We start from the raw sequence: 72,089 nt of genomic DNA on the forward strand, positions 1-72,089 counted from the left end.
ATGCACTCGGTTCCCTTAAACCAATTTACCTTTCCTTTTTATGCTTTTACCGAGTAGCTAGACTTCCTATGTTTACCGACTAGACAAGTCCTCCAAAACAGTTGATAAAGTTTCAAATTTCCTAATGCATCTTTAGCTATGCAGATTTTTTTTGAATTAAGTACATGATAGAATAGGAACTGTTAAGATTTAACCTTTGAAAGAATGCAGTCCCTTCATACCTTTACCGATTAATTTGGAATAAGTGCACCTAACTCGGTAGGTAAGGTGTTTTCTTCATTTGACACAATTTCCTTCTTTCTTCAAATCATCTGTAATTTGTCTTTTATTTCCTCAATGACTCCTCTAGGTTGATCTTTGCAATCTCTAGCCAAGTGTCCAACTTTGTGACAATGAAAACATGCCATACCAGGATTTCTCCATGATCTTCGGTTGTTCATTCCAAACCTTATAAAGTAGTTGGCCCTTATATGTCCATATCTTCCACAACATTCACACCATATCCTTATATTGTAATCCCATGGTACTATAGAATACTATCAGTAAGGATTCGTGTGAGTTCGGTAGCCTCTAGTATTTTCTCGGTGTGCAAACCACATATAGTTCTTTTGCTTAAACCAACACTTCTCAGTGCTATGTCCATATCTATTGTAGTTTTTACAAAATCCTTTGAATTTTGCCTTCTAATAATTGCTAATAGGCTTTGTCCTACATTTTGTTAGATGTGTGACCATACTTATTGCAATTGTTACAATAATCATTAGACTTAGTGACATTCGGTTGCTTTCCTTTTCTGATTTGGCACATATTAGTAGTATGTCCTTGTTTTCCATAGTAGTTGCAAATAGGCTTCTTTCCTTTGATGTTCTTCTTGTTTCCAGCTTGCTTTGATGATTCTCCTCTCTCAGTAGTGTGGATTCCCTTCTCAGTAGAGTTTTTTCCTTTGTAACCGAGTCCTACTTCTTTGTTGGGTTTTCTTGTATTTAGTTGCTCATGCAACATCTTTGATGCTTCATAACTCTTCTTCATTGTTTCTTTGGATTTCTTCTCTATTTCAAGTTCATTGTTCAATCTTGATACTTCAAGTTTCAATGCTTGATTCTCATTATCCTTCAGATTTGCTTCATGATGTGCATTACCCAATTGATTTGACAAATTACTTTGAATTCTAGTTAACCTTGTGATTTCATCATTCTTTGCAGATACTAAAGCTTCAAACTATTGTTTTTCTCTTTCTAGATCTCTTAGTTTCTCCTCGGTTGTCCTTAATGCATCAAGATTCTCAGTCATCTGTGTGCTAAAATGTTCATGTCCTCTTTTCATTGCTTTTAGCTGATCAGTCAGTGCTTTGTTCTTCTCTTTCAGTTCTCCAATCATATCTTCAGTCTCTTAAGATATACTGTTCTCAGATGATGTTTCAACTTGTTCCACTAGTTGTTGAGAGTCTTATAAATCATCAGATAATCTTCTTCTAACTTTCAATGATTTTTGTATTTGTCTTTGCATGTCTACAATCACTTGATTAGCATGATCCAACTCTTCTTGAAAATACACAATTCTCCGAGATTGTTTATAGCCTTCCATTGATAAGATCTTTTTCTTTAGGTTGCTACACCCTTTTCCAAGATTCAAGCTCTGATACCAATTGTTAGGCCCAATGTGGAAAGCTAATGTACTGAGAGGGGAGGGGTGAATCAGTACTTCAAAACTTTTCTTCAATAATATCTTTACTATTATGCATAAACCACAAACTATTGTAACATAACATAAAGCTAAAACAAATAGATAACAATCATACATCATTCACTCCATAACACATATATTTTGGTTAAGCAGAAACTCTTGGTTAGAGATAAAAAATACGGTGGGGATGGCACCCACAACTTCACTACTACAATAATAAAGAGTGCTCGGTTAGAGCTACATGTTCAGCTATTTCTAATAGCTTACTCTGTTAGGAGTATCAAGATCGTTAGATCTACCTTGCTAAAGGATTTTACAACACTTATTCTAAATGATGCACCTAGTTGAAGGCTTTACAATTTATAGACTTTGTTAGAGTCTTTTACCCTATTAAAGGTTTCTCTTACAACTTCAAAATATTACAATAAAATCTTTACAAATATCTACAAGTTTACATCTGAAATGTTATAGCAGATTCTATGTGGTCAAAATGAGATTACCTTGCTTATAGCATACCTTGGTAACCCATAAAGTAACTTGGTAAACCCTTCTATTTACTCTGTTCTTTGACTGTTCTCTGAAATCCTTCTCGGTGACCTTTGTGTCTGTAATAGTCATAACACCCAGTTCTTTCTTATCTATCACACATGTCTTGCTTCATACACCTCTGTATCTATATATCTGATCTCAATCCATGCTGTATAAATAGATCTCTTATGTCGATGATCTGGTTCATTGCTTCGATCTTACAAACATGATTTATCGAATGAATAACCATACAAAATATTTCATTGGTTAGATGACCTCGAAATCATACACAATCCTTAAGTGCAATTTCCAATGTGATAGCGGTTCTTTTGCTCCTCGATCTTGTAACACGTTTCCACACAAGTGTCTAGGTTCAATGAATCTGGTAAAATGTTTCACTCATTGTATATCAACTTGGTGTATCATTATTGCTGCTCGGTAGACATACAGTGTTACTCGGTAGACAGGTCGGTGTATACTAGGCTCTGTGACTGCTCTGTGCATACTGACTGAATGTTTTGGTAGTAGTAACCGACTAGAGTATATAGAATGAATTTGGATATAAAACTAATGGCAACTATAATAAGTAGTAACAAAAATACCTATCTCCCTGCACACTCCTATTTTTCATAGGAACACACAAATCAGTATGCACAAGATCAAGTAAATTGTCTGCAGTGAAAGGTTTACCTTTGAAGGTTGAGGAAGACATTTTCCATAATTGACACTCTCTGCACAAAGGATTTTCCGGTTTGCTCAGCATAAGTAATCCTCTAACTGCCTTGATCTTACTAGCCTTCACAATATTGTCAAAGTTTACATGACAAAGTCTCTTATGCCATATCTAGCTACCCTCAAACTTAGCCATAAGACATGTACTGACATTAGCATTTAGCTGAAATAGGTTACCTTTGGTCTGCATACCGGTAGCCATCAGTTCACCATTCTTTCCCTTGATTTTTCACACTCCATTTCTGAATTCCAGAGTGAGTCCATTATCATTCAGTTGAGCAAAACTCAAAAGTTTGTGCCTGATACCATCTACCCAATACACATTGTCAGCACTGCTTCTTCCATTTAGAGAGATGGACCCTCTACCTTTTACCATACATGGTGCATCATTACCAAAATGAACCACACCACCATCATATTCTTCTAGAGATAGAAACTTACTCCAGTCACCAATCATATGGTGAGAATAGCCACTGTCAATAATCCACTCATTGGAATTATCAAAGAGGGAGACAAGAGCCTTCTTGTCTAACACATCTTCCTTGACCTCTACAAACACAATATCTTCATTTTCTTCATTATCTGATTCCTCATCAGTGACACCTTCATCAACTGCTACAAAATAGTTTCTCTGGTTTTCTCCTTTGAACTTCTTGAACTTCTCTGGTTTATCCTTGTTGTCACCATTAGGGAAATTTACATCAATGTGTCCTATCTAGTTACAAGAAAAGCATTTCAAAGGAAGCTTACCTCTATATTTACCGGTTCCCTTGAGAATTCTCTTGGCAAGAAGAGCTTCAAATTCCATCAGGATCTCCTCATCATCCATTTCTCTACTTTGTCTTGGTTCACCACTAGTACTAGCTTCTTTGCCTTTTCTAGATGGTGCAGTAGATGCTTTGAAGGCTGATTCAATCTTCTGAATACTGCCATCATAATTATTTAGCTCACAAGCTGTTAACTTTGCAATGATGAAGTTTAGGGATACCTTTGTCTTGTCTATAGACCTCAACTCCTGAATTGCAGCAACCCTTATTGCATAGACCAGAAATAAGGATCTCAAAACTTTGCTAACAACAGTGGAATCTTCCATTTTACCACCTGCACTCTTGATATCTCCAACAATAGTTTTGATTCTTATTCCATATTGTTGAATGGTCTCTCCTTCAACTATCTGCATGTCTTCAAACTTTCCCCTAAGGCTTTCTTCCTCAGCTTGTTTCACATGCTCATCACCACCATAGATATTCTCAAGGGCATCCCATAATTCTTTGGGATTCTCTTTGTCCTGAACATCAATAAACTCAATGTCAGATAAACTACTAATTAGGGCTTCCATGACTTGCCCATTCTCCTAAATCTCTCTCTTTTGATCATCGGTGAGAGTAATAGTAGGGATAATATAAGCATTCTCAACATAGCTCCAATGTTGAGCACCCATGCTTATGATGTATATCTTCATTTTGTCCTTCCATATTTTAAAGTTGTCTCTGTTGAACTTTGGACCTTCCCTCTTCATCATTAGAGTAGGAACTTTACCTCAAGCGGTTAAGCTTACAACATAGAGGACATGGAGGATGCTCTGATACCAATTGATGAATTAATGATGAACAGTTAGTACCAAACTGGTACTGAGAGTGGGGGGGGGGGGGGGGGAGGGGGTGAATCAATACCGATAAAAACACTTTTCCTTGAACCGGTTTGACTGAGAACCCTGCAGTTTGACTGGCAAGCAATAACACTGGTCTAAACCAGATTACTACAGGTTAAGAACAATGAAAGACATAAACCGGTAACTCAGCTTTCCACACAATCTAACATCTTATTTCCACTTCACCCATATGCATACACTAGTAATACTACAACATAAATGTAAAGACTTACTGGTTCAACATACTTTACCGCTTAACAGAGAATAACAAAGCATCACATGAAAAGCATCACACATAACACACATATTTTTCATGTGGAAACCCAACTGGGAAAAATCATGGTGGGGATGAATACCCACAAGCTTTTCTTTGAACCCTTTTGAAGTTTGTTCTGTTAGGAGCTTGGTCTGGTTAAAGACTTTACAATAGGTTCTGTTAGGAACCGGTCCTGTTAGAGATCACCCGGTTAAGGGTTAAGCACTGTTAAAGGTTACCTTGTTAAAGGATTTTTAGAACTCAATGATTTTGAGTCACCTTGTTAAAGGATTTACATCAAGCTAGTTAAAGCTACCCTGTTAAGGGATTTTCCAACTGTTGAAGTGGTTAGAGATCAAGAGGTATTACAATGATCTAGTAACTGCACTCAATGCCAATGCAGATCCGTTTTAGTTCTTTCCTTCTGCACTCACACTCTGCATGTATCTATTCTCTTATCTGGTCTAGCAAGAATCATGTATCTTTGCACTTAGATATACACACAACATTTTCCAACAACCTCAACATGAAAAACAACATCGACCTTATAGGAATTATATAGGTCGGTAGCATAAACCCTAAACATTTAGGTTAAGCAATTTAGTTGGTTCAATCCTAACCATTGATCATATTACATTGATTACAATGGTCTTGAACATATCTCAAGATGTTCTCCATCATTCGTTCTTCACCGCTTCTTTGAGGCTGATAACCCATCACATGTTCTGCACCGTTTACAGAGACTTCACACATTCCCTAGGTAGATAGGATCAATTTGCTTCATGCAAGATCCTTCACGCACACAAGGCTAACATGGCAACACAATCTATTATTAATTACAATGCTAACACATCACTCAATGTCATCAGTTGAATCACATAGGTGTAGAACACTTCAACCAAAAACCCTGAAGCTAATACTACCAACCGTTAGTCATACCATATGAAACCTTGATACAAAACATTCCATATACTGGTTCACTTGGACGAACATACCACTTCACTTTTTCACATATATCGGTTCACATTTCAAAATACCGGTTCACTTGGACAACCATACCTAATGTAGAGGTTAAGGGGTTTTAGGTGACTTTAATAAAATATGTTTTCAAGTGCTTCACACTCCTTGCATTTGCCTAGTGTTTCCAAGGCACCTTAAGTCTTCAAAGGGGCAAATCAATACTCAACTCTCCACTATGACTCCTAGTGTCTTCAACAACTTATTCCAACCCAATTAAATAAGTTTCAATTAGTTTTAAGGTTTCAAGACTTCTCCATGCTCTTAAACCCCACTATGCTTGCTACTAGCCCTAGAGCACCAATTAGCCCACTTGAGGCTGAATTAATTCAGTTTCTCCAATTTTTCCCAAATAACTTCCAAAAAAAAAAGCTTTTCGGATACCCTTTTCGGCTTACTACAACATATATCAAAATTAGGTATGGTTGTTTTGGACCATGCCTTTTCTATCCTAAGATTGAGACTATTTTTGATGCAAAAACCCACACTTTTACAAAGCAAGTATATAAAATATTTATCCCCCAATCTTTAAACTCTCTAAAGTAGTTTTTTATGACTCAAAACCAAGGAAAATCCAATTTTTTAGGTTCTATGATCTTGTTTAATGTGCAAACCCCAAAGCCCTCACCAATGGGCTCCCAAAACCAAGGGTTTCTTGATTAATCACTCTCCCAGCACTGCTGCGACTTAATCAAGGTTAATACACCTTCTCCTAGATCATATTAGACATATCCAATCATTAAACTACCCCTTTGTTAAGGTAGATCTTCTGCTGCTATAGGCTTGCTATGCTTCCTTCTCACTTCTCCTTTATCCAACTCACGGTGATCACCTGTCAAACCACACTTCCTACAAGTTATTTGGTTAAGATCATATTATACATGTTATATAGAGCCTCCTCTATGAGAAACAGGACCTTACATCCATAGAAGGGCTCCAAATTGCATTTTGGGCCTTCAATGCCAATGATACAACTTAGAAAATTATAGAATAGTCAGCAAAAATGACAAATCTGAGAAAAACCTGCTACAAAATCATTCCAAATCACTTATTACAATGTTTAATGACTGACCAAGGCTTATACCATGAAAGATCAGTCACTTTCAAGCAACAAAACACAAGAAATTGCATGAAAATGAAGGTTTTATTCACTTTTTCTATTAAATCCATACAACATCCATAATATAGCATCCAACCCCACCAAAATGGAGTTCCAAGGTTTTATAAGACCTTCCCCTAACTTCCCAAACTGAAATCAATTAGTTATTTTTCATTATAGACTTGTTTAGACTCTAAAATCCATTTTCCCACCTAAAAACAACTAACCGTTAGAATTCAAAAATTTGAATTTCTAACTTACAATTTATTGAATAGTTTAAAGTCTAACCTATCAAACTTAATGTTTTATTACTCCTAGGATCCAAACAAACTTTTCTAACCATCCAAATCCTATTTAGGCACTATTGGCCTCCCTTACATAATTTTGGTCCTAAAGCCCTTATTAAGACCTTCAAGACATTTAACTTTAAAATCATATTGATCATTACAAATTTCCATTATTGGCTTCAAAACACTCCAATTCACTTGTTTTGATTCATAACTCTTCATGGTCTTGATAGCTTGCTTGGGTGCACCTGCACCAATACCGCTTCAGTTTTTCACATATACCGGTTCTCTTGCAAGTGTTTACTTCAATATACTGGTTCACTCTTCATCATATTGACATCAATGACAACATACAATATCATCATGTCAACATATATACCGGTTCACTCTTCATCATATCGACATCAATGACAACATACAATATCATCATGTCAACATAATCTGCACATATGCCAACACTTCATGAAATAGTTAGTAGACATTGGATCTCCTCAAGCTGTTAAACTTCTACAAAAAGAGGACTATGCTCTGATACCAATTGTTAGGTCCCGAAGACAGTTGAGAGGGGGGGGGGTGAATCAGTTGTCAAATAAATTTAAACCAAAACAACTTAACCAACCTTAATGCTTAATACCGGTAAACCAAACTTTATGTCGGTAGACAGTTTATCAGTTAATTGTAGTACCGGTAAAGATTAATGCATGAAACAGAAAGACAATGACATCTACAACACATAACACCAATATTTGTACATGGAAACCCTATAAGGGGAAAAACCATGGTGGGAAACCTTACCCACAATCAGATGATACTACTATAGATAGTATGTGTATACAAATGGGGTCTGCACATGCAAAAAGGCCAAGCGCCTAGAGCTCACTGCTCGAACATAGGTAGGAGTCACATTGACTACAATTGGATGGTTAAATCTAATAAGAATGTACTGCTCAAAATAGCATCTTCATATGCTAGATTCAGTACCAGTGTAGTTCGGATATGCCTTCACAAAAACCTTCCTTCAACCTTCAAATGATGTCTACGTGTATAGCTCTACTTATTCTCACATATACCTTGTTATGATTTCTTTTCACAATCTCATTTTAATCTTAGAAATAATATCTTACATATATACCATAACGTAAGACCAATTTTAGTAGGTCGGCTCTAAAAGATATTACAATAAAACATTTTACAAATAAATCAATAACCAATGCAATATGTGATATAACATGTTAGATTAATGCATTTACAACAATAATAAAGCATCTCCAAAGCATGTCATGCTAATCTAGAATAGATAATCCTGTCGGTGCTTATTCTGGACCTATTTGCCGGTAACAACAAATATGCAAATACGAATGTACCTGTAGCGTCCTAAAATTGCGACACTTGCAATTTCGACTGCATTTGGGTCTTCATGATGGCGATGCAACACGAAACCTGAATGGAGACCCCGAAACTTGTTCATGACATCAAAAACTGCATTTTTCAGCACCCTGGCCTGATCCTCCTAGCACCCTGTTGTCCCTGGAGGTGGGACCATGGCGCCCAGTGCCCTGGTCCCTGGCCCTATTTTGGGCTTGGTCTCTTTTGGGCATCGGGTCTTTAAGTTTGCAATTCGGGAAATAATGTTTTCTGGTCGGCCTAAGGTCGGAAAAATTAGTCTATCAGCCCTAATTGACAAGTCTATAAACTACATTTCCTCTCCCATTTTGGTAGAGGGAAAGGAGGCGAAAGCGATATTCAAGCATTCAAGCATTCAAGCATTCCTTCAAGCAATTGAGCATCCTAAGTCTCCATTCAAGGCTAAGTGTTGCATTCAAGACAAGGATTCAACCATTGAAGATGAGATCACATACAACATACAACATACTACATACATTACACCTTCGCATGTAAGAATACAAACATTCTTACAACAAGGTATCAGTACTTGTTTACATTACAAACATTTACATTTACAGCATTCTCATTTCTTGGTTAATTCCAAAACTGGGGTTTGACCTAAAGGCAAACCCCTCATCCCTAACCCCCCAATCGTCCTCTCTTTTCTATGTGTAGGTTGCAGGTATGCGGCTGTAATTGAAGATCTGGAATCCTTGTGCAGAGACGAACAGATCCCCCTTCGTTTTGCGGATTTTTCGGAGGACCGTGTGCACGCCGGGCGCCATCATCCCATCAACTTTCTCTCAAATTTGCAGAACAACACTATCTCGACATTTTACTGCTAATTCCAGGTCCGTAGCTTCATCCTATATCCCTATCTCTGTTTATAAGCAAATCTTTCCTACTTTACATGCATTCCTAGTTCAATCTTTCTATCTACATTTCTTTACAAAAGAGGGTATCCTTGATGTCTTAACCCTTGAAACTCATTTAGAATCCAATCTTGCATTGCGTGGGATTGGATCTTGTGGGTTTCAACCCCTCTTTTGAATGTAAAGTCTCCCCTAAGTGAAAACCATCAACCCTAGTGACTCTCCCTTCTCTCTCCTTGGAGTTGGGGAGGGGAGAACGACTAGGGTTCGATTTTTCTGCTTTACATTTTGGTGAACCCAACGTGAACATCCTCATTCTAATTATTCATGGTTAGATCTGAAAATTTTGCTTTCCTAATTACATTTCCATGTTTGATCTTTTGCAAATTTTAGAGGCTAATTGCATAAAAAAACCCTAAAATTTTCTTTTTAGTAATTAAACTTGTGTAATGTTTAATTGTTAATGCTTGTTTCAGATCTACCCTTCTATTGCAAATTCTCAATTCATATTTGTGCTTTAATTCTGAAAATTAAGTGGTTAAATGTCAAAACCCTAATTTTTAAGACCTTCTTGATTCAACCTTTGACTGATAATTTCACTAATCAAAACACCTCCAAATCAGCTGTAACTTTGGATTCCGCAATAAAATCACAATATCTTTCATCCCTAAAAATTTGGAAAAAAGTTGCGAGGACTGTGTGCACCCTGAGCGCCATCGTCCCCGACATTTTTTTCGAAATTTCGAGAGCTAGATCTTACTGTATTTTTCTGCTAAAATCCAGAATTTTGGCTGATTTTATCAATTTTAGCACCTTCAAAATTAAAGTCAAAGTTGGTCTAGCGATTGCTTGGATTGAGGCTTCTAATCATTCAAAAATTGTTGAAATTGAAATTCATGTCAAAATTGTGTTTCTTACAGTCCTAAATCTGAAAAGTGTGTTGGTATTCATCTGAAATTTCAGTGCTTTATTCAAATTTTTGCAATTTGTGACTTTTGAAATTAAGTGTTTAATTGCAACAACCTTGATTTCCACTTTCAAATTCAAATTTTGCATAAAATCGAGTCAACTTTTAAATTTCAAAGCCTGCATTGCTTTCAGCATTTCCTCTAAAATCATAAAATTCAAAATTTCAGTTTCCCTCTCTTTTTCAAAATTCAAATTTTACATTTTTCAACAATCTTGGTAGGGTTCAATTTTGAGATTGCAACTTTAATTTGGCCTATCTATAGATCGTAAAATCACTCAATTTTTTCAGGTTAGCTTTAAAATCATCATAACTTTCATCCCTGAAAATTTCGAAAAAAGTTGCGAGGACCATTTGGACTCCGTTCGCCACGGTCCCGGACATTTTTTCCGAAATTTTGGGAGATTGTACTGATTGTATTTAACAGCTTAAATCTAGGAGATTGGCTGGTTTTATTGAAATTTGCTACCTCTAAAATTCAAAATCTTCTCTCTCTCTTTAGTGCATGAGTTTTACAACAATAAGCCCTACCTACACTATTCCTATTAGACGGAGCCTTAGAATTAAGTCTTTCCAAGGTTTAATTACTGAGGAGATGGAACCTAATTTGAATGGCCTTTTTAACGAGGACATGGGTAATTCCTCTAATCCTCTTAATGATGAAGAAGCTCTCCATGAGGTTTCTGTAGAACAACTTTCAAAATTGGATAACCAATTTGATGATTTTCAACAATGGATGTCTCAAGAATACCCTGATAGCGAAGATCTTTCATTAATTGAGGGTCTAAAATGTACGGTTCAAAGTGATAAGAATGGAATTGATATTTTGCGTGGTTTTGCACACATTGTGGATTCAAATGTGATGCCTATGAAGAGTTGTGCCAAAACCTTAGGTTATACACAACCTCCTACTCAAGTCAATCATTCTATTCCTTTGATGACTCCTATTGCTAGTATACCTACTTTTACATCAAACATAATGACAACTTCAATACAAGACATTCCTCCTATGATCACTAGTCATGGGGGCAATCCCTCTTCTTCAATCAACCCTCTTCCTTCATTCAATCCGACTTCTTCATTCATTCCTTCAATGAGTGTCCCTATTACATCTCCACAAATGAACATGACGCAAGGGGGAAATTCATTTAACCCTTCCATTCCTCCTTGTAGTGTTCCTCCTTTCCAATCATCTCCTATGACTAACTATCATAGTGTCCCACCACCCTACTCTTTACCTTCTTTCAATAACATAACACCTCCATCACAATCTAACACGTCTAATATGAACTCTTCGACTGAAGCGACCATTAACAATCTTGCACAAACTGTCTCTTCTTTACAGCAACAAATTGCCTCTATGAATCAATCTAAGTTTAGTGTGCCCACATTTGATGTTGCGAGCCCACTTTCTCTTGACATTGTTCGAGCTATCCCCCCTAAACATGTTGAAATTCCGCATTTGGAGCTTTATAATGGTAAGGGTGATCCTTTAACACATGTTAAGACCTTTCAAACAATATGTACTGATTTTGCTTATGACCAAAGGTTGCTTGCAAAACTGTTTACTAGAACATTAAGAGATAAAGCCCTACAATGGTATTGCTCGTTGCCTTCCTATTCTATTACTTCTTTCGAACAACTTGCAAATGCTTTCATTCAACAATTTCAAAACAATATAAGTCCTAAAGTTACTTTGATTGATTTAATGCATTGTAAACAAGGTGTTAAAGAAAAAGTGATTGATTTCATTGGTAGATATAAGCATTTGTATGCTCAAATTTCTTTTCCAGTGCCTGACAATGATATTCAAAGAATCTTTATTTCTAATTTACAAAAAGATATTAGAGAAAAACTCCTATTTTCTGAGTTTACTTCTTTCCAATAGTTGTGCGCAACTCTTCACCATTATCAATTGACTGTGAGTCAAATGGAACAAGCAAATCCTATGGCTCTGAGTGATAAGGGTGATAGTAGTCAACAACCATTTGGGAAGTTTAAACCGAACAGAGAGTCCATTAAATTCAATGAAAACATCATCAACAACAATGTGAATGCAGCATCAGGTGTGCCTCCTATTTCTAAGTTTTTCAAGAAAGAAAGAAAGTTCACTCCTTTGAATGAATCATTGCATAGTATTATGAATAAGTTATTGGAACAAAATGTGCTTACTCTTCCTCCTATAAGGCAACTAGATCCTGCAAAGATTAATTCACCCTATTTTGATAACAAATCTTTTTGTCAATTCCATCGTCATCCTGGGCATGATACTGAAAAATGTTTTGCTTTAAAGGGTAAAATTCAAGATTTGATTGATAATAATACTATCTCTATTTCTGGTGTGAATGATAAAGGCAACACATCTGTAGCTCCTCCTAACCAAAATCTTCAGATTTTTACTGATCCATTGCCTTCTCATACCTCTAATGCGATTGATACTACTGATTCCTCTGTCTCACCTGATGATCTTATGTCTATGACTCCGAATGTGATTAACTTTGTGGAGCAGCAGAAAATCCCTAAAGAACCTTCCATCACATTTGATTCCAGTGAAACTATCAGGGCACCTGATGGTCCTTTATATATAGTTGCAAAAGTCAAGAACACACCTTGCCATGGGGTGCTTATTGATCCTTCTTGTATGGTTAATGTCATTACTGAAGAATTTCTTTTTACTTTGCAATTGAATCAAGTGATCTATGACGAAACAAATGTGGTTGTGAAATTATTTGATGCATTTTCTTCTCCTGCAATTGGTTCTATTACATTACCTATTGAGGTTCATAACAAATCCCTTGATGTGGACTTTGCTATTATTCCATCATCTGAACAATTTCGTGTGAAGCTAGGCTATCCTTGGCTATCTTCCATGAAAGCTATTGCTTCTCCTATTCACAAGTGTTTGAAATTTCCCCATAATGGTGAAGTTGTTACTGTCAATCATAGTTTCTTTAAACCAGCTGAAAGAACTTCTAGCGTTCCTATTGATTACTTTTGGCCTAAACAATTCCAATCTCTTCCTCCACGAAGTGATCATCTTTTCAAATCTTATCAAAAGTGGAAAAAAGATATGATCCTATCTCTAAGTGAACCTAGAACACCCAAACTTGACATTCCTATCATTCTTGAGAAGGAGGTTCTTCCTTTGAAAGATAAAACTAATGTCTTTCCTCAAGAAGATTCCCAACCCATTCCTATGAATGTGACTATGCCTATGACTAATAAACTTCCTAAAAGTAGACCTATCCCTCCTCATCATGATGGACTTGGTCTCCTTCCTAAACCAAATATTCCTCCCTTATATGGAGCAGTTCCTCCTCCTTCCTCTTATGGAGAGAAGAGACCTTCCTCTTCTCCTATTGTTCAACCTAAGAGACCACAACCTAAACACCCAAGTGATAAGGATGAGAACATTTCTCCTCCTTAATCTTCTCAACTTCCTACTAAGACTAGACAAAATCGTTCTGCACGTGAACACCGACGAAAGTGTTGTCTCAGAGCTCAGGCAACTGCTTCTCAAACTTTGCAATCCCCAAAAACACCTTCAGCCAGTATTATTCCATTTTCTCCTCAACCGAAAATTGAGCCAAAACCTCCTAAACATAAGATGCATGATGGTCTTGATCCTGTGTGAGTTAAAGATCCTATTTTTATAAATCTTGATGATGATATGGATGAAAATGTTATTCATGATGAAAATGTTACTCCTGTTCATCCTGATAGTGAATATGAATATGTTGATGTTGATAACCATTTATCTAATGCATTTTCTAAAGCACTTATCCTAGCTCCTAGACAAGAACAACGTGGCTCGGAACATGAACATAGCCCTTGTTTGGATCTTGTGATAGCTCCATCTGCTATGTTGGATGTTCCTCCTCTAACGTGTTTCCTACCTTCCCAAAATATTGATCAGCAAGATCGGGGGGTAGATGACATGCTAGACTAGTTTCATTAGCATAGCAGACTCTCTCCTCCTCTCTTTTGTTACTTCTTCTATGTGTTATTCTCATTCTTCTATTTGTTGTCCTTAGTGTGGTCTACTTGAGGACGATGCACAACATTGAGATCTCTTTTGGTCTCTCTCATGTTGACTCAAAAGACACATGTGTTCCCTTCTTCTAGGTGATCTTCCTTGATTGGGGAATGAAGAACAATTATGCATACATACATATGATATACATGAATTATCACACAGCATACTGACCCCGAGGAAAGGAAATTCACCTTGTGCTTTATGTTTTGTGTCTATTATCCTTAGGCTTATCTCACACTTGGGGGCTAAATCCTTGTGATAATGTGCTCCTTTCCCTTCTCATTCTTATATGTATCACTACCTTAAAGCAATCACCCCCGGTAAGGCATGTGCAATCGCTTTAACGTAGGGGGGCATACATCCCGTCCATATCTTTTCAAGATACTTGAAAATTTCTTGACAAATTTAGCTTTGCCTTGAAAATTTTTGATATCTTTCTTGCATGACTCATAGTGAGGGAACCTTACTACTGACAGTCATGGTTCTCCCTCATGATCTTCCCTTTTACTTTGTCAATCGAAGTTGTAAGATCCTTAGTCCACTGGGGGCTTGGTGTATCTTGCCTCCTTGACGTGGTGAAAGTTTTTCAATGTTGTTTCCTTGTACTTTACCAGAAGTATGAGCATACGCTTATACTCCCGCTAAAGTGGGGGCTAAATGTAGCATCCTAAAATTGTGACACTTGCAATTTTGACTGCATTTGGGTCTTCACAATGGCGATGCAACACGGAACCTGAATGGAGACCCCGAAACTTGTTCATGACATCAAAAACTGCATTTTTCAGCACCCTGGCCTGATCCTCCTTGCACCCTGCTGTCCCTGGAGGTGGGACCATGGTGCCCAATGCCCTGGTCCTTTAGGACTAAGGTGCCCAGTGCCCTGGTCCCCCAGGACCATGGCGCCCAGCGCCCTAGTCCCTGGCCCTATTTTGGGCCCGGTCTCTTTTGGGCACGGGGTCTTTAAGTTTGCAATTTGGGAAATAATCTTTCCTGGTCGGCCTAAGGTCAGAAAAATTAGTCTATCAGCCCTAATTGACAAGTATATAAACTACATTTCCTCTCCCATTTTGGTAGAGGGAAAGGAGGCGAAAGCGATATTCAAGCATTCAAGCATTCAAGCATTTCTTCAAGCAATTGAGCATCCTAAGTCTCCATTCAAGGCTAAGTGTTGCGTTCAAGACAAGGATTCAACCATTGAAGAGGAGATCACATACAACATACAATATACTACATACATTACACCTTCGCATGTAAGAATACAAACATTCTTACAACAAGGTATCAGTACTTGTTTACATTACAAACATTTACATTTACAGCATTCTTATTTCTTGGTTAATTCCAAAACCGAGGTTTGACCTAAAGGCAAACCCCTCATCCCTAACCCCCCAATCGTCCTCTCTTTTCTGTGTGTAGGTTGCAGGTACATGGCTATAATTGAAGATCTGGAATCCTTGTGCAGAGACGAACAGATCCCCCTTCGTCTCAACATTTTACTACTAATTCCAGGTCCACAACTTCATCCTATATCCCTATCTCTATTTATAAGTGAATCTTTCCTACTTTACATGCATTCCTAGTTCAATCTTTCTATCTACATTTCTTTACAAAAGAGGGTATCCTTGATGTCTTAACCCTTGAAACTCATTTAGTATCCAATCTTGCATTGCGTGGGATTGGATCTTGTGGGTTTCAACCCCTCTTTTGAATGTAAAGTCTCCACTAAGTGAAAACCATCAACCCTAGTGACTCTCCCTTCTCTCTCCTTGGAGTTGGGGAGGGGAGAACGACTAGGGTTTGATTTTTCCGCTTTACAGTACCAATGAACAAATCTCCAAGACAAAGTGTCCAAATTATGTCTTCGACATAACCAGGTGTTTTCCATGTCATTTGAAGTTTCGGTGTTCAATATATCTTGTCGGTGAACTAGATACCGATGATTGTACATAAAGTCACTTGCTTGCCCGTGAACATTGTCGATTCTCCAAAGTGCCAAAGTTGATAAGTGTTAATAGGTGTTGACATCAATGACAAAACCATATCAACATAACCAAACTACCAACACCTTCTCCCTCAAGAAATGATACTTAATTGCTATATGTTTTGTCCTTGAGGGCATGACAGGGTTCTTGGAGATGTTTATTGTACTTGAGTTGTCACATTTGATGGAGATTGGATCTACATACTCTACCTATATATCCTTGAGTTTTTTCTTCATCTAGAGAACCTGTGAACAACATGTAGCAACAACTATGTACTCTACTTCAATGGTAGATAAAGAGATGGATTCTTGTTTCTTGTTGTGCCATGAAACTAACCTGTCACCAAGGAAGAAGGTACCACCACTACTGCTCTTTCTTTCATCAATACATCCTTCCCAATAAACATCTGTGTATGCTTCTAAGATGAAATCACCACTCTTTGGATACCATAGATCATAATCAAGTGTTCCCTACATATACTTGAATATTCTTCTATCTGCATTCACATGTGATTGCTTTGGAGAATCTTGGAATATAGCTACCATGCATACTACTTGTACAATATCAGTCCTTGAGGCTGTAAGATACAATAGGCTACTAATCATGGATCTATACAGGGTTTGATCTACACTAGGTGACTCATCACCTTTGCTTAATTTGCATCCTGTTACCATGGGAGTACTAACAGGTTTGTTGTCATCCATTTGAAATCTCTTCAACATATCTTTAGCATACTTGGTTTGTGATATAAATATACCCCTTTCAAATAGAGAAATATATGCAAACCAAGAGAATATGACAACTCTCCAAGCATAGACATCTCAAACTCTAACTGCATTTGATCAACAAACTCCTTGTATAAGGCATCCTTATTGCTTCCAAAGATGATGTCATATACATATACCACAACAATGATCATGTGATTACCTTCTGTCTTAAAGTATAAGTTGCTATCAGCATTCCATTTTCTAAATCCTTGTTGTTGAATATATTTGTCTAACCTGGAATACCATGCCCTTGGTGCTTGTTTTAAACCATATAAAGCCCTTTTCAACCTAGAAAAAAATTCTCATCTTCATGTATCCGAAATCATTCATCTTTCTCTATGTAGACTTGTTCCTCAAGATTTTCATTCAAGAAGGTAGATTTGACATCCATCTGATATACCTTATATCCCTTATATGTTGAGAATGCCAAGAACATTCTAATTGCTTCAAGTCTTGAAACAAGAGAAAAAGTTTCTTCAAAATCTATGCCCTCTACTTGAGCATACCCCTTGCAGACTAGTCTTTCTTTATTCCTTATCACCTTACCTTCTTCATTCATTTTTTTCCTGTAAACCTATTTGGTCTCAATGACATTCTTATCAACGGCTCTCAGAACCAATTCCCATGTTTTGTTATTTTCAATCTGCTGCATCTCTTCTTCCATTGCCTTCATCCACTTCTCACTCTTGCTAGCCTCATCGTGTCCTGGGTTCCATCTCAGTCATAAGGCAAAAATTTGCTTGTTCATTATTTCTTGCACAACTTCTTCTTGTTCACACACCTTCATTTTTGTCTCCTATAATTTGATCATTAGATGTTTTTTCCGAACATACTTATTTGGTGTCTCTTCTTGTGCACTCATAGATTGTCCTTCATATTGAACATGAGGTTCTTCAACCTAATTTACTGTATTTTCCCTTCCTTTGTACAAATTCTCTTCTATTCTAACTTTCACACTCTCTACCACTCTCTTTAGTCTTTTGTTGAAACACTTGTAAGCTTTGTTGTGAGTAGAGTAGCCCAATAAGATGCCCTCATCACATCTTGATTCAAAACTACCTAAACCATCTTCATCTCTTTTGAAAAAGCATTTGCTTCCAAACACCTTGAAAACCTTCACTGAGGGTTTTCTATCATGCCATAGCTTGTAGGGTGTCATTCTGCTCTTCATTATTAGTTGCACTTTGTTTAGTGTATCTACATCAGTAAGGATTGCCTCCTTCCAGTATATATCAAGCAAATTTGCTTTATTTAACATAGTTCTTGCCATCTCCTTGACTGTTCTATTTTTCCTTTCTACAAGACCATTTTTTTGTGGCATTCTAAGGGCTGAATATTGTCTTTTGATTCCATGTCTTTCACAATAGTCCTCAAATCCATTTGATATGAATTCACCTCCATGATCTGATCTGAGACATTTTAGTTTATAACCACATTCTTTTTCAACTAACCTTCTAAAAATTTTGAATCTTTCAAATGCCTATGACTTGTTCTGCAAGAAAGTGACCCATGTCATTCTTGAAAAGTCATCTATGATCAACATGCAATACCTTTCTCCAGTTAGTTCTCTTTTCCTAGTAGGACCACATAGATTAGTATGCACAAGCTCTAAAGGACTTGTGGTTGAGTACTCCTTTGCATTGAAGCTTACTTTAGTCTGCTTTCCTCTTTGACATTCATCACAAAAAAGTGCTTGCTGGCTTGATGATCTATGGTATATGCCTTAGATATCCTTTCTTGCTGACCTTAACAAGATTGTCAAAATTTATGTGACCCAATCTTCTATGCCATAACCAACTCTCATCAACTTGTTCCATCATGCATTGGGACTCATAACACTCCTTCAGGTTATATACATTTCCACTAGTCCTTTTTAGTCCTGCAATCAGATTACCATTGCTCTCTTTTTTTATTTCACATCCTTTTGAATCGAAAGTAAACTTGTATCCTTTGTCATACATTTGAATAACACTCAACAAATTGTGTTTTAAACCTTCCACATAGTACACATTATGATATTTTAATTTCCCATCTATGTTGAGAGTACCTTTTCCTCTAATTTTGATTGATGAATTATCTCCAAAACTCACTAAGCCTCCATTCCAATCTTCAAGCTTGATAAATTTATTCTTATCACCGGTCATTTGATTTGAACAACCATTGTCTACTACCCATAAGTTCTTTATTTCAATATGTAGGGTAGTTTGAACAATCAGACTTGACTCAACTTTTTTCTTTTCTTTTTCAACCCAAACTTGTTTGGTTTCTTTCTTCTTGTTTGTTGCTATTTTCTTATCTGGATTGGCTTCAAGTTCTATGGTTGACATTTTCTTCTTTTGCTTAGCTATTATAATTTTATAATGCTTTTCTAAATGTCCAAGATTTTGACAATAATAACATTTGACATTTCTATTGAATGATGAACTTAAGGGACTGTCATAGGACTAAAAACTATATCTTCTACATTTATAAGTAAGAGGACTAACATAGGACTGAAAAATAATATTTGCATCTCTAAGAGAAACAAAAGGATTTATTTCAACTTTCAAATCTAGGAGGAGACCTATTCAGTAATCTACAATCAACAAGTCTATGACCAAATGTATTACATTTGTAACAATAGCCATGGAATTGGGGTGTATACCAATCATTGCTAAAGTTATTTCTCCTTGGAGTAGCATAGTTTTGCCTTCTTGAGTTCTTCCTTATGTCTTTGACTTTTATGAAACCATTATTATACATCCCGGTCTTTCTTTTAGGATCAACAAGTTTTTTTTTTTGTAGCATCAACATATGTTTTCTTCTTGTCTTCAACAGTTGTAGTCAGATCTATTTTCTTCCTTGGTGCATCCCTGACTATGAAGGTTTGCCTATTATCATTATTACTTGCAGTAACAAAGTGTATCTCCTTGCTTGATAAGTCTTTACTTGTAGAACATCGACCAACATCAAATCCAACACCCTTTGTGTCTTTGGAATGATTTTGTTTGTTGTACATTTTAGCTAGTGCATCTGTGCTGCCCTCATATTTGATTCTCATCTTAAGTTTATCTTTACACTTTTCTAGATCCTTTATGAGATTCACAATTTCTTCCTCCAATTTTTGGTATTCCTTCTCCTTATTCTCTAACTTTGTTTTAGTTACCTCATACATTCTCTTAGATTCATCCAATTGTGTTCTCAGATCTGAAATGTTTTGCTCGGATTCCTCAAGACATTTGTTCAATCTATCTTATTCTTCAATAGTAGCATACTTAATATTTTTGTATTCCCTCCTTACCTTTTTGAGTTCAAGTGCACTCACAAGTACACCTTCAAGGTCTACCTTAGCTTCAATTTCCTCATCAATAATACATTCATCAGTTGGCATAGCTATTCCGATGCAATGATGTTAGATTAGTTTTCTTTGTCATCATAACACAAAATCCTTATGTTGCCTTTGTCAGTTATCTCAATGTGTAGTGCAAACTCTTTGATCCGTATTTCTATCTCGATATGACAAAAAGCAAAGGAGTCAACCTGACATCAACCTGACTTATGTTGATAGCAATTTCCTCCACACAACATGGCATCGACATAGTTAATTTGAGTTATCCCAATTTGTCTTTCTACAGTATAACTTGCATGTTATGCTAACTGCAAGATGTGTTTCTCTATATGATCTTGGCATCCCTACAACCCTTGTTGACATCAATCAAAATAATGCCAATAGGTTTAGGTCTGCATATGGATTTATGGACAGATTGAGCCAACTTGGTGATACACATTTCATATTGCATGTTATGCAGTTTTTGTGAAGCCGACATGTTTGAGATCTTCTTAGGGTGAGCAGATATATAATATCGATCTAGATGATTATTTTACATATGTTTTTATGAAAATGTGGTTGTGTGGTATGCAAATGAGCATCTAATTGCAATATTGGTGCTTCAGTAGATGACTATGCAACAAAGAAGGGCAGAAAGGTAGAGCAGCATTTGATAGTCATACTGTACTTAACCAAAACTATTCTTTGGAATTTGTAGATGTTATATTCTAGTTCAGAACTTGTAATTACTCTTGTATCTCATTTTTAGGATAGTGAGTCCTTCAGGCTTGTTGCCCTCTTTTGTGATTGAGCAGTGAACTCTAGGCAATGTGCCTAAATGCAAATTCATTCCCTCTATGTATTATTATCATACTTCTGGCCATAGTATAATAATTTTGTGGGTTCGAATCCCATCGTGGTTTTTCCCTTTTGGGTTTCCTCATAAAAATATTGGTGTTATGGTTGTGTGGTTGATTGCTTTATGTTTCTGCACTTTTCTTTCTTTCTTATGCATCTGGTGGTTTAAGATTCAGATTAATAAGTTTAAAAATTGTAAAACATTGATTCACCCTCCTTCTTAGTGGTCATTGATTCCAACAATTGGTATCAAAGATTAGTTCCTTGGAAGAAGCCTAATAGATTGAGGAAGATCCAGAAGATTGAATCAACAGACTCTGATTTGCAAAATTATCTTGTTGTGGCACAAGACAAGATAGATGAATGTGAGAAGCTTGCTGGAGAGAATGCAATCTTGAAGAATGAGATACAATCCATTATGAGGAAGCTAACCAAGGAGATTGTAGACCGGAAGAAGAATGAAGAAAATTTGACTCAGTAATTGAAGGATAGATCTGATGAATATTGTAGGTTGAACTTTGAGAATGATCAATTGAAGCTTGAATTGGTTCTAAGCAATAATGATGGACAAGAACTTGAAAGGTGGATCATAATCTTGAGAGATGAGCTTTCTACTACTAATGAGTATAAATAAAAATTCAAAGCTAGCTCAGCTTGGTTGGATGAGATGCTGGAAAGTCAGAGACATGGGAAAGACATGCGAGGACTTGGATATGACAAAGGAGAATCCTCCAATTTTGGACAAATAAATCATTAGCAAAAGAACAAGAAAGATGTAGTAAGATAGTCTAATGCCTATAAATTCAATGGCAAATATTTTTTTTTGGAAAATTTAGTCTTAAGGCAAGTCAATGCAGAAATAAGATGAATAATGGGATGATGAACAATGTGATGAATAATGGTTCTACCTTTACTAGTCAATGTTTCATATGCAACAACTTTGGTCATAAGTCAAACATGTGCAGAACAATGATGAATAATTTTCAAAATAAGAGATGTTATGCTTGTGGAATGTTTGGACACATTACTAACCAATGTAGGATGAGACCAAATCAGATGAATTTTAGGCATATGCAAAGAAATGTTGTTTGCTATGCATGCAAAAAGTCTGGTCACATTGCAAAATATTGTAGAAGCAAGAATGTAAGCAAGAATGGTCCAATGAACAATAACAAGTCAGATGAAAAAGGAAAAGCAAAGGTTGAATAAGTCAGAGAGCAACATAAGAAGATGTGGGTTAAGAAGGAAGATTCAAGTGTTCAAAATGGCTTCACACCTAATTCTGGTGTTGGAAACTCATCCAATAACTAAGGCGTACTGTCTTACGGGGAAGCTTTTCATGAAGATCTTTAGAATCCCCTTTTCAGAGATCTATAACTGGTTGATGATGGTTGTAGATGATGGAGACTAGCTGTGCAGATGGCTAGAGAGAAGAACATAATGAAGGAGGAGGACATGGCCAAGCCCAAGAAATCAAAACCTATCTCCACTCCTCCCAAGCAAGAAAATCTTAAATAGTCTCAGTCTACACCTACCTCTGGTGTTCAGAAGCCTACTCCTCCACTCAATCCACAAGCCAAGTCAACTAGTGGAGTAGAAAAAAGGAAGAAGGAGAAGTCACAAAGGGAATATGTTGCAACCACTACTGAGTGTTGGGAAAATAGGTGTTGTACATCTTGCATAATAATGTTTCATCTTTGTATTATTTTATTATTGTGTGAAGTGGCCATGTAATTATATTGTAATATCATATTGTATTGTTGCACCTAGGAGTACCTAGATTGATGTGCAACATGTATAGATTCCCTTGGAATATTCTTGTAACCACATGATGAGTTGTATTGACACATTGGTATTATTATATTGTATTTATTTAATATTGGGGAATGCAATTGTTATGAAGCAGACAATACTAAATGTGGGTCAAGGGCAGGTAGGATTAATATTATATTTTATTGTCATAGGGTTTTGGGCACATGGTTTTGATGTAATATCACTTGGTGGTTTTGTGAGAGCTTATGTTTATAAAAGGAACCACAAGGGTAGTCATTTGGGTTGGTCAGTTAGCCAGGTTAGCATTTGTGAACAAGGAAACATGACATGGGATGTGTGGATTCATGCTTGGTCACATGGAGTGATTGGTTATGGATGGGTTTCCAAAGGCTTTCCATAGTTGTATTAAAATGGATGCATTGCTGATAATACTATTAGAGAGTTCAAATAGTAGGAAGACAACTAAGAGGGGGGGGGGTGATTAGTTGTCACAAATTACCAGAATATTCAACAATTAAAACTTTAATACCAAAACCCAAAACATTAATGTCAAAATGCTTAAACCAAATACCGGAATAGCAGTTAAACCAATTAAGCATAAACAAAAATAAGAGAATAAATACCATCCACATGACACCAAGATTTATACGTGAAAAACTCAGTAAAGGGAAAAACCATGGTGGGAATCCTACCCATAGTCAGATAATACTTCTGTAGTAAGTATGTGAATTATAATTGAGGGGCCTACACTTGCAGGAAGGCCCACAACCTAGAGCGCACTGCTCATCACAAAAGGAGTCTCACTGACTACATAGAAATCGAAATTTTAATCTGAAAGAATGAATGAATTGCAAAGATAGCATCTCGTATGCCTAAGTACAGTTCCAGTTAAGCTCAATACCGGAGGAATAAATCCTCTTACATAAAACTAACTCGATATCCAATGATCAACCAAATCTTTTGCCTGAATGATAATACATCATTTGCACATTGAATTTCATATCCCATTCCTATATCCTTATTCTTGATCATGATTATCTACAATAAGATCTTACATCATATATATACAAACCCTCGACCATAAACAATTAGGTCGGCCACCAAACAATAACCCAATTACATAATTATAAAACATGTTAGCCTTATACAAAACAAATAATATCCAACACATAAGACATCTTGGAAATACATCGAGAAGTCCAATCCTCATGTTACATTAAGTCGGTCCATAACCTAGATAACACCGGGACCCAATATAGCTCTGTTGTCTTCAGAATCTAATTCTCTTTAACATCCTTAAAATAATATGATTGAACTCAGTGCAGAAGAAACATCAAAGATAAGGAAATTCTCAAAACAACATATGAAAAGGTTTGATTGAACCTTCTATACTTCGGACTTACTCAGAGCCCAGGTAGGTATACCTTTGTGAATTGAATTCACACTTTCAAACATAAACCCATAGCAAACCATCCAGAAAACCAATGGATCTATTCACCTTGAAAATAACTGAAAACAAAAGAATGGAAATTATACTTAAATTCAGCATTTCGATCAACAAAACATGCAATAAACAACTTTAACCAATACCAGTGCCTTATCCAAGGTCATAGAGTCATCTAAACTCAGATAATATTCCTCAAACAAAATATCTTTACGCATCCCATTGGCTTGGTTTCTATTAATCCTTGTATATGCCTGACACCTATAAGAATTTATGCATTCCAAATTAAACTATGATCATCAAGATTCAAAGTCTCTTCCAAAGAGTTTACTGGTATGAGTGATCCCCGCATCTTTAATTTTCCTCCTAAAAAGAAAAGCTAGCGAATACTTCTACTAAAAATTGCCTTACAATCCCATTCAAACAAAATAACCCTGGATTATTCAGAATGAAAATAGTTGTGTAGGGGAAAAAGCGAGACTAGGTTAACATGTCCTAATCCTACCTTTTGACACACATTACGAAATACGAAAGAGCCTAGAGGTATCACACAATTGGCTACTTCTTTTTGTGAAAGAGAGAGCCACGGGCTACCTATTAGGGTTTCTATTCCTTTGTTGTAATTGAAAGATAAAATGATACAAGTTCAATTCCTAACCTCAAAGCGCAAGTATGAACTAATAACAAAATTGCAGAATTGAAGTTAAACAATGAAAAGCTGCAAACACAAGGACAAAACAAGAATGCATATGTGTACCTGGAGTTAAAATCTGAGTGAAAATTTTTGGGATGAGGGCGTGGGTGCCACTGTCCTGATTCCACTCCCGAAACTGCACCTGAAACTGCTGTTTTGCAACCTGGAAAACTGTCGGAAATGCTGTCTGGCAGAAGGACCAGGGCGCCCAGTGCCCCTATCCCAGGGACCAGGGCACCTAGTGCCCCTGTCCTGGTAGGACCAGGGCACCCACGCCCCAGTCCTGGTCTTTTGCTCTAAAATCTGGTGTATGGTTTGGTCTCCGTCTGCTTCTTCCAGATCTGCAACTTGCGGCGTCGTCTGAATCCCAAAATCTGCACTTATATCTGAAAAGGTGTTTTGGGCGGCTATATAGGGTTTTGCCTTAGTCAAACCCCCGCTTTGGTGATTTCCACCTCCACGAATAGCCAAGTTGTATTGTAAAAGTAATGTGTGTGCAGACCTTGTGTGTGTGCAAGATCCTAAAATGCAAGTAAGCAAACTAGAGCAACCTAGAAAGTAAACCCTAATTGCTTGTAAATGATAATGTAAATGCTCCAAATCAAGATGTAAAGAGATCTAAAGCATGAATACAAGTGATATAATGAGGCTTATGCAAAGACATGAAAACAACATGAAATCATACCCAACCCCAAGGGAGGGGTACAAGCCAATCTTCAGTCGATGATCCCTTATTACTCTTCAATGCCTTCAAAGCCCTAAATAGATGAATGAAATTAATGAATGCTTGATAGATGGATGTTGAATGTTGTTCAAGTCTTCAAAGATCTGCTCTTTCGCTACATAGAAGGTCCCTGAAACCAAAATCCAGATCCTTTCAAATGAAGAAAGAGAGCTCTTATATATGAAACCCTAGGTCTTAATTTCAACTCTAGGCTGACTTAGAGATTGAATCTCTCACCAATTTCTTGGGGTTAAGCTTTATTTTATGATTGGATCGCGCTCCTAAAATTTCAGGAAAAATGTCCAAGACCATGTGCACTCTGAGCGCCATTGTCCCGGCAACTTTTCACCAAATTTTCAGGGCCATCGGATATGATGATTTTAGAGAGAATCCCAAAGTTACAGGTGATTTCGAGATGTTTTGACCCCCGAAATCAAGCCCCCAAGTTCAAAATAGGACCTAATTAGGGTTTTTGATTAAATGATGTATTGGAGGAATAAAATGAAAGGGGCACACTTTAATGAAAGGGCCCAACTTTATGATGTGGAAGATGATAAAATAGAACCTTAGACTTCATTAATTTGATTAATTAAGTGCTAAAGGAGAAATGCAATGCAAAATGCCAAATGCGGCAAGGTGGGTGCTAAACTAGATGTGAAATTGTACTGCTTTAGCAAGTGCGTACAATTTATGATGCTACATTTAGCCCCCACTTTAGTGGTCATATGAGTACTATGTGCATATGCAAGCTAAAGTACAGGAAAGTAAACATTATTTGAAAAAAGGATATATCCATAAGTCCATCGAACGAAGCCCCCAGCGGTATCTGCAGTACATAGTTAGGAACCGCACCCTACAAAACACACGTTAGATCACAAAATCACCTAATGCTTACTAAGGAAAGTGATGAAATTTGCGAGTAGCTATATGACCCCCCTGTTTCGGCTTGCTTATTAGGGAGGTGAAACAGGGTCGCATGTTTACTTACGACAAATTGTGTGAGCGATTATTGATAAGAGATGTTCACTAAAAGGGCTTCATCAGAGTACATTTTGTAACATCAAGGGAGTAAGGGAATGAAAATACGATTCCTACGCAACAAACGGTTCAAAAATCGCATCTCCCAAACTCAAGTTATGATGAAATGAGTGATTAGGGAAAATTAGTGTTTTAAAAGTAAAGGTAAAGGAATGAAAGTATATACTTTGAAAGTGACTATTGTATTTGTCACTTTGTTGATTTTTGAGTATTGTTCATTGCAATGGAGCCCACATAGCCATCATCATGCCTTCACGATGACTGGAGCGTCCCACGAGGATTGAGATCATGCGACAGGCCGTGATTGACGATGAGCCACTGGATGAGGTGAGTTGACTGAACTTTGACTTTGACTTTCTGCATTTCTGTTGACTCTGATTTTCTATGATCGAATGCAGGCCCTGGAATCTGACCTTGGGTCCCACCCAGGGTGCCATGGTCCCATCAGGGTGCCATGGTCCCTGAAGGGCACCATGGTCCTTTCAGGATGCCATGGTCCTTGTGGGGCGCCATGGTCCCTGAAGGGCGCCATGGTCCTCTCAGGGCGCCATGGTCCCCTCAAGGTGCCATGGTCCTCTCAGGGCGCCATGGTCCTAATTAGGACTTGGCAAGGGTTAGCTTTCGATGTTCGATAGTTTTTGCTTTTGGCATAGATGATTGTGATGATTGATTACTGATTATACTGATGTTTTTGTATTGCAGGGTCTGCCATACATGAGAGAGCACACGGCAGGGCAGATTCTTCACAGTTTGCGAGATCAAATTCCCTGGCTGACTCAGGCAGAGAGAGATACATTATCTATGGTAGGTTTGTGGTATATGATTCTTATGCCGGCCATTCAATTTCATCCTGCGATGCTGATGGCACTTATGGAGCGACGGGATCCTGATGCATGTACATTCCAGCTTCCAGTAGGGGAGATGACAGTGACACTTGAGGATGTGTACCGCATACTTCGCCTACCAATCAGAGGAGTTACCATGACATACGCGATCGATCGGTCAGCGGAGGACCATCAAAGGGAGCAAGTATACTGTATAGGGAGAGTCATGCCGAGCGAGACGAGAGGTCGCATCATGGTCAGCTGGCTCTTACATCCTACAGGAGAGGTGCCCCTCATGAGACGTCTTATGATTGCCATCATTGCACTAGCTGTCTGCCCTAATAGGCAAGGTATGCACATGCATGGGGGTCTCACAGGGTGCATTAGGGCTATGGAGAGACATAGGAGAGTATATGCCTGGGGTCGGAGTATGCTTGCACATCTCTATCATGACCTCGAGGAGTATGTTTTTCGACAGGGTTGTAGTTTGATGACATGCACACTTCTGTAGGTGTGGATATTTGAGCACTTTACATGCACCAGGCCTGTCGGCTATCCGATGAGTGTGGCTAGCGAACGACCTAGGGTATTTGTTTATCCACTTACCAGTGAGTGGAGATTTGGGGATCTATTGTATTGGAGAGTGACATTTGATAGATTGACAGCTGAGGTGACTGTATGGAGACCATATTTGTGGATGCACAGATGGGATGGAATGGAGAGACAGCTAGCATGCTTACAGAGGAACCGCCTACTGAGAGGATGATATCCACATATCATAGTTCCATTCTACTTTGACTGAGTACGGAGGCAGTTTGGGCTAGAGCAGTGTGTTCTAGCTGATGTACCCATCTACACTCGACACTCATGAGTCCTTCCCAGACCCAGAGCAGTAGCGAGACCTACGATAGATGATATCAAGATCACAGATATAGAGGGATCTGATCAGGATGTGGTCACTGATTATGCCGCAAATCCTGGAGCATAGCGCAGGTATCTCTCATGGTTTGTGAGGACATACCCGGGGCCTATCTTTCCACCAGATCACCCGACAGGCCATCCAGGTCCATGGAGACATGGAGACCGAGATGAGGATCAGGGATCTAGATCACAGGAGCCAGAGGAGGGAGAGGGTCATGAGGAGGTAGGAGGTCCTGATCCACCCATAGGAGATCAGCCTAGTGCCAAGGAGGAGGAGGAAGGAGAGGAGGATGACACAAATAGAGATAATGATGAGGAGAATGAGGATGCGGATGAGGATGAGGATGACGAGGAGGAGGAGGATAGAGATGATGAGGAGGAGTCAGATGCAATTCCTCACCATTCAGGAGATGATACCATAGCCTTAGATCCTCCTCTCATTCCCAAAAAGGGGGAACAGGAGGCGATACAGAGACCTGTACCCATCGTGCATAGATCATTCAAGCATGGGGAGCCTAGTAGTTCCTAGTCACAGATGCTACCATATCACTATCCCTACTGGCGTGAGGGAGATCCAGGTATAGTAGGTTTATATTGATTGATTAATGTTTTGATGATATAAAATAGAACTAATACAAAATCTATTCTACTGCTATAGCTAGTGTGCAGGAGTGGCGTTCCCTGATCTAGCAAGTAGTGATAGATATTTCCATGACAGCGCAGATCCCTAGTTCCTCATAGGTTGCTTATAGACCTCAAGGGAATGCGGGTCGACATGATGACTTGTTTTCCCCATTTCGAGTACAAGTGGAAATATGGAGGGAGAGAGAGTGAGCTCTATAAGAGGACCTTCAGCGGGCACAGCATGATCTAGCAGCAGCTCAGGCCGAGGCTACCTCATATCGCACGATCCTTATGGATAGGGATCATAGGAGTTCCTCTCAGAGTCATTCACGATCTATATCACGCTATACACCCATGGGTCCACCTTCACGGCCAGAGTAGGAGGGAGCGTCTAGTCGTCACTCTCTAGCCACTAGCCCTAGGGATAGGAGATGATCTCATGTTGTAGGGTAGGTCACATTTTGGATGTATAGTGACCTACTTTTGTATATTGATCCACATATATATATATATATACATGCTTCTTTGTCTCAAATGTGTTATCTTTAATGTCTAAAACAATGTGTATTTTGATTAAAGTTAATACATTTGGTAGATGTACATGTATGTTCTGAATTTAATTTCCATGTGATTGATTTCTCAATGCTCCATGATTAAATTGATACATGTGTGACTTAATTAAAATAAAATATTTAATCAAGTACTACATTGATGATAGAGAAGAAATATGTGCTAAGCCTAAGAATCATATAAGTAATGCGATTTAACATGATACAATTCTACTTAACACATAAAGACATTGTATAATATGCTAGCATAATGAAAATGTAAATCTTTTGCAATTTACATAGATGAATTCAAGACAAACCATAGAGTAAAGAAACACGCTTGTCAGGAATGAAGCAATATAGATTAAACAAAACATCATTTAATTCTATTTCCTCTAACAAAGATATACTAACATATTATCCAATTGAAGAAGTGCAAAGAAGATACATGAAATAAAAGATAAGAAAGGAGGAATTAAGCATAGTATCTACACAAGTGCATAGCATTTATAGGTTCTTTAAGAGGCATACCATCTACACCCGCTATTTTATAAGCACCTGATCCATAATCTTCAATAACGATATATGGTCCAAGCCAATTAGGACTAAATTTTCCCTTTTCTTCAGGTAAGGCATTCACATTGCGCTGATTCTCATAGAGAACTAAGTCACCTACCGAGAAAGAACGTTGAATAACCTTATCATTATAGCTTTGTTGTAGAGTTTTGTGATATGCTTGAATATGCTCAAGAGCATTTATACGCTGTTCATCAAGCATCTCAAGCTGTTGAAGTCTTTGTTCTCTATAAGAGTCATCATCTACTATACCTTTAAGAGAAACTCTAAGTGATGGAATCTCTAACTCTAAAGGCATAATAGCATCATCACCATAAACAAGATTATAAGGGGTGGTTCCTGTAGCAATTCATACACTCGTTCAGTAGGCCCAAAGAGCGTAAATCAGCTGAGTACTCCAATCCTTACCATGCTTATTCAAGGTTTTGCGAAGAATTTGTTCAATTATCTTATTAGATGATTCGGCTTGACCATTTGATTGAGGATAGTATGGTGTAGAAAATTGATGTTTGATATGATATTTCTCGAGGAATTTCTTCACTTCCTTATTCTTAAATGATGTCCCATTATCAGAGATTATAGTGGAAGGTATCCCGAATCGAGAAATAATGTTTTCTAGAAGAAATCGACAAATCACTTCAGCAGTAGTAGAGCGAAGGGGAACAACTTCTACCCACTTTGTAAAGTAATCTGTTGTGGTTATAATGAAGGTATGTCCTTGAGATAAAGGAGGAGAGATTTTGCCGATAAGATCTAGCCCCCATGTAGAGAAAGGCCAAGAAGCTACATGAGAACGAAGTTCTTGGGTAGGAGCATGAATTAGGTTATTATGTTGTTGACATTGATGACATTTCTTAACAAATGAAAAAGAATCCTACTGCATAGTTTGCCAATAATATCCCATACGAAGCAACCTTTGAACCAAGGATTTGCCTCCAAAATGCCCCCCACAGGCACCTAAATGTGCCTCTTCAAGAGCAATAGGGATTTTGGATTTGTTAAGACAGCAAAGGAGAAGACCGTTATAACCCCTTCGATAAAGAACATTAGAAAGGATGATATATCTAGCGGACAGCTTGTGAATTCTAGCCCTGGTGTTCCTATTAGCGGAATCAGGAAAGGTACCATCGGTCAAGTATCTTACGATATGCGAATACCATTCATCTGAGTCTATAAAGTTGCAACATGTCACTAAGCTAGAATCATCTACAATAGCTGGAGAAATAAGGTTGTGAATAATAAATTTAAGATCAACCACAGGGTCCTCTAAAGATACCAGAGAAGCCACACATGCCATTGCGTCCGCATGTCAATTATCTTTTCGAGGAACAGGTTCCATGGTATAAGAATCAGATTTTTGTAACAAGGAGATAGCAAGGTCTTTATATTGTGATAATTTGTCTTGTTTTGCTTGATACAGTCCTGTTACTTGTCTTATAATCAATTGAGAATCTCCATAAATATGTATGTGCTTTAAATTCAAAGCCAAGGCTGCCTTTATTCCTGCTATAAGAGCCTCATACTCAGCAATGTTATTGGTACATAGGAAATTGAGACGATAAGATAAGGGAATGGACTTCTTTGTAGGAGAAATCAGAACAACACCTGCCCCCGATCCCGTACGACACTTAGAGCCATCAAAGTATAACTCCCAAGTTTCATCTTTCTCTGTACAAAGAATGAAGTCGTTAGGAAAAGACTCAGTGTTAGGGAAGGAGAAAGGTGAAGGGACCTCAACCAGGTGATCGGTCAATGCTTGCCCTTTAATTGCTCTTTGTGACACAAATTTAAGGTCAAATTCAGTTAACATCATAACCCACTTAGCTAGGCGCCCTGATAAATCAATTTTAGAGAAAAGATGCTTCAAAGGATCAAACTTTACCATGACGTGGACTTCTGAATTTAAAAGATAATGTCTCAATTTCTGAGTCGCAAACACCAAGGCCAAGCATTGTCTTTCTATCGCAGAATATCGGGTCTCATAATCGAGTCAGGTATGACTTATATAATAAACCGGACACTCCTTACCATCTTTATCGTGTTGTGCCAATAATGCTGCGAGAGCATGAGAGGAAGTAGCTATATAAAGAAGAAAGGGTTTAGAAGGTTCAGTAGGTTGAAGGATAGGAGGATTAGCCAAATATACTTTTAAATCTTCAAATGCTTGTCGACAATCTTCGTTCCATTGAAAGGTGATATTCTTTTTGAGAAGTTGAGTAAAAGGAAAAGTACGATCCGCAAGTTGAGATACAAACCTACGAATAGCTTGAATCTTTCCTTGTAAGCTTTTGAGTTGAGACACATTTTTAGGAGGTGGCATGTTGACAATAGCATCTATTTTCTTAGTGTCCACCTCAATCCCACAATGTGAAACTATGAATCCTAATAGTTTTCCACTATCCACACCAAAAACACATTTTTGGGGATTCAAGCGCATGTGATATTTACGAATTCTTTCAAAGATTTGGCGAAGGATCTTAATATGATCTATATGAAGAATGGATTTGGCTAAAATATCATCAACATAATCTTCTAAAATCTTATGCATGTAATCATGAAAGATAAGGGTCATCGCTCGTTGATAAGTTGCGCTGACGTTTTTAAGTCCGAAAGGCATCATTACCCAACAAAACATACCCCAAGGAGTGGTAAAAGCAGTTTTGAATTGATCTTGAGGATTAATGAAAATTTGATTGTATCCTGAAAAACCATCCATGAAGGATAACAAAGCATGTCCTGCTGTAGAATCAACTATCATGTCAATGTTTGGGAGGGGAAAATCATCTTTCAAAGAAGCTTTATTTAAATCTCGAAAGTCAGTACACATTCTTATTTTATTATCTGATTTAGCCACAGCGACAATATTTGAAATCCACAGGGAATAATCAATAGGGCGGATAAATCCAGCCTCTAATAATTTTTCAATCTCAGCCTTAACAAGCAAAGCTACCTTAGGATTCATTTTTTGAATCTTTTGTTTCATAGGCTTAGCATCAGGAACTATGACAATATTATGAGTAATGATCTTAGGGTCTATGCCAGGCATGTCAGAATATGTCCAAGCAAAGATCTCAGGGAATTCATGCAATAAATCTGCATATTGTTTTTGTTCTTCTTCATCCAAACACTTTCCAATTTTAATAACTTTTTCTTCATTGCAAGGATCCATCTTAACATCAATGGTGTCACTCATAAGAAGATTAATTTGTTGAGGAGTATCCTTTAACTAAGGGAATTCTTTCACAATCTCATCATTATCAATCTCTTTTCCAAAATAAGCTTCAGTGTTCAAACAATAAGGAAATCCCCTATTGTGATGATAATGAGGAAGAGTATCCTATGCTCCTAAAAATTTAGCTAAAGCATCATCGATAGGAAAGACATCCAAAGCATAGGCACACGAAGGATCCCCATCAATATACTTAGGGTGTCTCATTGGTAGAGATGTAGAAGTAACATTAACACTAATACATGGTCTCTTAGAAGCTTTAGTGTGCTTGCAAGGATTATAACCAAGTCCAAAGGCCATATCATAAAGATTATTCTCGAGAGGAACCTTTATTCTTTGTTCGTGAGCACCACAACCATTTCCATGATACCCATGCTTAGCTAGAATATGAAAACCCTGACCATAACGATCAGCCATTTCAGAAAGAGGTGGTGGTTTTTCATAAGACAAAGAGTCAAACTCTTTAGAATTAGAAGTGTGAGGAGAAGAAGTTTGAGAAGCGGCCACGAAATTATTGCTCATAGGTTCAGGTAAGATTGATTGATTTTTAGCTTCTTCCTTCTTTTCAACTTTAAGCTCTCTAGAAGGAACCTTATATTCACCTACAAAGGTGGGATTAAAATCAAGAGATCCCCAATCGTCTTCTACGAGAACCTTCTCAGGATCAAAATCCTTCTCATGTGTAGATTCAAGTTGAGAAGAATCTTCTTTAGGAGCTCCAGACACATCCAAAGAATTTTGATCATCAGAGAGCGAGGACTCATCGATAGGTATCTTGTTTAAAGAGTCATCACCAGATGAGGAAGGCTTAGAAGAACTCCCTTTGGAAGTAGATGTTTGCAAACAAGCTTGGAAATTAGTATCACCTATCAAGGTATATGTCTTATTGTTATAAATAAATTTAACTTGTCTATGCAATGTAGAGGGGACAGCTTGCATACTGTGAATCCAAGGTCTCCCTAATAGCAAGTTGTATGTTAGATTTCTCGCCATAACATGGATAGGAGTAGGCAAAGTAACAGGCCCCACTATGAGGGGTAAGGTGATAATACCCAATGAAGACTTAGCCACATTGTCAAAGCCTCGAATGGGACGAGAGTCAGGCTCAATAAGGGATGTATCCACATTCATCTTATGCAATAGATTAATGCTACACACATTAAGGCCAGAGCCATTATCTACTAGTGTTCGTCTTATAGCAGTATCATTTATGATAATCACAATCATCAAGGAATCATATTGATGTTGAATTTCACTAGTAGGCAACTCATCTTGAGTAAACACAATTTGAGCTTTAGGATTCATCACAGAGTTAACCAAAGACACTATATTACTAGATGTATTTGGTGGAGGAACATTCAAATCTTTCAAGGCATCTTGTAACATCCCGTGATGAGCTGAAGAAGTTTGAATCAAATCCCAAAGAGATATCTTAGTAGGGGTAGCTTTAAGTTGTTCTATGAGATCATATTCCTTACCAAGAACTTGTGAAATACGTGGAGCTTGCGGAAGAATTGGTTGAGGATTAGGAAGAGAAACTGGAGTAATAGGAGGAGGATTAGGTTGCCTATTATTTCTAGTATGATAAGTATGGGCAACCGCATGATAACTCTCTTTAGTTAATTGCTTGGCATAACTATAAGGACTTATAGGTTTTCTTCCTTGCACAGTAATGATAGGTTTATTCGGAGTAAGAAAGGAATCATGACCATACCCTCCTTGGACAGTAAGGGGAGGTGATTTAGGAACTTGAAAAGTGGGAGAAGGACAAGCACCTTAGACTTCAAAGAGAGGCTTATTATGTTCTTTTAGGTTTATCATGTTAACTAATTTAGAAGTTTTGTTCTTGTTTAAAGATTTCGACAAAGCCACAAAGTCATCAAGAGCATCATCCAACAAAGCATGATCATATCGATTAAAAGGTTTATCTTTTGATTCAAAAGGAGACATCTCCTCATAGAGGGGATTATTGAAAACAACCATGTTACTAGATTCAATGGAAGAGTTGATAGGAATGTACCCTTGAGAGGAACCATTCGACTTATCTTTCTCATCACAATGAAATGGCATAGTAACAAGGTTTATGAGTCTTTGGTAAAATGAAGGTTTGGCATCTTTAGGATTCAAAAACTCATCTAAAGCTTCATCTAATTCATCTTGGGTATACTCATAATTGGCATAATTGCATACATCATCATAAACATGAACATCTTGTAAATAAAAATCTGACATTTTAAGATAAAAGTTGCATAAAGTTTAAACACACAATGCACACTCCTTTTTTTTTTTTTTTGAAAATGGAATTAAATAAAACACACTAAATCTAGATCTAGATCTAACAAATGCAATGCAAGAGACGACAATAATAAGTTTCACGTCGGGTTCACCAAAATGTGTAGGGGAAAAAGCGAGACTACATTAACATGTCCTAATCCTACCTTTTGACACACATTACGGAATACGAAAGAGCCTAGAGGTATCACACAATTGGCTACTTCTTTTTGTGAAAGAGAGAGCCATGGGCTACCTATTAGGGTTTCTATTCCTTTTTTTGTAATTGAAAGATAAAATGATGCAAGTTCAATTCCTAACCTCAAAGTGCAAGTATGAACTAATAACAAAATTGCAGAATTGAAGTTAAACAATGAAAAGATGCAAACACAAGGACAAGAAAAGAATGCAGATGCATACCCGGAGTTAAAATCTGAGTGAAAATATTTGGGATGAGGGCACGGGTGCCATTGTCCTGATTCTTCTCCCGAAACTGCACCTGAAACTACTATTTTGCAACCTGGAAAACTGTCGGAAATGTTGTCTGGCAGAAGGACCAGGGTGCCCAGCGCCCCTGTCCCAGGGACCAGGGTGCCTAGCGCCCCTGTCTTGGTAGACCAGGGCGTCCCACACCCCTGTCCTAGTCTTTTGCTCTGAAATCTAGTGTATGGTTCGGTCTCCATCTGCTTCTTCCGGATCTACAACTTGCGGTGTCGTCTGAATCCCAAAATCTGCACTTATATCTGAAAAGGTGTTTTGGGTGGCTATATAGGGTTTTGCCTTAGTCAAACCCCCACTTTGGTGATTTCCACCTCCACGAATAGCCAAGTTTTATTGTAAAAGTAATGTGTGTGCAGACCTTGTGTGTGTGCAAGATCCTAAAATGCAAGTAAGCAAACTAGAGCAACCTAGAAAGTAAACCCTAATTGCTTGCAAATGATAATGTAAATGCTCCAAATCAAGATGTAAAGAGATCTAAAGCATGAATACAAGTGATATAATGAGGCTTATGCAAAGACATGAAAACAACATGAAATCATACCCAACCCCAAGGGAGGGGTACAAGCCAATCTTCAGTTAGTGATCCCTTATTGCTCTTCAATGCCTTCAAAGCCCTAAATGGATGAATGAAATTAATGAATGCTTGATAGATGGATGTTGAATTTTGTTGAAGTCTTCAAAGATCTGCTCTTTCGCTGCATAGAAGGTCCCAGAAACCAAAATCCGGATCCTTTCAAATGAAGATAGAGAGCTCTTATATATGAAACCCTAGGTCTTAATTTCAACTCTAGGCTGACTTAGAGATTGAATCTCGCCCCAATTTCTTGGGGTCAAGCTTTATTTTATGAATGGATCGCGCTCCTAAAATTTCGGGAAAAATGTCAAGGACTGTGTGCACTCCGGGCGCCATGGTCATGGCAACTTTTCACCAAATTTTTAGGGCCGTCGGATATGATGATTTTAGAGAGAATCCCAAAGTTACAGGTGATTTTGAGATGTTTTGACCCCCGAAATCAAGACCCCAAGTTCAAAAAAGGACTTAATTAGGGTTTTTGATTAAATGATGTATTGGAGGAATAAAATGAAAGGGGCACACTTTAATGAAAGGGCCCAACTTTATGATGTGGAAGATGATGAAATAGAACCTTAGACCTAATTAATTTGATTAATTAAGTGCTAAAGGAGAAATGCAATGCAAAATGCCAAATGTGCCAAGGCAGGTGCTAAACTAGATGTGAAATTGTACTGCTTTAGCAAGTGCGTACAATTTACGATGCTACAATAGTAAACAAATTGTAAACACACTTGAAGATGACAAAAAGTTTCACTCAAAACCGATGGTCTGTATAATGATATTTAGTTCAGAAAAATATTACAAGAAGTTTTTGAATATTCTCCATTAGACTTAGAAAAGCCCAGATAAATTTTTGGAACATTTTCTTACAATTCTTTGTGATGCCCTTTCCTCTAGTCCTGGTATCCATTTATAACAACATGGATGCACAAAGCTTCGGACTTCTCGAGGAGAGTTTGTTACAATCATTTCTTTCAAAACAAAGACGTTACAAACTTTTCACAAAAATAGTTACAAGCTCTTTTTGGCCTCTGTAGTTTCTTCAACAGGCTATTCGGTTGCAAGCTCTTCTACCTTTTCAGAGGTGCTCTCCAACTGTTCTGGATCATGGGTGGCATATTTTGTGGTCCACTCATCATACACATCTTCTATCGCCCATGAAAAATTAATCACTTTAGCCTTGGCTTTGGTCAACCTTTTCCAGGAGTTTCTCAATTTGTTGACTTTTGAATTGAGAAAACTATAATGTGCCTTAATTTTCTCTATCTCCTGTATTGTTCTAACAAAGAAAGAAGCATCATCTAGATCAATAATTCCTTTAATTCTTGCTGACAATTTGGCTTCTATCTCCTTAACCCACATTTGTTTGTCCTTTAATTGATCTGAGCTAGCAAAAACTCCATGGAGCAACTCAAAAACTTGATCAGTATACTCCTTTTTTCACAAATTAACTTTCTATCAACATTATCCACCCCTACTACTAATTGTACTAAATCTTTAGTGATGTCAAAAGTGGATCTAATGATAGGATTGGCGTTTGCTTCATCACAAGATAGACACATAAACTCTAAATCTTTCTCCCTGGGCGTCCACTTGTCAAAAATAGGTGTCAGTATGGCCTTGTCTCCCCTAAGCTCATTCCATATAACCAAAAATTTACTTACATTATTGTATAGCAAGGAGGCATTCACGATGTCTGCAAAACTAGTAATAGTGGCCTTCACTCTATCCTCATATTTCTTTGCATATATGGCTTGGGCGTATTTTAGATTCTCTAACTCTTGAGGAGTAATCTCAATCATTTGAGAGCTAGAAGGTGCTGGAGATGGTGGGAACTCAATGATAGGGTTGGTAGGTGGAGGTCTAGCAGGAGAAGAGGAAATCATCAGTGTTGAGGATTCACCATGATGATGTTGTCCTGCTAGTTGCTTCTGCAATTTAGTAATGATGCTATCTCTATTCCTTACCTCTTCTTGAGCATTAGTGTAGGCTTTCAAAATTGTCTCCAATTTAGCCTGGAGATTTGCCTTTTCCTTAGCTTCCTTTTCTGCCACTGCAACACTAAATTTTGTAGTTTCTAATATAGTGCTAGCAGCTTCCACTACCCTAGTAGTCTGCACCCTCTTCACCAGCATCCCCCCAAGGTAACTTGACATTGAGGTGTCCCTTTTCTTCTTGTTTTCATCTCTTTTTAGAGACCACATAACTAATGCAGCATTGTCTTTATTGAAAGTGACTCCCTCCATAGGTTTAGTCTCCTTTCTTACTGCTTCCAGGACTAGACCATCTGCTATATCCCATTCAGGGAGGATAAGTACCCCATCCTTCGACACCATGTCTCTTCCTTGTTGAGGAGTGATGGTCTTAAATTCTTCAACCATTTCTTTCTTTATTTCTTCCTCAACTATAGCTGGGTCTTTATGAGGCTACTCACCCTTCCTTTTCTCGCACCTTTCATTATATCTATCAATGCTTTGCTTCCACACAAATTGCATGAATGCTTCTAATGTGATGAACTTGTCATCAACCAAGAAATATTCACTGGCTCGCTTGATCTTAGGGTCCCATTCTTGGCCTTTGAATTCATTAGTGGTGATATTCATTTCAGCAGCTAAGGGCTCTTCTGGCATTCCTTCATCTACTTCATCATAGGTGTAGGAAATCTCCCATAGACTGCCTAATTGCAATAATTTCTCTATTGTTTCCTATAGATCTCCTATATGGATAGGTGATTGTGATGGGGAATACATAGGTTCTTCAGGTTGTATCTCTTTTCCCACTCTTTGTCTCTTTGGGCTACTAGGGTTATCAATGACATCGTGTATCTTCCTTTTACCTTTAGAGGCAGAGGGCTCGCCTAAAGCAGGCATAAGTACACTATAATTAGACTTCTTATGCAGCATATAATTACCCAGAGGGATCAGCCTAGTAGATATAGACCTATTCAAGATAAACCTTTCTTTCTTAGGGTTATTCATGATTACAACCTCCCTTTTTTCTTTTAGTGTTTGCATCACCTCCTCAAAACTAAGAATTAAAAACTTCGTCTTCTCTGCAAAGGGGTGAAAGCTTGACAAAGGGTCATAACTTATGTCAAGTTGATGCACCAAGTCTAAGGCCTTCTTATAGGCTATCCACTTTTCCTTTCTCAGCTCTTGTTCATCCAAATCAAATTCATCCTTGATAAGGTCCTCAGGGAACTGAAATTGATGGGGTTTGGCCTTGCATACAACAATCTTCCTAAATATACCATTGAAGAAATCTTCGGGGTCAGCACACTGAGAGACTACAGTTGATAAATGATATGGCAGGAGGAAATCTCCAAAACATTTCCAACCTCCTTTGGTTATTACAACTTGGTGTGTCACGGTAATTGTAGGGAAAATTGTCCCTTTGCCTCTACCTGTCAACTTTGCCTCTTGTATAGCACCAATCTCGCTAAGTATCTCTGCAATTCCCACTTTAAGAGGGACCTGATAAGGTAACAAAAATGGGGTACCTGTGAAACCATATATTCTAAAAACTATTGAAATAGGGTATAGGTAGATATCACCCCAATTGTGGACAATTTTTATGTCCTCTGCAAACTCTTGTGGCCTAATGAATTCCAAAAGTACCTTAGGGACTCTTGGGTTTTCCAAACAAATAAGGGTCCTAATTTTTGATGCAAAATATTTATCAAACCTTAGGAAGCTTGTATCCTCTCTGTCCCATGATAGAACAGTGCTCCATAATTGCACTGGCATCTTTTCCCCATCCTTTTCTTTTACAAGGTCCATCCCACTTGCAAAATAGTCAACACCCTTGAATAAAAACAAATGCATAAGAAGGGAGTACCACCTGAGGGGCCTATCTACTTTCCCATTCCTAATCCCTATTAATCCATTATGGATAGCATTAGTTATAAATGAAACGTAATCAAAAGTTATTGCCACAGAAGGATTCAAAATCTGAGCAACCATCAACATGTAGTGAGCAGGCATACTCGCTTCAGAATCCTCCCCTAGGATTTGGCAGAGTGACCAGTATAATCCTTTAGCCCTAAGGGTAAACAAATTTAGAGAGAAGGGCTCTTCAGTATTAGGTCCCACAACAGTTAACCTACCTATCTTCAAAAAGAATTCTTTGAGAGGCCCATTTCTTAGGTGATTTCTTTGCACATTATACACTTGAGCTAATGATTTAAAATCAATAGGCTCCAGAAGATTAGTGTATTCACTCAACCTGAAGGCATTCCTAAATTCTTCATTGTTAATTTCAATGAGGGTCTTCCCGTTGATATCCTTTACACTTCTTGAAATTGGGACGTAGATATGTGCAATCTGAGTCAAAAGGTCTACGTCAAAGAAAACCCCTGGAACCACCAACTTTCCAACATCTAATTCCCAAATACTGTTCTGAGGGGCTAGAGAATTTCTCATACTAAACCCAACCTTGAATAATCCTAACCCAGACATCCCTACTTGAGGGTCTCTTAACCAATTCCCTTTATCATATAAACCCTCTCCTATTTTCAGGCGAGAAGCTTTTGGCACCAACTCTTTCATTTTGGAATCCACATTAGTTGACAATGTTAATTGTTCAAGGAAATCATCACAAATTGCCCTCTCGTAAAAATTGAATTTTCGTGAGAATTCCCTTTTATGTGTCATCTCTTTTAGAAACTTAAGCAAGTGATTCAACAATTTGTTTCAATTGTTCTATGACAAATTAAAATCTCAGTAAAACATACACAATTAAAAGAAAGATGGCTGAACAAGAATATAGAGAAACCTACTTGTACTCGAAGGAATTAGCTCTGCAATTGAAGAAGTCTATTCTGCAACTGTTTCTTTGCAAGTTCTCTTCAGAATGATATCTTATTTCAATTGATATGAGATCATATATGGTGGCTAGGCTCTTAATTCCAACATTGATTCCACATGCTTGGCCGTCCTTTCAGAATTGAATTCATGAAAGAATTCAAAATTTTCACTCCAACGGGTGACAACGCCCATGCATTTTTTCCTTTTCGCTATTTTGTAGAAATTAATTTCTTGACAAGTCTACTTCGCGAAACAATGCGGGCCGTCTGATCAGATGAGAATTGATCAGTCTTTACACTAGCTTAATACTTCCACCCTTTTCACTGGGCCTTATTTCATTTTGCCATTTCACGAGTGTTATTTAGTGAGCACTTTACCTTCACAAAACTATGCCAAGCATTGAATGGGACCTGAACTACATGGCCTTTAACCTTTACCTAGATAGTTGACCTTTTCACTAACTGCACCTTCACCTAATAGCTAATGGGTTTTCGCTATTTCGCATAGCTTAAATTGCATTCAACTTTAGCCTGCGAAACAACGGTAACCGTCAGATCAAATCACACTTGATTGTCCTTTAAGTGAAGACTCTTATGCTGACTTGCTTACTCTACTCCTCCTTTGGTTACCAGATACCACCTGGCACGCAACCATTGGCCCCAGGGAACTTACTAAGTTTAAAATCTGAGTCAACCACATATTGTATCCCCCTTTAAAACTACTGGTTCCACCTAGCACCTTCAATCTCTGTGGAAGACATGTTCTCATGTACACGTCACCGTTTAGCCTGACATCGAAATAAATCTCCTTTACTTTCACCATTTCACTGAGCATATCCTTCAAGCATCTTACAAGCGTGAAATAGCACCAGTTGTTAGATCAAACCATACTTGATCGCCCTTTACACTTCATGCTCACTTTGCCTTTAAGAATGAAAAACCTTTTCGCCATTTTGCGGGGGTTAACACGTGAGCACTTCACCTTCACGAAACAACGCAGGCAGTCTAGTCAAATGAGAATTTATCAGTCTTTACACTCTAAATGTTTACCTGCAAATGTGGGCCCTCTGACTCAACTTTGCACACCCGGCATCCAGTCATCTTTCAAACTGATATGTTAATCTTTGATTTGTCGAGAGGAAATATCGAGCTCCTCTCTATTTTCACCACCTGTATCTGTCAAGATGCCTTTATCTTGTGGTATCTATTTTCTCTGGGACCCACCTTCTTTGAAACTATCGGACCCACTTTGTTGACTATTGCACTTTCTGCCACATGCCATCAGCTTACTCACCCTCAGGACTAGCCAGACCATCCAATTGGAATGCCACATCATTTCGTCGTTTCGCTGGTCTTAAACCATGAACCATTTTGTCTTGCGAAATAGTGCAAACCGTTCACTCAAATCAGAATTGATCGGCCATTAAACTAACAGCCTTGGCTCCGCACTGGGTCCCACCTCTTTGTTGACTACGTGCTATCACATGGCACTTGACCACTGGCTTTGCAAGGGTTTTTGCATTTAACTCAACGCCGGCCACATGTCTTTCTTTTATACCACCGGTTCCACCTTGGCGGGCCCACGACTTCCTTTTAAGGCCACGTGTTCATGGACACGTTACCATCTATCCTGACACATGGACGGTCCTCATTTACTTTCGCTATTTCGTAGGGTATAAAGCATGAGCATCTTATCCTTGCGAAATAGTGCAAGTCGTCAGATCATTTTCTAGTTGCTCGGTACTCAATCATCTGAATAGACTCCGTGAGGTGTGGGCCCTCTGACTCAACTTTGAACACCTAGAGTCCAATCACCTCTAGAGCTAATATGTTGTTTTTTCATTTGCTGAGAGAAAGCACTGGGCTTCGATCAATTCTTGACACCTATATTTGCCAGGTCACATCCCCTCCAGTGATCTGACTCACCTCTGGGACCTGCCTTTTAACCTTTACTCTCGACTTGCTGATTTGTTGTAAGTAGCGCCGCATGCTACCATTTTACTTGCTCTCATCAACTAGCTAGGCCACCTAGGTCACATGCCATGTCATTTTCGCAACTTTGCTGGTTTTAAACTACGCACAATTTCGCCTAGTGCAATAGTGAAAGCCATAGATCCATCTACGAGATGCACACTAGTTACTAGGCCCGACAACTTTAGGAGGAATACACATAAGGCATAAATTTTTTGCGATTAATTAACATGACCACCTAGGCAAAAACAAAGGGGGGACACTTCCTACGATCCCATGACCCATTACTTAAGAGGATAAAGTAACGAAAGAATAGAAACCAGAGGGTTTTAAACAATCATTAGGTGATCTAAAATCAAAAAACCCTAAACCCTTAAGGCCTAAAATAGAACTGAGGCTCCTTCATACTTCACCTAATGATTTAGGCTCCTTCATACTTCAGCTTGGATGAGAATTTCTGACATGGGTCACATTTCTGAACATATGCATGAGTATCTTTAAATAAAGTGGGCCAATAGTATCCAGCCCAGATTATCTTACTAGCAGTAGTCTTAGCAAAGTAGTGACCTCCACATACTCCATCATGCATTTTAGTCAACACCTATTTAGCTTGAAATTCATCCAAACACATTAGTAGCTCTCCATCTCTTTTCCTCCAGAAAAGATCACCCTGAATGAGCACATACTTTTGGGACTTGAGTTTCAGAGTTCTTTTCTGATTGTGTGTCATCTCTTCTAGAAATGTGGCACCTTTTAAAAATTGGACTATCTCTGAGTACCAAGGTTGCCTCTCAATACTAGTGACTAAAGCATCTCCAACTTCAACATTATGTATTTCTACACTCATGAGATTAGATTCAGTCATGAGCTTAGCCAAACCTAAACCTCTCACCAATTTGGTGATCTTTATTTCCAACTTGAATTCTTGAATTTTGTTGATCCATCTGCATCTCTTCCTAGTAAGCTCAGACTGAGACAAAATATCCTTAACTACAGCATGTGGGACATAGGCAATGATATTTGCATTCACTAAGTATGGCCTAAAAGCTTTAACAACTTTAACTAGAGCATAATCTTGTTTCTCCATGGTCCCATATTTTAGTTCTGCCGCTTGCAAAGACTTACTGTAGAAGGCTATGGGATGTTCATATCCTTCATTGTCCTTTTGTAGTAATACTGCAACCACAGTATGATATGAGGCAAAAGAAAATAGAGAAAAAGGCTTACTATAATCAGGAGATTTCAACATAGGTGCCTCCTGAATTGCCTTCTTAATCTTAGCAAAAGCTTGTGAGGCTTCTTGATCCCAATAAAACTTGGTATCCTTCTTGAGGAGCTTGACAATAGGCTTCACTATCTCTGTGAAGTTTGCAATGAATCTCCTAACAAAATTTACTTTGCCTAAAAAAGATTGAATATCTTTCACATTTTTAGGTTCAAACACCTTATTGATTGCTTCAATTCTTTCAAGTTCTATCCTTACCCCCTCCTTGGAAACTATGTGTCCTAGTAGCTTTCCCTCAGTGACTCCAAAATGACATTTCTTGGGATTTAGTGATACACCAAATTCCAAGGCTTTATTGAACACTTTCTCCAGATGTCCACAATGATCATCAGCCTTCTTAGAGAAACAAGTTAGGTCATCTTGATAAACCATCATGTTAATGAATTCTTTAAAAGCTACATCCATAGCTCTCTGAAATGTAGCTCTAGCATTTTTTAATCTGAATGGCATTCTCACATATACATAAGTTCCCCATGGAGTAGTGAAGGCTGTTTTAAACTAACAGCCTTGGCTCCGCACTAGGTCCCACCTCTTTGTTGACTACATGCTACCACATGGCACTTGACCACTGGCTTTGCAAGGGTTTTTGCATTTAACTCAATGCCGGCTGCATGTCTTTCTTTTATACCACCGGTTCCACCTTGGCGGGCCCACGACTTCCTTTTAAGACCACGTGTTCATGGACACATTACCATCTATCTTGACACATGGACAGTCCTCATTTACTTTCACTATTTCGTAGGGTATAAAGCATGAGCATCTTATCCTTGCAAAATAGTGCAAGCCGTCAGATCATTTTCTATTTGCTCGGTACTCAATCATCTGAATAGACTCCATGAGGTGTGGGCCCTCTGACTCAAATTTGAACACCTAGCGTCCAATCACCTCTAGAGCTAATATGTTGTTTTTTTATTTGCCGAGAGAAAGCACTAGGCTTCGATCAATTCTTGACACTTGTATTTGCCAGGTCACATCCCCTCCTGTGATCTGACTCACCTCTAGGACCTGCCTTTTAACCTTTACTCCTGACTTGCTGATTTGTTGTAAGTAGCGCCGCATGCAGCCATTTTACTTGCTCTCATCAACTAGCTAGACCACCTAGGTGGCATGCCATGTCATTTTCACAACTTCGCTGGTTTTAAACTATGCACAATTTCGCCTAGTGAAATAGTGAAAGCCATAGATCCATCTACGAGATGCACACTAGTTACTAGGCCCGACAACTTTAGGAGGAATACACATAAGGCATAAATTTTTTGTGATTAATTAACATGACCACCTAGGCAAAAACAAAGGGGGGACACTTCCTACAATCCCATGACCCATTACTTAAGTGGATAAAGTAACGAAAGAATAGAAACCAGAGGGTTTTAAACAATCATTAGGTGATCTAAAATCAAGAAACCCTAAACCCTTAAGGCCTAAAACAGAACTGAGGCTCCTTCATACTTCAGCTAATGATTTAGGCTCCTTCATACTTCAGCCAATCATGGGAAATGAAAAGCCCATTTTTAATCAATGATAACAGTGGCTCTGACTGGGGATGGTTGATCACAAGGTCAACACAAGAAAACTCAGAAACTCTATAGAAACAGACCAAAACACAAACCAAAATAGAAAAGCGGGAAAGGAATAAAATATGTACAAACAAAGGACCTACTATGCATGGACATTAAGAGAAATAATGCTTTAGGAATTGTCCATGCACTGGAAATTCCTGTATTTCATCATTTATATTCTTCAAGAAATATGAATCCTTACCATTTAAGTCACAAACCACAAAAGGGCCAATCCACAGTGATTCAAATTTCTTGTGCTTTCCCTTATCCTGTCCTTTTGCATTCCACTGAAGAACCATGTCATCAATTTGAAATTTCCTTAATGATGTCCTTTTATCAAAAAGATATTTTGACTACAACTGGATCTTCTAATTTCTCTTATGGGCAGAAGTCCTAAGCTCCTCCATTTCTACAATTTGGATCATCTATTTTCCATTGGTTCAGATATCTCCATGTCCTCATTTTGCAAAAACTTATAAACCAGAAGAAGATTGTTTACCGGCAATCTGGCTTGGGCACCATAGACTAATTCAAAAGGTGACATTTTGATGGATTTCTTAACTGTTATTCTATCTGCCCACAGAGCTAATTTTAGTTTTTGATCCCAAGATTTTTTATTCTCTTCCAGGATTTTCTGGATGATATTCAACAGGCTTTTATTGCTGGATTCTGCTTGTCCATTCCCCTGAGAGTGATATGGTGAAGAGTATGACATGAGTATACCATGACTAGTACAAAAGCCTACAAACTCTTCTGATCTGAAACACATGGCATTATCCATCACCAATTTTTCAGGTGTTCCAAATCTAGTTACAACATTATCGATTAGGAAATCAATGACAACTTTACTAGTAGCTCTTCTTGTAGGGATGGCTTCTATCCATTTGGTGAAATAATCAGTGGCCACTATGATCCATCCGTGACCTCTCCCTGACCTCTCAACAATCTCTTCAATAAAATCAATGCCCCTTTCGACAAAAGGAGCTTCTCCCGAGATTGGATTTAGGGGTAAGGCTCCTTCATACTTCAGCTTGGATGAGAATTTCTGACATGGGTCACATTTCTGAACATATGCATGAGTATCTTTAAATAAAGTGGGCCAATAGTATCCAGCCCAGATTATCTTACTAGCAGTAGTCTTAGCAAAGTAGTGACCTCCACATACTCCATCATGCATTTTAGTCAACACCTGTTTAGCTTGAAATTCATCCAAACACATTAGTAGCTCTCCATCTCTTTTCCTCCAGAAAAGATCACCCTGAATGAGCACATACTTCTGGGACTTGAGTTTCAGAGTTCTTTTCTGATTGTGTGTCATCTCTTCTAAAAATGTGGCACCTTTTAAAAATTGGACTATCTCTGAGTACCAAGGTTGCCTCTCAATACTAGTGACTAAAGCATCCCCCACTTCAACATTATGTATTGCTACACTCATGAGATTAGATTCAGTCATGAGCTTAGCCAAACCTAAACCTCTCACCAATTTGGTGATCTTTATTTCCAAGTTGAATTCCTGAATTCTATTGATCCATCTGCATCTCTTCCTAGTAAGCTTAGACTAAGACAAAATATCCTTAACCGCAGCATGTGGGACATAGGCAATGATATTTGCATTCACTAAGTATGGCCTAAAAGCTTTAACAACTTTAACTAGAGCATAAGCTTGTTTCTCCATGGTCTCATATTTTAGTTCTTCTGCTTGCAAAGACTTACTGTAGAAGGCTATGGGATGTTCATATCCTTCATTGTCCTTTTGTAGTAATACTGCAACCATAGTATGATATGAAGCAAAAGAAAATAGAGAAAAAGGCTTACTATAATCAGGAGATTTCAACACTGGTGCCTCCTGAATTGCCTTCTTAATCTCAGCAAAAGCTTGTGAGGCTTCTTGATCCCAATAAAACTTGGTATCCTTCTTGAGGAGCTTGACAATAGGCTTCACTATCTCTGTGAAGTTTGCAATGAATCTCCTAACAAAATTTACTTTGCCTAAAAAAGATTGAATATCTTTCACATTTTTAGGTTCAAACCCCTTATTGATTGCTTCAATTCTTTCAAGTTCTATCCTTACCCCCTCCTTGGAAACTATGTGTCCTAGTAGCTTTCCCTCAGTGACTCCAAAATGACATTTCTTGGGATTTAGTGATACACCAAATTCCAAGGCTTTATTGAACACTTTCTCCAGATGTCCACAATGATCATCAGCCTTCTTAGAGAAACAAGTTAGGTCATCTTGATAAACCACCATGTTAATGAATTCTTTAAAAGCTACATCCATAGCTCTCTGAAATGTAGCTCTAGCATTTTTTAATCCGAATGGCATTCTCACATATACATAAGTTCCCCATGGAGTAGTGAAGGTTGTTTTAAACTATTCAGACTCCTTTACAAACACTTGATTATATCCTGAGAAACCGTCCATCATGGATAAAAGATCACATCCTGTCACTCTCTGTAGCATGGCTTCCATATTTGGGGATGAGTAGTTATCCTTCAAGGAAGCAACATTTAAATTCCTAAAATCTACACACAATCTGATGTCTCCATTCTTCTTCCTTACTAGGACCAGATTGGAGACACATGAAGAATGCCTTATTGGTTTGATAATCCCCCCTTCTCTCAATTTGGTCAACTCTTATTGCATTTTAGTTTCTAACAAGGGATTGATAGGCCTCTGTTTCTATCTAAAAGGCTTAGCATCTAGAAGTAAAAGAAATTCATGCTGAAAAAGATCTTGTCTATACTCCTTTAGGTCTTCATAAGACCAAGCAAAGACATGTTTATACCTTTTCAATAAATTAATAAGGTTAGTCCTAACATGAGGGGGTAGCTTCTTTCCAATATATACTAACTTAGGGGATGATTCTGTCCCTAGGTTTACCTCCTCTAACTCTTCCAACTTGGTGGTAGACTGCTGATGTAAGTGACTATCATTATAACTAAACATGCTCTCCAGCTCTACTAGCCCTTTAGGTATCTCATTGGTTTCCAACGGGGCCACATCATTTCCAAACACTATCTCTCTATTGTCTACCACTTCCACCAATGCATTACAATCAATCTTTTGTCCATCATAATCATCAACACATTGGATAAACCTAAGAATGTCTTCATCATCAACAAAAACTTGCCAATTGTACACACTATCAGGAATAGCAAGCCTAGATTTCATTTCCACAGTGGAAATATTGGTTAACGTTGCATCATCATTTTTGAAAGCAACATTAGCTAGGAAATCTGCCATAATATTTTTTGCTTGCTCTATCCAATTAATAGAAAATGCATCAAAATGCTCAATAACATCCCAGACAACATGCTTATACTGCTTTAATCTATCATTCTTGGATGCATATTTAGATCTCACCTAAGAGACAACTAATTCTGAATCCCCCATTACTTTCAACAGTTGGATTCCATGCCTTTTCGCAACCTCAAGTCCCAGTAACAGGGCTTCATATTTTGCAGTATTATTTGTGCACTGGAATGCCAATAAAAATGAATACTTAAAAGTTATACCTGATGGGGACACAAAAAGAACCCCTGCTCTAAATCCTTCTTTAGAGCAAGCTCCATCAAAATACATCTACCACAATCCATACTGTTGTGCTTGTAGCTCAACCACAATAGGGTCAGTATTTTTCAATTGAGGCAAAATTGGTTGAAGTCTAAAGTTATCTAGATCTACATCAATCATACAATTAAGCATACTAGGGTCTACATTTTCAATTAACCTAGGAGCTCATGGCTCTCTGTATAATTTGACCTGATTACCATTAATAGGAATGGTGGCATAGGATAAGTCCAGTTGAACATTTCCCCCTACTGCTACTGCCCATTTCCTGGAAAGTAACATACCATAGTGGGGTTTAGTGTCAGTAACAATAACATCCATTTTGTAAGTGGTTTTAGGGAATGCTGCTATTTTTACTTCTACATCTTTCATTGTACCTATCACAGGTACTTCTCTGTTATCCATGGCATAGCATTTCCCATACATAGTGGTTACTGATAACCCTAATTCTTTCATAACACCATAGGGCATTACATTAGTAGCAGCTCCTGAATCTATCATGCAGTTTTTAATCAACCGGTTATTGACTAACAAGGTAACATAGAAGGGATCTACCTGAGAAGGCTCCTGGGTGATAGTGGTTCCAACATAAACCTCTGGGGTTTGGAAATCTTGATCCTTTCCAACTTTAGCTAAACCGGTGGGTAAGACTGTGTCACTATTAGATATACTAGAGAATAAAGACAACGCTGCATCCTTATGTTCTTTAATCTTTAATAATTCTACTAATGGAATAGTGACCTTCATTTGAGTAAGAGCTTGGGCCATGTCAAATGTAGAACTATTGCACATTTTAGTGTTAGCCCTAACTCTTTATGTTTTGAATTGACTTGCCTTTTTCACTATCTTTGCTCCTTGTACATCACCAACATTTTTATAATCTTTGCCTTTGGGTACATCTTTAACTTGTTCCCCTTTTTCTTGACCGACTTTAGGAACAGTAGTAGCACTACTTGATGCCCCTTTTTTTGTAACTTCCTTTACAAACATAGAACCCGGCTCACCCTGATCAGTATCTCTCTTAGTGCTTCTCAAGTTATAATTGTGTTTTGCTTTGGCAATTGCAACTTTAGTGAGATTTCTAACTTCTTCCTCACTAGGCCTCCTGAGATGAACCTCTTCATCCTCAATTTTTACCACATTCAATGTAGGATGCCAATCTAAGGTTAAATTGTCCTTGCACTAGCCTTTCATCATCTAGCACATCACTGTATTCACTTTGCATAGATTGCTCATCACTTTCTATGATGGTTTCAAACATATTAATGTCAGTCTCTACTTCTGGTCTCATAGATTCTTCAATAGCTTGAGCCACTGCACACTGATGAGGAGAATGTGGTCCATCACAAGCATACACCAGGGAGTATTTTCTATATTGTGAACATTTTTCCCTTTCAAGGGATCTGGAGTGTCTTGGCTTTGGGCAATTTTAGGCTTCTCAACTTGGGGCTTACCATCTTTCCAATTGGTATTATATGGCATATCATGTAATCTAGGGGGTCTATCTTGCCAGTTATAATGAGGTTTATCATTTTTGTTAACCTTGGCAGTCAGATCTTTCATAGCAGTAACCAATTTCTCTATCTTATCATCTTCCTTAGCAACTTTATTAGGTTGCTATTTGTTTTCTTGCCACAATCTACCATCTGTCCTTCTTCCTAATTTCCCAAATGCTTTTCTATTACTTTCTACATTTATGGCAATTCTAAAAGCATCTCTCAAATTATGTGGGTTCTTATCCCTCAAAGTATAGGCCATCTTGGAATCAAATGCATTGTAATATGTATTAAGACACATGTTATCATCTAGCCTCATCACTTGATACAATCTGTGCATGGCCTTCTAGAATCTAGCATTGAAATTAGTGACCATTTCATTTTTCAGATTTTCTGATATTGTTGAATTCATTTAGCATGAAACTCATATTAGTCTTGTCACCATACTGCTCTTGAAAATAATTTTTAAAATCTTCCCATGACCCTATGCTATTGACTGGAAGACCTCTATACCAATCTCTTGCATCATCAACCAGGGATTGAACAAACAGTTTCATAATAACATCTTCATCTACTATCTTATAATCGTTTATTAGATCTCCAAAAGATTTCAGATGTTCCTCAGCACTAATTGCATTGTTCCCAGCAAATTTATGGAGTTTGTCTCTTAGCTCGGTGGGAACATGATTGGGATATCCCAGAATCCCATCAAAGAACAATTGTCTATATTGTTCTAAATTGATCGGTCTTCTTTGAAAAGGGGTAATAGCATTGTTATTTCCCATGGTCATTTTAGCTTTTGGGATTGGAGATTGTGGTATTTGAGTGCACTATTTATTCATAGGGATTTGACTTACTGAGGCAATATTAGCTTGTACTATAGGTTGAGTATTGGCTTGAGGAAAGGAAATGTGTTGGGGATTAGGCTTGCTAAGATCTTCTAATGGGAATGTAATAGGGGGAGCCTTTAAGTAATTAATCTTTCTTTTTACTTCCTGATTCACTGCTTCTAACTCAGCCTTTTCTAATTCCATTTGGAGATCTTCCTTTTCTTTCCTCATCCTTTCCATTTCTCTCTCATGTGCTAAAAGCTTATGAGAGATCTCTTCTGTAGTTTTAGATTCTATTCCATCATCTACCCATTTCTATTTTCCTTTATCCATATTAGCTTTAGGAAGCTGGGAGTCATTAAATACTTCCCTAGTTGGCTATACTACTGACTTACAAGCTTGTTTAGTTTTGGGAATTAGAATCTCTCTAATCACAAGGCCTTGTTCATCACTCTTTTCTTTCTCCTTAGCCAGTACTTCAAGATCAGCTATCTGTCTAAGAAGCCTATCTCTTTCCATTAATTTGGCTTTGACTTCCTTCTCCTTATTTGCTTCCTTTTGGGCTCTTAGGGAGATTAAGTGATGGACTCTCCTATTTAAGTCTTCAATCTCTCAAGACACTTTATCCTCATCAGGGAAGTTTTCTTCAGAGTCTAATGCATTAACTTGATCTATGTCAATCAGACTAATGTTCCCATCAATTGTCCTAGGAACGGAGTGCCTAATTGCATTTGAGCTGGTTCTATCTCTCATAGAAACACTTGCATGAGATAAATCTTGATTTAAAATGGGTGCATTATCAATATTTCTAAACAATCTTGAATGGAAACCTAATATATCATGTTCTGAATCTCTGGAAGATGAATTAGACTTTGCATAAATAGGTCAATCAGGCATCTTACCAGTATTATTGTTTTTCTGCACCCAAGTAGCATTTGATGGCTCATGCAACACAAATCTCTTCTGGCCTCTCCGTGACTGTTCTGGTAGACCTTCTTGCAAGGTTTCATGAGGATGTTTCTTCATGAATGTTCTCATGTTTTTTGCTGCTTGCATCTTGCTTGTCTTCCTTTTAGAAATATTTGTATCTCACAAGGACTGGTTGAAAAGTAACAGAGTCGCCACCCACAAAACTATGGAAATTATGAAAACAAGCAGTCTAATCCACAAACACACAAAAATTTTCTTTATAAACCTCAACACAGATCTGCGTTTATATCTTTATTGTTACTCTCCCCAACAGAGTCACCACTTTTGTTGTCCTCAAAATCTGATTCTCTTTAACATTCTTAAAATAATATGATTGAACTCGATGCAGAAGAAACATCAAAGATAAGGAAATTCTCAAGACAACATATGACAAGGTTTGATTGAATCTTCTACACTTTGGACTTACTCAGAGCCCAGGTGGGTATACCTTTGTGAATTGAATTCACACTTTCAAACATAAACCCACAGCAAACCAGTCCAAAAAACTAGTGGATCTATTCACCTTGAAAATAACTGAAAACAAAAGAATCGAAATTATACTTAAATTCAGCATTTCGATCAACAAAACATGCAATAAACAACTTCAATCAATACCAGTGCCTTATCCAAGGTCACAGAGTCATCTAAACTGAGATAACATTCCTCAAACAAAATATCTTTACGCATCCCATTGGCTTGGTTTCTCTTAATCCTTGTATATGCCTGACACCTATAAGAATTTATGCATTCCAAATTAAACTATGATCATCAGGACTCAAAGTCTCTTCCAAAGAGTTTACTGGTATGAGTGATCCCCGCATCTTTAATTTCCCTCCTAAAAAGAAAATCTAGCGAACACTTCTAATAAAAATTGCCTTGCAATCCCATTCAAACAAAATAACCTTGGATTATTCAGAATGAAAACAGTAAACAAATTGTAAGCACACTTGAAGACAACACAAAGTTTCACTCAAAACCGATGGTCTATATATTGATATTTAGTTCAGAAAAATATTACAAGAAGTTTTTGAATATTCTCCATTAGACTTAGAAAAGCCCGGATAAATTTTTGCAGCGTTTTCTTACAATTCTTTGCGATGCCCTTTCCTCTAGTCCTAGTATCCATTTATAACAACATGGATGCACAAAGCTTCGAACTTCTAAAGGAGAGTTTGTTACAATCATTTCTTTCAAAACAAAGAGGTTACAAACTTTTCACAGAAACAGTTACAAGCCTTTTTCGGCCTCTGTAGTTTCTTCAACAGGTTGTTTCGGTTGCAACCTCTTCTACCTTTTCAGGGGCGCTCTCCAACTGTTCCAGATCATGGGTGGCATATTTTGTGGTCCACTCATCATACACATCTTCTGTCGCCCATGAAAAATTAATCACTTTAGCCTTGGCTTTGGTCAACCTTTTCCAGGAGTTTCTCAATTTGTTGACTTCTAAATTGAGAAAACTATAATGTGCCTTAATTTTCTCTATCTCTTGTATTGCTATAACAAAGAAAGAAGCATCATCTAGATCAATAATTCCTTTAATTCTTGCTGACAATTTGGCTTCTATCTCCTTAAGCCACATATTTTTGTCCTTTAATTGATTTGGGCTAGAAAAAACTCCATGGAGCAACTCAAAAATTTGATCAGTATACTCCTTTTTGCACAAATTAACTTTCCTATCAACATTATCCACCCTTGCTACTAATTGTACTAAATCTTTAGTGATGTTAGAAGTGGATCTAATGATCGGATTGGCCTTTGCTTCATCACAAGATACACACATAAACTCTAAATATTGCTCCCTGGGCCTCCACTTGTAAAACATAGGTGTTAGTATGGCCTTGTCTCCCCTAAGCTCATTCCATATAACCAAAATTTTACTTACATTATTGTATAGCAAGGAGGCATTCATGGTGTCTGCAAAACTAGTAATAGTGGCCTTCACTCTATCCTCATATTTCTTTGCATATATGACTTGGGCCTATTTTAGATTCTCTAACTCTTGAGGAGTAATCTCAATCATTTGAGAGCTAGAAGGTGCTAGAGATGGTGGGAACTCAATGATAGGGCTGGTAGGTGGAGGTCTAGAAGGAGAAGAGGAAATCATCAGTGTTGAGGATTCAACATGATGATGTTGTCCTGCTAGTTGCTTCTGCAATTTAGCAATGATACTATCTTTGTTCCTTACCTCTTCTTGAGTATTAGTGTAGGCTTTCAAAATTGTCTCTAATTTAGCCTGGAGATTTGCCTTTTCCTTAGCTTCCTTTTATGCCACGGCAACACTAAATTTTGTAGTTTCTAATATAGTGCTAGCAGCTTCCACTACCCCAGTAATCTGCACCCTCTTCACCATCATCCACCCAAGGTAACTTGACATTGAGGTGTCCCTTTTCTTCTTGTTTTCATCCCTTTTTAGAGACCACATAACTAATGCAGCATTGTCTTTATTGAAAGTGACTTCCTCCATAGGTTTAGTCTCCTTTCTTACTACTTCTAGGACTAGAGCATCTGCTATATCCCATTCGGGGAGGATAAGTACCCCAGCCTTTGCCACCATGCCTCTTCCTTGTTGAGGAGTGATGGTCTTAAATTCTTCAACCATTTCTTTATTTATTTTTTCCTCAACTATAGCTAGGTCTTTATGACACCCTTCCTTTTCTCTCACCTTTCATTATATCTATCAATGCTTTGCTTCCACACAAATTGCATGAATGCTTCTGATGTGATGAACTTGTCATCAACCAGGAAATCTTCACTGGCTCGCTTGATCTCAGGGTCCCATTCTTGGCCTTTGAATTCATTAGTGGTGATATTCATTTCAACAGCGAAGGGCTCTTCTTGCATTCCTTCATCTACTTCATCATAGGTGTAGGCAATCTCCCCTAGACTGCCTAATTGCAATAATTGCTCTATTATTGCATATAGATCTCCTATATGGATAGGTGATTGTGATGGAGAATACACAGGTTCTTCAGGTTGTATTTCTTTTCCCACTCTTTGTCTCTTTGGGCTACTAGGGATATCAATGACATCATGTGTCTTCCTTTTACCTTTAGAGGTAGAGGGCTCGCCTGAAGCAGACATAAGTACACTATAATTATACTTCTTATGTAGCATATAATTACCCAGAGGGTTTGGCCTAGCAGATATAGACCTATTCAAGATCAACGTTGCTTTCTCAGGGTTATTCTTGATTACAACCTCCGTTTTTTCTTTTAGTGTTTGCATCACCTCCTCAAAACTAAGAATTAAAAACTTCATCTTCTCTACAAAGGGGTGAAAGCCTGACAAAGGGTCATAACTTATGTCAAGTTGATGCACCAAGTCTAAGGCCTTCTTATAAGCTATCCACTTTCCCTTTCTCAGCTCTTGTTCATCCAAATCAAATTCATTCCTGATATGGTCCTCAGGGAACTGAAATTGATGGGGTTTGGCCTTGCATATAGCCCTCTTCCTAAACATACCATTGAAGAAATCTTTGGGGTCAGCACACCGAGAGACTATAGTTGATAAATGATATGGCTGGAGGAAATCGCCAAAACATTTCCAACCTCCTTTGGTTATTACAAATTGGTGTGCCACGGTAATTGTAGGGAAAATTGTCCATTTACCTCTACCTGTCAACTCTGCCTCTTGTATAGCACCAATCTGCCTGAGTATCTCTGCAATTCCCACCATAAGAGGGACCTAATAAGGTAACAAAAATGGGGTACCTGTGAAACCATATATTCTGAAAACTGTTGAAATAGGCTATAGGTAGATATCACCCCAATTGTGGACAATTTTTATGTCCTCTGCAAACTCTTGTGGCCTAATGAATTCCAAAAGTACCTTAGGGACTCTTGGGTTTTCCAAACAAATAAGGGTCCTGATTTTTTATGCAAAATATTTATCAAACCTTAGGAAGCTTGCATCCTGTTTATCCCATGATAGAATAGTGCTCCATAATTGCACTGGCATCTTTTCCCCATCCTTTACTTTTACAAGGTCCATCCCACTTGCAAAATAGTCACCACCCTTGAATAAAAACAAATGCATAAGAAGGGAGTACCACCCAAAGGGCCTATCTACTATCCCGTTCCTGATCCCTATTAATCCATTATGGATAGCATCAGTTATTAAAGAAACATAATCAAAAGTTATTGCCACAGAAGGATTCAAAATCTGAGCAACCATCAACATGTAGTGAGTGGGCATACTCGCTTTAGCATCTTCCCCTCGGATTTGGCAGAGTGACTAGTATAATCCTTTAGCCCTAATGGTAAACAAATTTAGAGAGAAGGGCTCTTCGGTATTAGGTCCCACAACAGTTAACCCGCCTATCTTCAAAAAGAATTCTTTGAGAGGCCCATTTCTTAGGTGATTTCTTTGCACATTATACACTTGAGCTAATGATTTAAAATCAATAGGCTCTAGAAGATTAGTGTATTCACTCAACCCAAAGGCATTCCTAAATTCTTCATTATTAATTTGAATGAGGGTCTTCCCACTGATATCCTTTACACTTCTTGAAATTTGGTCGTAGCTATGTGCAATCTGAGTGAGAAGGTTTGCATCAAAGAAAACCCCTGGAACCACCAACTTTCCAACATCTAATTCCCATATACTATTTGGAGGGGCTGGAGAATTTCTCATACTGCACCCAACCTTGAATAATCCTAACCGAAACAGCCCTACTTGAGGGTCTCTTAACCAATTCCTTTTATCATATAAACCCTCTCCTATTTTCAGGCGAGAAGCTTTTGGCACCAACTCTTTCATTTTGGAAGCCACATTAGTTGACAACGTTAATTGTTCAAGGAAATCATCACAAATTGCCCTCTCGTGATAATTGAGTTTTCCTAAGAATTCCCTTTTAGGTGCCATCTCTTTTAGAAACTTAAGCAAGTGATTCAACAATTTCTTTCAATTGTTCTATGACAAATTAAAATCTCAGTAAAACATACACAATTAAAAGAAAGATGATTGAACAAGAGTATAGAGAAACCTGCTTGTACTCGAAGGAATTAGCTCTACAATTGAAGAAGTCTGCTCTGCAACTGTTTCTATGCAAGTGCTCTTTAGAATGATATCTTATTTCAATTGATATGAGATCATATATGGCGGCTAGGCTCTTAATTCCGACATTGATTCCACATGCCTGGTCATCCTTTCAGAATTGAATTCATGAAAGAATTCAAAGTTTTCACTCTAATGGGTCACAACGCCCATGCATTTTTTCCTTTTTGCTATTTCAGAAAAATTAATTTCTTGACAACTCTACTTCGTGAAACAATGCGGGCCATTTGATCAGATGAGAATTGATTGGTCTTTACACTACCTTAATACTTCCACCCTTTTCACTGAGCCTTATTTTCTTTTGCCATTTCATGAGTGCTATTTAGTGAGCACTTTACCTTCGCAAAACTACGCCAAGTGTTGGATGGGACCTAAACTGCATGGCCTTTAACCTTTACCTGGATAGTTGACCTTTTCACTAGCTACGCCTTCACCTAACAGCTAACGGGTTTTCGCTATTTTGCACAGTTTAAATTGCATTCAACTTTAGACTGTGAAACAACGCTAATCGTCGGATCAAATCACACTTGATTGTCCTTTAAGTGAAGACTCTTATGCTGACTTTCTTACTCTGCTCCTCCTCCGGTTACCATATACCACCTGGCACCCAACTATTGGCCTCGGGGAACTTACTAAGTTTAAAATCTGAGTCAGCCACATATTGTACCCCCCTTTAAAACTGCTGGTTCCACCTACCACCTTCAATCTCTGGGGAAGACATGTGCTCATGTACATGTCACCGTTTAGCCTGACATCAAAATAAATCTCCTTTACTTTCACCATTTCATTGAGCATATCCTTCAAGCATCTTACAAGCATGAAATAGCACCAGCCGTTAGATCAAACCATACTTGATCGCCCTTTACACTTCATGCTCACTTTGCCTTTAAGAATGAAAAACCTTTTCACCATTTCATGGGGGTTAACACGCAAGCACTTTACCTTCACGAAACAACATAGGCAGTCCGATCAAATGAGAATTGATCGGTCTTTACACTCTAAATGTTTACCTACAAATGTGGGCCCTCTAACTCGACTTTGCACACCCAGTGTCCAGTCATCTTTCAAACTGATATGTCAATCTTTGATTTTCCAAGAGGAAATATTGAGCTCCTCTCTATTTTCACCACCTGTATCTAAGATGCCTTTATCTTGCAGTATCGATCTTCTCTGGGACCCACCTTCTTTGAAACTATCGGACCCACTCCACTAACTGTTGCACTTTCTGCCAGATGCCATCAGCTTACTTGCCCTCAGGAGTAGCCACACCATCTGATTGGAATGCCACATCATTTTTCCATTTCACTGGTCTTAAACCACGAACCATTTCGTCTTGCAAAATAGCACAAACCGTTCGATCAAATCAGAATTGATCAGCCCTTACACTAACAACCTTGGCTCCGCACTGGGTCCCGCCTCTTTGTTGACTATGTGCTACCACATGGCACTCGACGACTGGCTTTGCAAGGCTTTTTGCATTTAACTCAACGCCGGCCGCGTGTCTTTCTTTTATACCGCTGGTTCCACCTTGGCGGGCCCACCACTTCCTTTTAAGACCACATGTTCATGGACACATTACCATCTATCCTGACACATGGACAGTCCTCGTTTACTTTCGCTATTTTGTAGGATATAAAGCACGAGCATCTTATCCTTGCGAAATAGCACAAGCTGTCAAATCATTTTCTAGTTGCTCGGTACTCAATCATCTGAATAGACTCCGTGAGGGGTGGGCCCTCTGACTCAACTTCGAACACCTGGCGTCCAATCACCTCTAGAGCTGATATGTTGTTTTTTCATTTGCTGAGAGAAAGCACTAGGCTTCGATGAATTCTTGACACCTGTATTTGCCAGGTCACATCCCCTCCTGCGATCTGACTCACCTCTGGGACCTGCCTTTTAACCTTTAATCCCAACTTGCTGATTTGTTGTAAGTAGCACCTCGTGCCACCATTTTACTTGCTCTCATCAACCAGCTAGACCGCCTAGGTGGCATGCCATGTCATTTTCGCAACTTTGCTGGTTTTAAACTATGTGCAATTTTGCCTAGCGAAATAGCGAAAGCCATAGATCCATATGCGAGATGCACACTAGTTACTGGGCCCGACAACTTTAGGAGGAATACACATAAGGCATAAATTTTTTGTGATTAATTAACGTGACTGCCTAGGCCAAAACAAAGGGGGGACACTTCCTACGATCCCATGACCCATTACTTAAGTGGATAAAGTAACGAAAGAATAGAAACCAGAGGGTTTTAAATAAACATTAGGCGATCTAAAATAAAAAAACCCTAAACCCTTAAGCCCTAAAACAAAACTGAGGTATTTGAAAAATGTGCCTTACTCAAAATTTCAGCAAACCATAGCCAATTATGGGGAAATGAAAAGCCCATTTTTAATCAGTGATAACAAGCTCCACATGCTAAAGCAATGATCTCGATCTGCCAAGTCTCAAACATGATCACCATCAACATCCTGAATCTGCACCAAAAGCTGCACCAACACCACTTATACATATCATCAAAGATCTTCATCAAAGCTCTGCTGGTGAAACCCTTGCCAGAACCACAAACCAAGCTTCCAAGCGAATATGATAGCATTCGATCACCAGACCAAAACCAACTGACTAAATATGAACATGAGTACCATGAATAAGACAAATCCATAACCAAAACATACCGGATCATGTCAGATCCAAACCAACTAGAAACCACTCAACCTACTGAGACCAAAAGAGTGTCGGTAAAGCATCCAAAACAGCTAGTGTTGACATCAATGACAAAACATCAATGCAACACATAATAAATTCCTCCAAATGGCCAACAAATACATTGGGGATGATGATTTTAAAGGATGTGTTTTTCCCTCATGATGGTTTTCCTAGGGTATATCTTGTGTCACATTTTCATGGGTATGTTGTGTTGGTTCCTGAAAATGGGTTTACACTACCATGTGGAAGAGACCAAGCTGATTCCTCTGAAGACCTATGGAAAGCCAAATCCAACTGTTAATATCCTTCAGGCTTGGACCAACTATGACAAGGATACAAAATCCTTCTACACTTCGGGCTCTGCAAAACCCGGGAGGGTAATCCCTTCAATGAACCTTTTGATCTCTGCTCCACTCTCAAGAATTCACTAAAAAAAAGTAGATTATCTCATAAAAAGGCTCGACAGAAAAGGAGAATGCTCAAGGATGGAAAATCCTTCAATGATCCTTGACATTAGACTAGAGCATGAGATGGGCAGGACAACTCAGAAAATACATGAAAATTTAGAAATGACATTCTGATATTTAAAATATTATTGAGAAGTCACAAAAAAAAGACAAGAAACCAAAAACCTAATGACATCTACAAGTTAATACCAGTGCCTTATCCATTGGGCTATAGAGTCTCTGAAATATTACTAAAATTTGATGGAAACTTTATCTAATAGCTTATTTAATCTTAAACGGTACTACCTTACAATATCATTCCATCTACAATGCCTTACCTAGACTACTTATAAAATCCTGGTACAAGCATTATCTCTCTGTAATTTCATTCAAGTATTTTAATTAACCCCTTGGATTAAAGCATATAATGGAAAACTACATACATCATAACAATGCAATAAGTAAATGAAACCCTTGATTCCATTAACTTGAAAGAAAATAAAATTGTACATAGGAGAGTAAAGATTTGAGAATATATTCGTATTAATCTCATAAGATATCTTCTATCAGATAACAGACAACATTTCATTTGCAAAATAACCCACTTGAAAATGAAACTGGTAACTATTTCGTTATTTTTGCTCTACACAATGACATTATAGTTCCTTCTATTTTCCCATCACTTCCTAAAACTATATGGAACCTAGTCCTACAGATTGGACCTACCTTACAGAGACACTCCTCAGAATTTTTGGAACCCTAACTTATGGCCTTGATTTCCCTTTTATAGAAAATAAGGGAGCAACAAGCTTTAGGCCTAAAGACACATGTCACCAAAAGACCAAGCCAAGGAGGTTGTACACAAATATGTTACAAAATATTCCTTATCCATATGCTAGTGCTCGTGATGAGGTGGAACCAAAATCTTCAACTCATTATTGGAAGAAAGAAAAACACTTGAGCCATGTTGATATCACCCTGACACTTTCGGATGGACCTTGAGATGCTTAGTCTATTCTAAATAGTGTTTCGCTTCTTGAAAAGGAAAACAGATCCTGACAGGAAGTAAAATCGTCCCTGAAATAGAGGAAAATCTCCAACCTTTATGCCCCAGATCAAAGGAAGTGGAAAGAGGAGCTTGGGGGTAAATGTAATATGTTGAGAAGGCATTGCAACTTCTATGTCATTGCAGAGACAACTAGATTCCACTCTTTACTCGAACAAATCCTTCTTTCAGTTCCCTGCGAGCTCTTTCCTCAAACACTCTACCAATAATTTGCAGAGTAAGAACAAAGGATATGTCATGGGTGGCTTTTTTTGATAAGAAAAGGCTTTCATGCCCCCTCTGACAATCCTCCAAACTTTCACAACCCCTCTAAAAATGAGCAACCTCATACCAGAGAAAAAACATCCATCCAATGTCAAAAAACATGCAATGACTCCATGCATAATTCTGTTCGAACACCATCTTTTAACTGATGAAAAACCATTCTCAAAAAATGAAGAAGTTTTTATCCTTTTCTACCCATTTATCACCATCCTAGTAAATTTATAATCAGAATTCAACTCAAAATGGCGGTGCTAATCCATGTGAAGAATCATCATCCTGATATTTTCTACTCATCTTGTTAGCTATGGATTCCAGCAATCATGCCTACATCTCAGGTCACTGTCATCTGTAGGCCATCACTCCATTGCCACCTACATATGTTCACCTTGCACAAATGATTTTGTTATGATCTTATTCCTTATTGAGTGCAGAGTCTTCTTCTTTTAAATCTCTGTTGACAAGAAATCTTTGACTTCATCAAGGAACCCGTGATCCATCATATCTAAACTTGAAGCTATCCCAATCCATTGATGCCTCTAAGATATCATCCTTACTTGTCTAATTAGTCCTTTACCCAACAAAGACCTTCCACAATCTCCCTCGGGGATGAGTCAACATTCAAAAACTTCAAACTTGTCACTATCTATCCTAAGTCAACAAGTGTGCATCCTACTCATCCTATCTTTCTCACACAGGCTATGACCAATACCTTTAATAACCCTTTTTAAATTCAGTTTGAAACTCAACCGCAAATCCTACCCAGCCTAGCAAATCAAACAATCATTATTGATCGATGTGGAAATTTACCATCCATCGGTATTTGGAGATCCATAAAAACTGTGACAAATTAGTGCCATATCATCTCTTAACCCAACGTTGTCAGCGGCCCCACCGTCAGTCTCCCAGGTTAACCCGAGACACATGGCATCATCTCATGATGCCACTATCCATAACCTTCTTGCGACTTCTATCTTGGGGATACGAGGGCCATTAGATATGTTTGCACTTTACTGCTTCAACATAGTGCCCGCTAACCTCTTCGATTTTAAAAATCGAGCACCTTTTCACCTTGAACATAACATCACTATCCATTTGCAACATGTGCTAATTAATAGGACCATCAGTAAACTGATCTTTACCACCTGAGAATCGATAACACAAGGTTTTGGACACTTACACCACCAGCTTGCCTTTTTCCACTGAAGGTACGTGGCATCATCTCGTGATGTCACAGTCTTTATCATCCCTGCATTTTCAACCATGGGAAAGCGTAGACTATTAGATCTATCCTGCCTTTATCTATTAGGATTCCCACAGATACTGAGAGGGGGGGTGAATCAGTATCTGACTGGTTAGATGATTTTCTTAACTTAATACATGTAGAACATATTAATATTGTATACCAGTAAACAAAAAGTAATGTAATTAACAGAGATAACAACAACCACATGAAAAACACACCATAACACAATATTTTAACGAGGAAACCCAATGTGGGAAAAACTTCGGTGGGATTTGTGACCCACAATATTCACTTATTGTCCAATAAGAGAATATTACTGATACAAGAGGGGCCTGCACATGTAGGAAGGCCAAGTGCCTAGAGCTCACTACTCAATTACAAAATGGGAAGTCTCACTGACTTACAAAATGGATTATATAAATCCAATGTCTTGTACTTCTTCAAAATAGCATCTACTAGTCCAGATCCAGTACCAGTTTATAGCTCCGCTTCATACATAAACTCTTAACCTATAATTCACATAATAGGTCTGCCTTATTTTGCCTATACATTTTCTTCTATCCCTTCAAAATGTTCTACAATGATCTCTTATATATATGAGTCATTTTACAACTTTCCAAGTCAACTTACAATGATTTTACAATAATTAACAAAATAATTTACAAACAAAATTCTTGTCGGCCTCTGTGCCAGTGTAAAGTCTGATCTTGCTAGTGTCGGTGGATTGCCTTGCTGGTGTCATAGGATTGTAAGGTTGCCATCAATGATAAAACCTTCAATCACCTACAATGTCTCATTGGAGTGTGTATTTTCCAACAATCTCCCCCTTTGGCATTGATGGCAACACTCATGAGAAAAATCCAAAAACTATCATCCAAAAAGAATCTGTCGGTATTGTCTTACCAAAAATGTGTACCAAAAGAATGTGTACTCCCCCTGAGTTGATGAGTCATTTTACTGATTATTTTTCTCATTCCACTAGTCCCCCTTTGGCATCAACGACAAAGGTTTTCAAAGTGTCAATTGAGTGTGGTTTCCAGCTTCATCCTTGTAACTGGTTGGTTACAATCTGAAAAAGATCTACTAAAACTAGGTTCAAGCTCTCAATGAACTTTTTGCTATCTTTTATTGTGGCCTCTATCCTTTGAACTATACCAGTGAGATGTTTCATTTTCTCTGTTGGTGTTTTCTATCATTGAATCAAGGCATGAGATATTTCTTTCCTTAAGGAGGCGAGATAGTCCAATTTTGGACTAAGTCTCCATTTTAGATCTTTAGCCTTTCTTTTTATTCTTTCTTTGTCTCTTTCCAACTTTAATAGTTCTTCCTCAAAACCTATTATCTTTTGCTCAAAAACTAATAATGAATCAGATGAATTAATGAAGTTGTCAGCTAGTTGATTTATTTCTTCCTGTATCTTGCTGATTTTCTTGTCTATATCAACTGTCAAAAAGTTAGTTTTACATGTATCCTTGTATAAAGTTTTGAATTCCTTCAATGTGCTACATAGTTCTGGTAGAAGTGTGTCAAATTTCCTTGTACACTTCTTTATTTCCTCCTCAAAGAATTTGTGTTTTTCTTTTTCTAATCTCTCCTTGAATGCTTCCTCTTTTATTTGTTCAACTGTCATAGTGTTGTCAGTAATATACTTAGACAAAGTGTCAAGTTGACTCAAAGAATCTTTATTATCTACATTACATTTTGGTGCTATCATCTTCAAAATTGGAATGGTGTCATCTATTTCCTTGTATGCTTGTGAGCTACAATCTGTTATCTTCTTAATGGAATCAAAAAGAACTTCTGTTACATTATTTGATGAGCCAACAATCTGTATTCTACCGGTGGGAGCAGTTTCCTTGCTTGTAGGTCAGTTTGTGTTTCCATTTCTTTAAGAAAAGGTTTGACTTGCTCAGTTGTTGCTGGTGACATTGTCTCTATATGAACCTATTGCTATGATGGAGTCTTTTTCTCTATGTGAGCTTGTTGCTTAGTGTTGTCATCTGCCAGTTTTCCTTCTATGCCATCAGTTACCGGTTGCTCATTTGCCATATCTATTTCCCCAGTTGTATCCTTATCTACCACAATATTGACCTTTTGTGTGTCAATGTCCACTGTATATAATACCTCAGAATTGGGATTGGTGTCCTCTTGTGATATGTCCATGCTCTCACTATCCAGTTGATTATCAGTAGTCACTACTGGTGGAGTATTCAGAGGCGGTGGGGATAAGTTATCTTTTATTTTTATATTAGGTGGTCCACCAACCTTGCCTTTTCCCTTATCTTTATCCTTCTGATATACTTTGATGGGTTTAGGGTTTCTATATTCTTCCTTCTTTTCCTTCTCTACAAGGAATATGTCCCATGCATTGGCAGTTTCTTCTGCTACCTCATTTACTCTACCAACCATAAGTGTTACATGTCGGTGTGCAGTCAAAAATACTGATCAATTAGCCTCTAAGATCAGATCATCTATCTCTTTTGGTGAGTTGACAGGATAAACAGCAAGTAGTTTTTCAATTTTCATTTTCTTATCAAGCTCTACAATAGCTTGCCTTCTAGCTTCAAGTCTTTTAAACAGTTCTACCGATAATTCATCTACAACTTGCATTAGAAATTTCTTGTAAATGTCCAAGTGTAGAATTACACTATTTTCAACTTTCTCCTTGTCATCAACTGATAATGAATCATATAATTTATTGATGTTTTTCAGCTGTCCATCCTCTGTTATTTCATCTAGTAGTTTGTCAATTGGAGCAATGTTTTGTTGAGTCTTCTTCTTGGCTGTTAGCTTCTTCTTCTTTGGAGTTATCTTCTTAGCCGGGGGCCTTACTGCCTCTTGTTTCTGTCTGGTTCTTCTAGGAGAAGGTGTAGATACTGGTGAAGGTTCTCTTTTCCTTGCAACTCTTTTAAATTCAGCTGGAATGTCACTTTTTGAAGAAGTTTCTATTGGTGAAAGGTGAGTTTCTGGCTATTGTGCTTCTAACTCATCTTTAGTGATACTGGTTTGTTTAAGTACATCTTCTTTGATAGCCTTTGCTTGCCTAGATCCTCTTCTTACTATTGCTTCTACCTTCTTTACCCTTTTCTTAGATTGAATTTGATTCTCAATAGTCTCAGCACTGCCAAATACCTCTTCTTCAGGTTCCTTGGGTGCTTCTAGAAGGGCTTTTGCATATGTTTCAATTATGTGGTCATCAGTTTCATAACCCATTTCAGTAACCCAAATGGTTCTTGGGATAACTACCTCCATCCAAATCTCATCCTTCTTAATAACAAAGCATATTTAATCCTTATACTTATTTACAATTGCTTGTGAAATTCTGGCTCTAGTATTCATCGGGGCCTTCAATGCGTGAAAGTACTCATTTATATTCTTTTCTCTATTTTCACCCATGTTATTTAGTAAATAAGATAATTGTTTGCCTATTGGTATATCAAAACCAAGATTCTTATTACCAATATTGGGCACCTATTTTGTTATGTGCAACATTAAACAGACAAGTAGGTTTCCAAATCTAAATGTCCCCTTTTTGTCTTTCTTAATTTTTCCAAGATTATCAATAAGCTCATCTTTCAACCATTCACACGCATCTATTTTTGCATTGTCCTTGATCATATCATGAGCAATCTTTATACATAGGCTAGAGATTGAGTTTAACCTATTTACATGTGTGGTTTTGTAGCCTAAAATCATGCTAATGAATTTGACATTGATGTCAGTTACATCATTCACTCTTAAAGATCTCTTGTCAGATGTTGCACCTGTTAGGTTCATTACCAAATCATTTGAGACCTTCTTTGTCTTATCAGGTCTGTTACCAGTGGAGGGTAACCCTGTCACAACCTTTACTACCTCTTTAGTAATTTTGTGAACTAAGTCTAACCAAAAGAATTCACCATGTACCCTGCTTAGAACTATCCTTATAACATCCTTAGGAAAATCCAAAATACTAAGAATTTTAGTGAATCCTAAGGTTTGAACTATTTTGTGTTCAAGTTTCACATTACCGGAATCATCACAAATTACAGTCTTATACATGCTCTTGATTTCCTCATCACCTAATTCTTCTATGTGACAATGAATGTACATTCTAGGGTCTTGTACAAAAACTACTCCTTTGGGGATTTGAGAAAATGCACCAACATTATCATCCTTCTTAGCAATTTCAGGAACTAACTGAAATACAGGTCTAGGGCGTTTAATCACTTCGACTACAGTAGGGTTTGCTATGTGTCATGCCCAAAATTTAGGGCAAAAACAGAATGATTTTTTTTTTTTAAATACTAATTAATTAACAAAGTTCGCTAACTCGACATGCATTAACATGTTTGCCATATCCATATTCGAGCTAACTCTGATACTAACTAAGTAACAAAATTAATTAAAAGTTTATTTGTGGAAAACTAAATGATTTAATTTATTTTCTCATCAACATAATCAATAGTTTAATTAAAACAAACACATTAAAAAGTAGAAGATGAAGATAAATTTAGTCTCCATTAAGACTATATTATCTAAAATCCATTTTTAAATCCATAATTAAAATAATCGTTTAAAGTGTCTCTTAATTTAGATAATTTAATCTTATTTTAAAACTCCTCAAGCTAATAAAGTTAAAATAATTATTTACTTCTCATTACTCAATTTAAATCATTTTGTATTATTTGAGAAGACAAATAATAACCCCATACAATTTTAACTTGATCCATTTCTACCTCTTTACTTTATATAGAACGTAATTATAAAATGACAACCTTATATATATATATATATATATATACCTAGGGTTTTACCCATTCAAAACTCTATCAAATTCAATACCTACCCTCAACCCCTTTTTCTTTTCTTTCTTTTATTTTATTTTTATTTCTTTGTTAATTTAAAACTTCCCTTAGGGTAATTTACTTATTTTACCCTAACCCCAAGCTTTGGATTAGGGCATTCCATTTTATATATATATATATATATATATATATATATATATATATATATATATATATATATATATATATATATATATATATATATATATATATATATATATATATATATATATATATATATATATATATATATTTTATTTTTTTATTGAACCTTACATTTTAATCTTGGTTCGGACTGTGCAGGGCCAAAACCCATTGAGCAGCGGCCATGGAGGAAGTTTGGCAGATTGGGGATGAGCGACCGAAAAGGTGAAGGCGGGAGATAGTAAGCTATGCCGCCAGTGGGACAACCCACTGTGTGGGTCGCGGCCCACATAGCGGCCTTGGCCGCTGTGTGTGTCGCGGCCCGCACAGTGGCTGCGGCCACTGGTGCGTCTTGTGGCCCACACAGGGAATGTAGACCCTGTGCGTTCCGCGGCCTGCATAGAGGTTGCGGCCTCTATGTTGGTCATGGCCCGCATAGGGTCCACGTGCCCTACGCGGCCCTTCTCAAAGAAAACTGCTTTCTTTTTTTTTTTAATATATATATATATATTTTTTCAAATATATTTTACATGCAAAAATCTTTTTTTTTTTAAAAATACAAAGATAATTCAATAAGTTAAATAAATCTATATAGGTATTTTTATATGTATATAAATGTGTATATACAGTTTCATATGTATATATTCATATATATATATATATATATAATGGTATATATATTATTGGGTTTACATCATCATTTGTTTTGTAGGTAATTTTTTTTATGATATATTTTATATATAAGTATATATAAATATATATAGATGAAATCTACATGTATATAATTATATATATTTATAAATAATTTATATCATTGTTTCATTTCTTAAAATAACCTGAAATCGTGGAAGACTCTGATTTTTCAATCGTAGGAAAGGAAGTATAGTATTAAATCTATTTAATGTAAGGATATCTTTTTCCTAGAAATATATTAGACTATATTCCTTGTCTTATTTTTATTTTTTTTGCTTTTACAGAAAACCGAATTATAAAATTATTTTTAAATCTACAATATGCATGCAAATCTAGTTAATGCCTCTCCTATTTATTTTTGTTATATTTTAAGTGCCTAAAAATGGAATAAATTTCTTGCTAAACTATTTATCATAGCACATCGGATATAATTTTTTTTTTTGAAACTTAAGAAATACTAATTTAGGAATACATTATTCTTTTCTGCAATAAATACATTTACTGATTCTACAATTATTACAACAACTAAATAACTATCATTTTTATTTTATTTAAAAGCTAACAGCAAATACAACTCATATTTTTCTGCAATTAAAATGAAGATGAATTCTCAGATAAAAAGAAAAACACAGAATTAAATAAAACCGATTTTCATATCAAAAAGACTATTGCATGCAATTCAAAAGTAACTCTTTTTTTAAAACAGAAAATAAAAATATATCTAGCTTTGTACAACACTAAAGATATTCTGCAAAATTTACAGGATGTTTCTTTATTTAACTACAATAACAAATCTCATGTCTATATTTTAAATTTACAACTTGCCTCTCATTTGAACGAATGAGGGTGTATTTCTCCTATCAAAACTAATAACTGCAAATGAAATTAGATTTCTTCACACAATAATCTTCTACAACTTTTCACTTGTCCTATTCTTTTCTCCCGACATTCCTGCATAATAAATCACAAATATGACCATGGAGTGCTCACCTCCTAGCCTAGGCTAACTGGTAGCCACCCCCGAGCTCGGAGAACCAAGCCCTAGACAGGTAACAAACATGCAAACACATAGAAGGCAGGAATAACACAAATTCTAAACACACTCCCAACTTGGCTACACTGCACCACACTTTGGTGATGACCTTTTCAAGGGTGGTAGTGGACCAATACCCTGAGGAGAACTGCAAGTATGGAAAACAAGTAGCCACCTTATGGCACAACAAATACATCAAGAATTTCAACCCCTTATTCCTTATGCCCCCCAAGGCATTCTAGCTTTATATCCCTCCTTATGACCCCCATTGCACAAACAGGCCATGCAGCAAGGGTCACACAAAAATCCCTTGTGATCGCTCTCAAAATGAGAGTCTCTCACTCGAGGGTTGTCACTGCTACCACCCACAAGATCTTCCTCTCTCCCAAGAGTAAGAGGTCTTGAGAAAACTCCCAAAAACACAGACAAAACATAATGCAAAAATACCAAATGAAATTTCTAAAAAAAAGACATACAAGAAAATAGATTCCTTACACCAACATACTTTCAAACACATGCAAAGAAAAAGAAGTCATTTTAAAGAATATTGAAACCAACCTTAATCTACCCAAAGGTAGGATAATATTTGAGGAAGAGCTGCCCAATCCACGGATCTTCTTCTTCTACTCTTAGCCAAATTTTCTATTCAAATCTATTCTATTCTTTTCAAAAATTCTCTTGTCTCCAAAAATGGAGAGTGGGTGATTACCCTCAAATTTTCAGATTCTTTCTTAAGAAGCTCATTCTCTCAATTCTCACAAGTTTCTAAAAACTAAAGAGGAAAGTAAGATAGAATGGGAAAAAGAACTCTCATTCGAATAGGAAAGTTTACAACTAGGTTCAAACTTCTAATTTCAATTTTCGCACAACTCAGAAAAAGCCAAACTTTAAAGTGTCTAAAAGGTCACTTAGGAGTAGAAACTTGCCTAAAATTACCCCTAACTCTCAGGTAT

This window comes from Cryptomeria japonica, chromosome 5 (genome assembly GCF_030272615.1).
Source record: "Cryptomeria japonica chromosome 5, Sugi_1.0, whole genome shotgun sequence".
In the NCBI taxonomy this organism is placed as follows: Eukaryota; Viridiplantae; Streptophyta; class Pinopsida; order Cupressales; family Cupressaceae; genus Cryptomeria; species Cryptomeria japonica.